Raw genomic sequence first — 67,826 nt, forward strand, 5'->3', positions numbered from 1 at the left:
TTAAACCGTTGGATCAAAGTTTTACCCCCCTCCCCCACCTTTTTTTTTTTTTTTTTCTTTTCAATCAATCAAATTTTAAAAGGCGAAAAACTCATTTTCATTTCTATATTTTCACATAATTCTCACTTTGGTCTCTAACTATTTTTTTACTGCTTTTAGTCCCTAAAATAAAAAAAGCGATCTCATTTTTGTCCCTACCGTTATCTCACAAACAGAAATAGTCTACGTGGCAAACGGAGTGTATCGCTGGCACATTAAATGCTGAGGTTAGCATTAAAATAATAATATAATATTTTATTTAGCATTAAAATAATAAAAAACGCCACCTCAGAAAATTAAAAATCAAATAATGAAATAATTTTTTTTAACCTTAATAAAAAAATAATAATTAAATTATTTATTTATCTTGAAGAACATAAAGAACTAGAACATGTGTTCTTCATTTTATAACAAAAAAAGAACATGTGTTCTTCGCGGTCAATCATCCAACCTTGCCCAGAAAATAAGAACAGAAAATTAAACAATAGATCCACTTTAAATTAAACGTGAACAAGAAATTAAACATGAAAACAAAATTTAAAACCCAAAAAATCCGAACCTCATAGCCGAAACCCAGAATTAGAATTCATGCCAACATTTTTGACAAATCCAGATAAAATTGATAAATTAAACATGGACATATTAAATATTTGAACAAGAACACAAACCCAGCAAATTTAAAACCCAAAAAATTAAATTCAAACCCAGATTCAAACCTAGATTCAAAAATGTAAATTCAAACCCATATTTCAAACCCCCACACCACCAAAACATCAAACACAAAAATCAAATCCAGATTTTCGACCCCCAAACACTAAATTCAAACCCAAATTTTCGGCCCCCAAACTCAAAACTCAAATTTTCTTATACTTTCTGAGAAACCAAACACAAATTTTCAGGTCCAAGCGGCACGTCGTATAACCTCAGGCAGATCTCACTACAACAAACTTGAGTTTTTTGAACCTACTTTTATCCACAGTCACTAAAAAATGTTGATAAAAGCTTTAACTTTCTACAGTTATATTCAACTGTTGAGTAAAGGAAGGAAATTCATATACTTATTTCCACATTTAACATTACTGTTGAAATAAGTGTAAAAAAAAAAAGCATAAATAGGGGAAAAAATTTATTAACAGTTGGATGAATGTGGGAAAAAAAAATTAAATGTTTTATCCACGGGTTGGATGAATGTGGAAAAAATAAATGAAATGTTTTATCGACAGGTTGAATGAATGTGGAAAAAATAAATGGAAAAAATAAATGAAATATTGGTGAAAATGTTTAAAATAGAGGTTTTATACGATAGCTCTCTCTTTCTTGCGCCCTCTCTCTCGTAATCAAGAGCAAATTACCGAAAAGCGAAAAGTGAAGAGCTATATAGGTGAGTTCTGGAGCTCATTCGTTCAGTATTGTTGTTGAATTCTTAGGGTTTTGCAGAATCTCACTCTCTCCGAGTCTTCAACATGAGCAAATCGGGCCAGCCTCCATATCTGAAGAAGTAATTTCTCATTCTCTCTCTCATCTACAATTTGTTCTAGGGTTTCAATTTCAATTTCATTGTTTTTACAAACTAGATTCTAATTTGTTTTTGAATTTTCGTTGTTTTTGCAAACAAATATATGGACAAGAAGCTCCAGAATACGTTCCTATTACCCTCCATGAATGCTCTGCCTTGTATTTCCTTTTATTATTTATTTATTTTATATTTTGCAGTTTTTCTCTCTTTGATTTGTGAGAAAATTTAGGCAAATGAAGGAAAATAGGTTATCTTCTTAATTATTCATAGATATTGAATTAACCGAAATTAAAAAAAAAAAATCTTGCAGCTAAAGCTAATGTAGCTATATAGTTGCAGACTTGGAGCTAAAAATGCTTATTAGAGCTTACAACTTAGTATTCAAGCTTTTAGGTTCCTATTTTGTTCCTCACTGTTTTAAATTTTTTTTTTTTTTTAAACTGTAGCCATTGCATTCATAATAAGTTACTCTGATTTTATAGTTTCTTTGTGAAATATTGTAGTGAAACCATGACTATTTTTTTTTTTTTTAATTTATAAAATCGGGAATTGTACGAATTTTTTGGGATTACATTCCCTAGTGTCCCAGAGGTTTTGGTTTCATCAATGTTGGCTGGTTTTTGGTTTCAGACTAATCTTTAGTTGGAATATGGCCTTAGACATTGTATGAGCTTAATTTGCTAGAGGGCAGTGAAGGGAAAAAGGAGCCATTAGACTAAGCTGTTTGTATTGATTTGGTTGAAGAAATTTCCCTTCAGGGACTAAGTACTAGACAAAATTAGAGGCTAATGAAGTACCTTCCTTGATAATAAAGTGAGTTTCTTGTCAAATAAAACTCTAAGAAGAGAAGAAAGGGGAGAAGAGGGTTCAAATAATTCCCCTTAACTAATCTGCGGAAAAGAGGGTTCAAATCCTCCCTTTGTAAACTAGTTTGGGCTGCATCAATGTATCATGTTTGGATTCGGAGAAATGCTACAATGTTTAATGGAAGAATCTTGTTAGAGGAGGCTCTAATGCAACAGATCAAAAATTATGTGAGGTTGTGTGCAGGTAGTTGCAAAGCAGTGACCATTTCACATTGTTATAGGGTCTTATCTATGAAGCACGGGTGCGGGTGCGGGACTTGGCAATTTTTGAAAAAGTAGGGTGCGGGTGTGGCAGGGTGCGGCGATTAAAAAATTATTAAAAATATTTTTATTTATATTTTTAATATATTGCTAAACATACTTTTTTCACATTATATAAATATATACCAAATTTAAGAGCAATAGTAAATAATAACTAGAATACAGAGAATGGGAGAGAGCCTAGCTGAAGAGGAATACTTTTTTTTTTTTTTTGAATTTCGGCCGGTATCGGCATATTTCAGCTAGTATCGGCCGATTTCGCCGGTACCGGTTTGCACCCGATACGTACCGATTCGGCGCAAATCGGCCCGATTTCGCGCGCGTCGGCCCAAATCGGTGCGAATCGCGCCGAAAAAAGTATTTTTTTAATGCCCGACGCGGCACGGACGCACAGGCAGCGGTGTCGCCTGCGCGTCCCCGTGTCGGACACTGGTGCGGCGGCCCAAACGCTGCACCCGTGCTTCCCAGGGTCTTATGTAGTAAGTGAAGCATTTTTTTTTCTCTGTTTTGAGTGCTAGAACAGGTTAAGGGTTGGTGTCTGACTTCTGACCCTGTGCTGTTGGAGTCTCAGGTTTCCCCTAATGAGAATTGGTGTTTATATTTCTAGTTTGATTTATTGATCAATAATATCACTTATTCATTAGAAAAACTAAGAATGGAAACATCATCAAGGTGAAAAATGAACTTTTTAGTTTGATTTTCATTCATTTTTGCAGGAAACTTGTGGAACCTATGGTATTTCCAGCATCTACACATCTAACAACAAGAATTAAAGCTCGCTACAACTAGGTTTGATTATCAAAACATTATTTTCTTCATTTCATGTTCTTTTTTTTCTATAACTTACTTTGCTGTTCCATGTTGTTCATCATTGCTTTGATGAACAACAAGGTATGCTTTGTTTCTTCTTTGGGAATAGTGTAGGGAAAATTTGACCTTAAATAACTTTTTTGTAGTATATTGTAACTGCTTTGTGAAGTATAAGCTACATGTTAAGTCATGATAATATTCATGGGCACCATTTGATTTTTTGTTGTATATTATAACTGATATAAATTATGGGGTCAAGATTTGGTTATGAGTAATTATTGGAAAGGATTTTCCTGTGACATTGTTTTCTTTATTGGTGTCCCCTTTACCTTTCCCCCACATCACATCATTGTATGCCTTCTTGGTTATATAGGAAAAAGTGGTAGAAAATGGAAGTTTCCTACATAACAATTCACTGTCATATTTGACATATTTGCATTTCTTGTGTTCTCTAATGCAACTGACATGGAATGGATGACGAAGCTCCAACCATCCATTTTTGTTGCGATGAAATGAAAGTGCCCCATGATAACATGTTTCATCCATATTGCAGCAGTTACCTATTCAATGGATAATAATGACCAAATCATGATTGCCAATGTGTTTTATCTCAAAGGTACCTATCCCATAAAAAATGGTGGAGGGTAAGAGCCCAATTAATTATGACATCATCACGATTCGACCTCAGTTGAACCTTGGTCCAACCTTAAAAACCTTGAACCTCTCCCTTTACTGGTTTTTTGAATGGTCCGGGTCAGAAAATCATGGAAAATACAGGCCTCATCCCTTCCTTGGGTTTCGTTTTTTTGTGAAAATACCAAACTAAATATATTTTAGGTTTTGAGGATATTTCAGTCATTTTTTTAAGGATTATAGGGTATTTTGGTCATTTTTAAGTTTCGAGAGTATTTTGGTTATTTTTTAAGTTTCGAGAGTATTTTGGTTATTTTTTAAGTTTCGGGGGTATTTCAATAATTTTTTAGGTTTCCAAGGTATTTTTGTCATTTTATAGGTTTAGGGGATATTTTTGTCTTTTTTAGGTTTCGGGGGTATTTTGATTATTTTTTGTTTCGGGGGGTATTTTGGTCATTTTTTTTAGTTTTTGGGGTATTTTGGTCATTTTTAGGTTTTAGGGGTATTTTGGTAATTTTTTTGGTTTCAAAGGTATTTCGGTAATTTTTTAGGTTTAGGGGTATTTTGGTCTTTTTTTTTGTTTCAAGGGTATTTAGGTAATTTTTAGGTTTCGAGGTATTTTGGTAATTTTTAGGTTTCAGTGGTATTTTGGTCATTTTATAGGTTTCAGGAGTATTTTAGTCAATTTTTAGTTTTTGGGGATGTTTCAATCATTTTTTAGGTTTCGGGGGTATTTCAATCACTTTTTAGGTTTCGGAGGTATTTCGATCATTTTTAAAGATTAGGAGGTATTTTGATAATTTTTAGGTTTCAGTAGTATTTCAACCATTTTTTAGGTTTTGGGAGGCATTTTGGTAATTTTATAGGTTTTAGGGGTATTTTGGTCATTTTTTAGGTTTAGGGAGTATTTTAGTAATTTTTAGATTTTTAAGGGTATTTTGGTGTTTTTTAAGGTTTCAAGGGTATTTTGGTCATTTTTTAGAAATTTATATTGTTTATTGTTTATTTAAATTTTAGATGGGTTTTAGTGGGTATTAATGGGTTATCCATTAATACCCATATAATTAAATAACCTAATGGATCTTTACCCATTTAACCAAAATGTTCAAATGGGTTAGGTTAAGACTTATCCAAATCTATATATCTATATATATATATATATATATATATATATAATAATAGATAAAGCTCAGAGAAACTCAAATTAGAATTCCAAATTAGAGTTCCAATTTTGCACCATATATCCTAAATTATATATTCTTAAAGAGTTTTATTGTTTAATTTTAGAATAAAACGTGGGACCACATCATAAATATTCATCCAAGTGAGTTATTAATTTCAAAAACTAAAGAGTTTAAAATAAATGAATCGTGTTTCACAATAACTTTTTTAAAAAATAGACAATATACCTTTTATACTTAATAATATCCTTACAATTTTTTAAAAAAGTTAACAAAATATAAAAATGACTATAAATAATATTTAAATTATATATAGAAATTATATTATGTATTTTATTGTATATCTTAATGTGTATCCATGCATATGCATGGAGTTCCAAGCTAGTGCCATACATAATTTGAACACTTTCTAATGTATAATTTAAACCGTATAAGTGTGATTATTTTTTTAATTGTACTGTGCATATGCATGAGGTGATATACTAGTTAGGAGGATAATAGGTAGGTCCATGGATATGGATAAAAAATTGTCACCCCTAAGCACAACAAACCACGTCAATAATTATAAAATAATAAATTGCATCTTGAGCATTCCTCAAAATAAATAGCTTCTCAATTCCTGTTTAGTTTTTTTTTTTTTTAAATATTAAGTATTTTTAATACACGCACATGGGAAGATGGAAGAAAATTTTTTAAAAAAACTTATATCGGTATACATCCAAAAGAGCCTCAATTCCTGTATAGTTAATTTGTAACCGAGGATGAGAATACAAGATGGACGAAATAGGACTATTATAATGCCATTTGATTTTGACAGATACACATGAAAGGGTAAAACAAGAAATGGCAAAAGTACCTACGAGTAATGAGGATCCGGAGAGTCAAAGTTAGAACCAACTTTCATCAAAAACAGAAGTTAAAACTAACAAACACGTGAACAGCTAGGGAAGAATAGAACACGAAATTTCCTAAGTACATCTGAGAAGAATAGAACACCAATGTGCACCTCCTATACCGCCGTCAGCCTAGGTACATATCCAAAGATATCGTCAGCTAAGGACCTTCTCACCTTGGCCGTCAATCTTGACTTCGCTATCTTGATCCCTTTAGCTTAACGTCGTCACGTAAGGGGTGTGGCCTTGAATGTCAAAGAGGTGTCAATGACAGTAGCTGACGGATAGCGTATTTCCGTCAGCTTCTTAACGTGCATTCAGTATGTAATAAGTGAACTTCGTCGGCTTCTTAATGTGCGCGTCACCTTGTAATAACGTCACTATCGGCCCCCACTCCATTATCCCGTCGGCTATGGGCGACGGGTCATGGAGAAGTGTTGCGGGGAAATGGTGTTTGCATGGTGATTTGTGCCATGTTCATTAAATGGTGGGACACATGTCATAGCGAGATTGGCTCCGCGTACGGGCCGAGTGTGTCGCTTCGTCTTTCGTGCCTCCTCTCTCCTATATATATCTCACTATTTACCTTTTTCCCACTTTTTTCGCCTTGTTCATCTTGAGAGAAAAAATTCGTCACTGCCAATTTTACCACACTGTCGATCGTGCAACCGTCACCTTCTTGAGACCGTCCTCCTACACGTAAGTTTTCTTTACTTTACCTTTTTACTTTTTCTAGTGACGCCCTTTAGTGAAGTCGTCTGCCTAGGATCTTAGAAAAACCCGTCGTTTGTAGGTAGTCAGATGTCTAGGGAGACGCCGGGTGATCAATCGTCAATCCGCGACGGAGCGGGTTACGACGAAGTTTTCCCATCAGGTCGTGAGCCCGCGGAGGGCCTATCCTGGTCATCAGAAAGAGACTCGTCAACTCCTTCTGACGGTGAAGTAGAGAGTTCTAGAGGAAGTGAGGTGAGTGGTGATGAAGAAGGGGTAGACGATGAAGACTAGGGGGTTCGTGGAAAGCCAAGTATCAGTGACGGGGGTGAGAGTGTAGGCGACGAGGAAGCCTTAGAGAGCACCTCGGGATCCTTTGGTGATGACCGTCCCTTCATCTTACCCTCAGAGTGGTCCGTCAACAATTTTCTCCCGACGATGTCGGAGAATGTCTTCAAAAGTTTGCGGTCCCGTTACCAAATACCAGACGACATTCCCATCCGTCTTCCTGAGGACAATGAGAAGTGTTACTCGGGACGAACCGCGGACGTCGGCATGTATGATGCCATGTTCGCGGCAGGGCTAAGGCTGCCGCTGACGGCATTACACCGTCAGCTGGCTAACTTCCTCGGGATATCCGTCGGCCCGGTGCCCCCAATACTTGGCGAACCTTCATTGGTGCCGAGATCTTGTGGGGTCGTCTGAGTGGTGGAAACCGTCAGCTGACCTTGGACGAGTTCTTTTGGTGTTATCGTCCTCAGCACATTTCCTCGTCAAAAGGAGTGTACCATTTTGCAGTGAGGGATAAGGAGTTGAAGTTAGTGTCAGATATGCCTGACTCCAATAGGAGGTGGAAGGGCAGATACTTCTTTGTAGAAGGAACAAATTGGGTATGTCGTCAAGAGGAGTGGGAGTCAATGCCCAATGGTTTTGATAACACATGGGCTTATGTTAGAGATTCAGGTTAATCTCGTCGACCCTTCCCACCTCGTCTACTTTTTTGCTATCCTAACCCGTCACTTTTCATTGCAGCTAACAATCGTCCACGTATTACCGAGGAGCAAGAGGAGTTCATTCGTCGAGTGACGGCCATTCCTTTGGACGAGAGGAAGTGTCGGGATCTAATCACGTTAGATACTCTTCACTTATATTGTGGGGGTCACGAGCAGACGGAGGAAGCTTGCAAATTGAACACTTATTCCGTCGTCGTAAGTGTCTTTCAACTTCTTGTCTTTATCTGACGCCGTCTCTTTCTAACCCTAATTCTTCGCGAGAAATGGAGTCGGCTAAACAACGGGTTCGAGCTGCTGCTGCGACGAAGAAACGGCAAAAGAATGCGGGGCGAGTCCAACCCCACCGTCGGCCCTCAAGCCCGTTGGGAAGGTCGCGGCCAAGAGGAAACGACGGCGGGGAAGACCGTCGGGGAAGAAGGTTGCCCCAGCTCCCGGGGACAAGTCTTCTCGGAGGCCGTCACCTCACAGGTGCTGCTCATGGGGCGGGGCAAGGGTAGATGACCTCGTCATGGCCCATTGTCCAAGGATCCGTACGCCGTCTGTCGCGACCCACAAGGATTATCTTGTAGAGGTGACGGAATCCATTTTAAAGGATGAGGAGACGGATCCTTGTGCGGAGCAAACTGCGACGAACGAGATAGGGGCGTCGGCCACTTTTTGACCTCGCTAGGGTATGTGTCTCTTTTTACTTTACTTTGGTGTTCGATCGGTCTTAATCACCACGACGTTGTTCTATCTTTTTTAATGTAGGCTATGGTTCGCGTGAAGGCCTTGTCGAATAGGTGCTCGCCAAGGAGGGGTGATCACCCGTACGAACGGCGCGTCGAGTACCTGGGCGGCGGTCGAGGCGCGGTTCAGGAGGCGAACAAAATCTTGGGCACGGAGGCTGAAGGACTATAAGGAAAAGGCTGACGGAGGAAACCCGTCGACGGGAGCTGGAGACGGAGGCCAAAGTGATGGCGAGAAGGAGTTAAGGTCCATCCTAGTCAAGTGGAAACGGCTAGGAATGACGGCGTAAAGGAGTTTAAGATTCGTCGGCCTTCATAGACGCTTGTCTTGCCTACTATAGTGACGGGTTTGAGGAGCATGCCGAAGCAAGTAAAATGTTGTCTATCGACTTGGACTTGTCAAGGATTTCAATGGATGAGTCCATCCCGTCGGCCCACTGCGACGGCCGTTCTGAAGAAAGGCCGACGACAACAGCCAGAGAGACAACAGCGTCGTCCTATCTCAGCCAGCTGCGGACCACTCCGTCACCCTGACTCCGGCAAATCCTCATAATGGTGACCCAAATGCCGCCAGCCCTTCTCTCTCTCGTGCCCAGCCTTTTGATGTCGAAGACGATGGAGGACACTAACGCTCCCCTATGAACTTAAAGTTTTCTCTCTTTTTTTTTTTCTTTTTTTTTTTTGAGAAGTGTAGACGGAATAGTAATACTTGACGCCCATTTTTCTGGGCCTTTGTACAGACATTGCCTACTTTAATTTTAATGTCATTTTATGCTTCAAGTATGTGTGTTTTTTATTGTAAGTCAGAATTATGTTCGTGGTGAGCTTCGTCAGCTTAGGGGTGACGGGGTTTTTCTCTTTCAATTCAATTTTTGAACTAATGATGGCGTCAGCTTCTTTTCCATGAAAACTTAGGGTCGTTTTTTATCATTCCGTCAGTTTCATGGGCGACGTCGTTGGACAACTTAATTGTATGCCCGTTAGTTTCCTAACAGCGTCAGCCTTTTTCTTTCAGCTAATCTAGCTTGATGTATCCATTTGGCAATACGCCCATTTTTCTACGAACAATGCCGTCAGCCAACTTTGAACATAACACCGTTATTAGGCCATCACTTTGAACATAACGCCGTCACTTTGAACATGACACCGTCACCTTGTTGCATCATGGAAAGGTGACGAGCTCAAGAGGGAACATATCAGCATTTTATTACCCTTGTACATCTTATGCGCTTGGTGGTAAGGCCTTCTAGTAATGAGGTCGTCCACCTTGTTGTCCTTAGATTGGGATCGTTCACTTTGTGGATTTTAGGTGTAAAATTGTCCACTTTGTGGACTTATTTATGACGCCGTCCACTTTGTGGACTTAGATGTAGATCGTCCACTTTGTGGACTTAGAGGCAGGTCGTCCACTTTGTGGACTTATAAGCAGATCGTCCACTTTGTGAACTTGGATGTAGGCCGTCCACTTTGTGGACTTAGATGTAGGCCGTCCACTTTGTGGACTTATAAGCATGCCGTCCACTTTGTGGACTTAGATGTAGGCTGTCCACTTTGTGGATTTAGATGTAGGCCGTCCACTTTGTGGACTTATAAGCAGGTCGTCCACTTGGTAGACTTGGATGTAGGCCGTCCACTTTGTGGACTTATAAGCAGGTCGTCCACTTTGTGGACTTGGATGTAGAGGACCTGTTGTTTTCTTCAAGGCATAAAAAATTCACTAGTCGTTTCTGAATGAACCTCCTCTTATTATGATGAATGCATAAGTAAAATTTTGTTCAAAAATAGGAAAGATAAGTTTTCAGCCCTTTGGACTTAAAATATACGCCAGACAAGAATAAGCTAAGACAAATAATTAAGGATCATAAGGCTGGTAATGAGGAGTAACGTTACGCTTGCTATCTTCCTACTTGGTAGTACTTTCGAGGTGCTCGGCGTTCCATGGGTGTCGCGGTTTACGCCGTCAAAGTCTCTAGGTGATAGGTGCCCTTTCTTCGCCATGATACGATCTTGTAGGGTCCTTCCCAGTTCGGGCCGAGCTTTCCTTGTGTGGGATCTCTGGCTGTGCCCATTACTTTCCTTAAAACAAGATCTCCGACTTTGAAGTCTCGGTGCTTGACTCGGGAGTTGTAGTGCTTGCTTACGAGGTCCTGGTATCGCGCGAGTCTCTGCTCAGCCACCGCCCTTACTTCGTCAATTAGATCCAGTTGTAAACGAAGCTCTTGATCATTTCCGACTTTGAAGTCTCGGTGCTTGACTCGGGAGTTGTAGTGCTTGCTTACGAGGTCCTGGTATCGCGCGAGTCTCTGCTCAGCCACCGCCCTTACTTCGTCAATTAGATCCAGTTGTAAACGAAGCTCTTGATCATTTCTTCCCTCGTCGTGATTGGCCACCCTATAACTTGTGAGTCCTATCTCGGCTGGAATGACCGCTTCACTTTCGTATGTCAGCTGGAAAGGGGTTTCTCTTGTAGGGGTTCGCACTGTCGTTTTGTATGCCCATAACACGCTGGGTAGCATCTCAGGCCATACGCCCTTTGCCCCCTCGAGCCGAGTCTTGATGATTCGAAGCAAGGATCGGTTGGTGACTTCTACTTGTCCGTTTGCTGAGGATGGGGTACAGGGAGGAATAATGGTTCTTGATTCCTAACTGCGAACGAAAGGCTCGGAAGGAGTCGTTGTCAAATTGTTTACCGTTGTCGAGATTAAGACTCTTGGAATTCCATACTGCAAACAATGTTTCTCCATACAAAACCCACCCATGTTCTTTTCGGTAATTGTGGCTAGGGCTTCGGCTTCAACCCATTTGGTGAAGTAATCGATGCGACGACGAGGAACTTCGGCTGCCTTCTTGCTATCGGGAATGGTCCCATGATGTCCGACCCCGTTGGGCGAATGGCCATGCAGGGCGATTATGGGGGTCAATTCTTCCGCCGGTTGCCGAATGATGTTCTTTGAACCTTTGACACTTGTCGCAAGCTCTCACGTAAACACAGGGCGTCATTTTGCATTGTTGGCCAATAGTATCGGCCCGAATCAACTTTTGTACCAATGACCGTGACCCGGAATGGTTGCCGCATATCCCTCGTGTACTTTTCTTATAATATAGCTTGCTTCTTCGGGGGTCCACGCACCTTAGGTATGGTCGAGAAAAGCCCACTTTTGTAGAGAACGTCCTTTATCAAGACAAGCGAGTGCGGACGGGACCTTCGGCTTCTGGCGACCTCCTTTTCATCGGGCAACGTGCCATCTTTTAGGTAGGAGATCAAGGCGTGGTCCAATTGTTTTCGGAACCAATTTCACGTATGCGGACAACGTCAATTAGCGGTGAGGAGCGGAATGAAAGAAAGTACCTTGTCGATGGGGGTCATAGTTTCGCAGATGCGGCTTTGGAAAAGTCGGTCGGCATGTTCATTTTCTCCTCTTGGAATTTGGACTATTTTGGCTTGCAGCCCGTCCATCCTCTTTTTTGCTTGCTCCCGGTACCTCTTCATTCTTTCACCCTTGCACTCGTACTCGCCGTTTACACGGCTTGTGACGACTTGGGAGTCGCATGATGAACAACCACGTTCGTGGCCCCACAACTTGAGCAAAGGTCTAAACTGCTGTGGGGCTTCATACTCGGCTTCATTGTTAGTTGTAGGAAAGTCGAGGCGAATCATGCATTTGAGCTCGTCGCCTTCCGAGAGAGTTAAGCACGACCCCACCCGCCGACCTTCTTGTTGGATGACCCGTCCCGAGTGAAAATGCCCCATTAGGGATTCTTCTCCTCTTCGCCTTCCGCGGCGAGGTGAACTTAGCGATGAAGTCGGCTACCGCTTGTCCCTTGATGGCGACGCGGGGGCGATATTGTATATCAAATTCACTTAGTTCTACGGACCATAACGCCATTCGTCGTGAGCCGAAGGGCTGCCCATTCTGCGCGCATGCAAAGGTTTTGTCAGTTAGAACGACTATTGTATGGGCTTGAAAATATGGCTTGAGCTTACGGGCCGGCAACCAAAGCGAAGGCAAGTTTCTCCATGGGGGGATATCTCTCTTACCTTATAGTGCAATGCCTTGCTCGCGTAGTACACGGGTCGTTGGACCTTATCGTCTTCTCTAATTAAGGCCGTGCTGATGGCTGGCAGGGAAACGGCCGGATAGAGGAGCAGTTCTTCTCACAGTTTGCGAGGGCTTAGCAATCACGGGGAAGAGAGGTAGGCCTTTAAATCTTCGAACGCTTGTTGACACTCGGCGAGTCCATTCAAAGGATTTTTTCAATGTTCGGAAAAAGGTAGACATCTATCTGCGGCCTTCGACACAAATGCGCTGGCTAAGCGCGGCGACCCTACCATTGAGGCTTTGTACTTCCTTCAAATTTTAAGGAGGGGCCATCCCCGTAATGGCCTGAATCTTGTCGAGTTGGCCTCGATCCCTCTTTGGGATACCATGTACCCCGAGAACTTTCCTGCCGTCACTCCAAAGGCACACTTGTTTGGGTTGAGCTTCATGTTGTAGGAGCGAAGAGTATCAAATGTTTCCTTAAGATCCTCACAGATGAGCTTCTTCCTCTTGGCTTTTGACTAGCATGTCGTCGACATACACACTGGACGTTCCTCCCGTCGTCGTGTAAACATCTTGTTCATGAGCCTACGATAGGTTGCGCCGGCGTTTTCGAGCCGAAGGGCATGACCTTGTAGCAAAAAAGGCCTTGGCTTGTTACGAACGAAGTCTTCTCTTGATCGGCCTCATCCATTCGGATACGGTTATACCGGAGAATGCATCCATGAAGCTTAGCAGGCGATGTTTGGCTGTAGAATCCACCGGGACGTCGACCGCGCGGGAGGGTAGCTATCTTTGGGGCATGCTTTGTTTAAGTCGTGAAGTCGACGCACATCCTCCATTTCCCGTTGTTCTTTTTGACCATTACGACGTTCGCCAACCAATCGGGGTAATACACTTCACGATAAATCCGCTTCTTGCGGTTTGCGGACTGTACGCTATTGCTTGGTCTCTTTCTTGGGCAAGGTTCTTTTCTTCGTCGGACGGGCGGAAAAGATGGCGACACGTTCAACACGTGCACCATGGCCGACGGGTCGATTCCCGGCATGTCTTCGTGGCTACATGCGAATACATCTTTGTTTTCTTTCAAGAAAGTTGCGAGTTTCGACGTACCGCCGGGTCGGCCGGGGTTCGACTTTGTCGTTCGCTCGGGTGGGCCTCGTCGAGATGTACGTCTTCGAGCCTCTCGACGGGCTCTGTCGCCACCCGACGTTCTTCTATGTTCATGGCTTGAATGTTTGTCCATCTCCATCATGGCTACGTAACATTCTCGTGCGGATACGATTTCCTCTCGATTCTCCAATTCCATGATCGGTAGGGAATTTTATCATCAAATGGTATGTCGAGGTTACGGCTCTCCATGAGTTGAGGGTTGGACGTCCTATGATGGCATTGTAAGCGACGAGCAATCGACTACCGGGGAATGTTACGTTCGGGTGACTGTTGTGGGTAGTCTCCCGACGGATTCTTGCTAAAGTGACGGTGCCAAGTGGGTGTACCCTCGCCCCTCCAAAGCCAATGAGTGGGGCATTAACCGGAGTTAGTCGCTCCACTTTCAATTCGCATACGTTGGAAAGCGGGATAGTAAAGGATGTCTGTTTGAACTACCATTGTCTACGAGAACTCGGTGTATGTTGTAGTCTCCCGCACGTATGGTGACGACCAAAGCGTCGTCGTGGGGGTGGTGAAGGCGGCGGGCGTACTGCCAGGGAATTCAATGGGGGGATTTCCAATCCGTGACCTTCCAAGCGCGGGGACTTGCCGATTGGACGTTACGGGCAGATTCGATGTATGTCTTTCGGGCTTTCTTGGAAGATGCGGCCCTTGTGGTGCCTCCTACAATCATCCTTATGTCTCCTACGGGTTGCACAGGGCGATCATTATCTCGCGAGGGCTTGATTTTGTGGCGGGTCTGCCCTCTCTTTGTTGACAAACCTCTGTAACCTCCTCGCCTAATGAGAGCTTCTATTTGCTTGTTTCGGGTCGTATCAATCGTCGGTGTCATGGACGTGCTCTTGATGAAATCGGCAGTACTTATCCCTTGGTCTCCTGTTGGGATCTCCCTTCAGCTTTCCAGGAAAGGCCAAAGTTTCCTCGTCTTTAATCTGCATCAACACCTGGTCGATGGGCGCATTCAGGGGAGTGAAGTTCGTGTACCTTCCTGTAGGCGGCTTGGGTTGTCGATCATCTCGTCCCTCTCTGGTTCTCCCCCTTTTTCGTCCATTATCGGGTTTCGTATCTTCCTGGTCCTCCCCTGGTGCACTTTGGTGTGCGGTCATCTGCCGTAGTTGCTCTTCTAAGTCGTGATTCTGTTTAGTAAGGCGCTCGATGGCAGCAGCCAGCGTCTGGACTTGCCTTTCTAGCGCTGTAGCATGCGGTTCGTCGCCTTGGTTGTTGATTGTTGCCATCGATCGAGTGAGTACCATACAACTTTTTGTCTCAGGAATAGAGCAAGGCTGAATGTCTTCTTTCCCACAGACGGCGCCAGGCGGTGATGCCTAGAAATCACCGATGGGCTGAGTACCTCACTTGGATTGAAGCAACACTGCGAAGAAAAAGTAGGTGATCGACGAGGGAGCCGGTGTGGTGCCGGCCAAAGACCCTCCAGACGATCAAGTTAGAATCTTTAAACAACCTAGAGTGCCGAGAGTTGAGGTAATTGTGCGTACCTTTTGTCATGAGGGTTTTTGGGGTGTATATAGTGGTGTAGAGCCGAAATAAACTCCTTGGCGAGGAAGTACTTTCCTTTTAGAAGAGCAATTCGCGGATCTTTGCATATCGTATAGAGCTATTTTCCTTATAGGGATCCTTTTGACTAAGACCAAACGTGTAGCGAAAGAACTTTCCTTATATTCACGTATGTAGAAGTCAAGATAGATTAAGAATGGAGGTTGGATTACCCCGCCGGCTTTTACGCCTAGGTCGTCAACCAATGTGCACCTCACATACCGCCGTCAGCCTAGGTACATCTCCAAAGATATCGTCAGCTAAGGACCTTCTCACCTTGGCCGTCAATCTTGACTTTGCTATCTTGATCCCTTTAGCTTAATGTCGTCACGTAAGGGGTGTGGCCTTGAATGTCAAAGAGGTGTCAATGACAGTAGCTGACGGATAGCGTATTTCCGTCAGCTTCTTAACGTGCATTCAGTATGTAATAAGTGAACTTCCGTCAGCTTCTTAATGTGCCGTCACCTTGTAATAACGTCACTATCAATTTTAGTTTTTAATACAATAAAATAATATAAACATCACAATAAAATAAGATATTTACTACAATAAAATAATATATCTACTATACACAATTATCACAATAAATTTTTTTTTTTTTTTTAGCTCTAAGCTACCGTGCACATCTATAGATAAATGTGCACTATAGCAATAAAGCTAAAAAAGTAGCTATAGTTCCATTGCTGGATGGTGGTTTTTTGTGTTTTGGTGGAGCTAAAATAGCTATATAGTTTTTTAGCTCCACTCTACAAGTGCTCTAATTTACAACCTGGCTATCACATAAAAAGAAATAGATTATAAACTCAAAAATGCAGATTTCTAACCCTTTACTGATTTAGGTCTAGTACTGGACTCCTGACCCTGTAACACACACACACACACATATATATGGAAATAAATCATCAAAGATCCCCATAAAAAAAAATCATCAAAGATTACATTCTCAATTCACAAATTACTTTCCATATATACCAGAGAATACCGCTAACCTAGTGGTGCAAATTCAGGAAAGAAAATATTACCTTACAAATCTTAGCATTATGATATAAGTTGCCCATGTAAAGGTTTGTTTAATTACACCAATATAGATCACCAACCTTATTGCACCTTCTTTTTCATAATAGTTTCTCTCATGGCTTTGGTTAAGAATGTGATGGTTTTGCTCTCTTTTTTGGCTCTTATTGAGGTCAGTTTTGGTGTTGTGTATGAGGTGGGTGACTCTCGAGGATGGACTAACGATAGCAATTTTGATTACAAGAGTTGGGCTTCAACTAAGGAGTTCCGCGTTGGGGACACCATTCGTAAGCTCTTCTTGTCTCTCTTTTTATTTATCATTGTTTTCAATATCAGGCTTTATCTATTGAATGATTGATTATATTGGAGAATTGTGTTTTCTTTCTCTCTTGATCTACATCTTATTATAATAGGGGGAAAAAAAACAAAGCATCAAATTAAAGGGAAAAAAAATACAATATATATTACTTATTTAGAGGGAAAAGATGAAAAATATGTAAACTGAATCAAATAAATTATGAAGTATTTACTCTTGATTCCAGCATCTTTTCACAATCTCAATTTTTTTATGAGCTTGAGAGAAAAATTTTACAATTTTTTTGCCTTTTAATATGTTTGTGGGCTCATGGGAAGGAAGAAAGACAGAGCTAGAATCAAATAATAGGTTTACAACCTTTTCCTTTTTCTTTTCAACATATTCCTTCACTCTCATTCCTAAAATTTTGTTCTTTCTTTGTTTGATATACTTGGGTTTTCTTGTTAATATATTGTACGTGGTCTATACTATTTGTGTTATCAAATAATCAATGATTAGTGGCAGAGGCAGTGGGGTAGGGGTAGGGCTGTAAACGAATAAAACTTTGTCGAGTAGAGCATATTCAAACTTGGCTTATCAGGAAAAGTAAAAAACTTAAGCTTGGCTTGAACTTATGACAAGCTTAAAAATAGTGTTTGAGCTTGAGCTCGTGGAAAAGCCAAAAAACTTGAATTTGGCTTGGCTTGGCTTAACTTGGCTTAATTAATTAGTCAAGCCAAGCTTAAGCTTAATATTAAGCTCAAGCCAAAATTAAGAAAAAAGAAAAAGAAAATAGTATACACATTTTATCATGTATCTAGTCCTATTTATGATTAGTCATTATTCAAATTAAAAATTTACATAATTAAATTCATTCATTCATCATTTCTTGTCTACAGTTTTAACAATTGTTCAAAATATAATTTTTACATTCATGTTAATTGTTAGGTGTTGAAAAACCAGAAAAATATTTGTTTGTAACTATTATGAATGTGAAAGTACTAACATGTTTTACAAGATTACTTTAGATGATTGATAGGAAAAGATCATATGTGACCCACTTAATTAATTAATTTATTTTTAAATATAACTATAATTTAAAGTGGTTCTTGGTTAGTTTAGAGAGAAGAAAAAAAATTAAGGTAATGTGTAATGGTCCCATGTTGGTCATGTCATTATTAAGATACATATAATGAGTATATTTAGCTAATATATATAAACTTATAAATGAGTCTATGCTTAAATAGTTTTGTATCAAGCCTAATAGCTCATGAGCTTATTTGTGAACAAATTTTTTTGCTTGGGATCGGTTTGTTTACTAAACGAGCCTTAAATTAAGGCTCAAATTTCACTTATTTATAAACAAACAAACATTATTAAGTTTTTTATCAATCCAAGCCCGAGTTCTTTATGATCGGTTTGGTTCATTCATAACCTTAGGCACGGAAAACACTCCCCACCAAATACCTCCTATTCCTCTTATATAATTGAACCGCATAACCTCTTTTTGATACGTGTGTGTGTTATAACTTCTTAATTATTTTGCAGATTTTCTTTTGGATGAATCTTTTTCTATAGATTTGAATCTTTAGCTTTATGCCTAGCTAGATAGTTTTAGTAGTATTTTGAATATTTTCAACACATTCACAATAGAGTGATTAAATCTTTACATTGGTAGCCAAGTTAGCGCAATCCTCCATTTTTCATGTGAACAAACATTTGACACTGAAAGAAAGAAAGCAACCAAATAGATAAATGCATAGCACCAAGGTTGTCTCTAAGTATGAACTTAGGAAGCAGATTAAAGGAAGCCCTATATTTTAGGGCTATATATTCTTTTGGAAAAATGCTAAAGATGCAAACTTTTTTACAAAATTTCTTATAAACTGTTAATGTGATGAGTGATTATTGGTAAATAAAAAAAAATGATGTTATTGGTGGGTTCAGTTGAGAACCAGTAAGAAATTGGCCACAACAATAATTTGTAAAAATATTGTAAAATAGTTTGTAGCTGTAGCACCTTTAAGGCTTTATTTTGGATAGTTTCACTCACATACAGCCTTTTAAAAGTTTGACTCTAATTATAAAAATTAGAAAAAGTCAAAGGTCTTGGGAGCAAATTAATGTGATAAAAAAAATTCCTTCTTACATTAATCCAAGATGCAACATGAACAATTCGTGCAATCATGTTCTCCATGAAATTGTTTGACAAACAAAACATATACACATGCCACGAGTGACACATTGAAATTGTAACAATAGAAGTTTGATAGTACGTAATAAGATAACAATAGATCATGCCCAAAAGAGACGTTAATATTAGGCTATTTGGTAGGTATTTGAAAATTCCTTCTATTTTTTTTTTTAATGTGAAAACTTTCTTAGTAAATCAACATTTAGATACATGCTAATTGTAAATGGCTATTGGCTCCTTTTCAAATGCAGGTTTCGTGTACAACCCCATAGAAAACAATGTGATGTTAGTGAGCTATGAGAATTACAAGTCATGCAACTCAACTGACCCAAAATTTGTTCGCATCTCTGGGAATGACTCTTTTCCCATTACAAAACCTGGTCACTACTACTATATCTGTGGCGTCCCAGGCCACTGCGAGGATGGTCAGAAGGTAGACATCAGGGTTCCTAAAACTCCAAGTCCGACCCCAAAATCAAGTCCTAGCCCAAGTCTGAGCCCGAGCCCAAGCCCATCTGAGGGACATGCACCTGCCCCAGCCCCATCTAAGAGCAGCCCTTCCTCTATCCAATATCACCTGCTTGCTTTTCAGCTCTTCATAGCTACTGGGGTTCTTGCATGTTTTGCCTTCTAATTTGGTCTTTCTAGCTATGATTATTTTTGCGGTATGTATGTATGTATGTATGTATGTATGAATGATAATAATAATAATAATAATAATAATAATAATAATAGGTGTGATGGAGAGAAACTCAAATTAGAATTTCAAATTAGAGTTCCAATTTTGCGTCATGTGTCCTAAATTATTTATTCTTAAAAAGTTTTATTTCTTAATTATAGAATCAAATGTGAGACCACATCATAAATATTCATCCAAGTAAGTTATTAAAATCTTCTCCCCTCCCCTTGTATGTGTGCATGTGTTAAAATATTTAGTATTTTAAAAAAAAAAAAGTACAAAAACCAAAAATTCTAGAATAAATGAATTGTAAAAAAAAAAAAAGTGTTTCACAATAATTTAAAAAAATTAACATGAACAATTTACATTTTATACTTAATAATATCTTTACAAATTTTTTTAAAGAGTTAACAAAATATAAAAATGACTAACAATAGTATTTAAATTATATATATATATAAATTATATTATACATTTTATTGTATATATTTAAATGTATCCATGCATATACATGAGGTTACAAGCTATTTACCATTAATTGCTAAACAGTACAAACTCTTACCCATTGAAGGAAATTTTAATTATTAAATTAAATTGAATTATGGACAAAATTTAGGTAAAAAATTGGTTGTAGCCTAAGGTAACAAACTTAATTCATAAAATAATTATTACTACATATTTGAAATCTAACCATTAAATTAAATATTTTTTATACTCATAATACGTCAAATTTTGTGTTACTCGAATATTATTTACTATATGATCTACAAGCTTATATTTTATGCATAATTTTAAACAACAAAAACTTGTAATTTAAACAATTTATTGATGACATAACTATTGATTTTTAAATTTTGCAAGCATAGAGGATATGAGAAGAAGATGTAATCTAATGGTAGATTTATTAAAATTCACTTCCAATAAAGAGATATTAGGTAAATTTGTAGCCTTAGGTTACAACTAATTTTGTAACTAAACTTTGTCCTTAAATTATTCAGAATGAATTCTGCAATTTTTTAGTGTATGCGCGTATGAAAAGCAATTTCAAACTCACAATTAATTCTTCAAATTGGTATCTTGGTTAATAGTTCCATTTATTAAATTAATTCTTCAAATTAATATCAGTGTACTATCTCAATCTCACAATTGGTAGCTTGGTTATCATCCCCAATATGTATCATTATTCATTATTGTGCATATCCTCACGAGAAATATCTGGGCATTAACCTTCTTTCATAGGACGTGAAGCTCTAAATTATGTAAAATATCGGTGGGCATAATGTCGTAACTCTGCCAATTGGGCCAATGGTCCATGTTGTCAGCATGATTAAAAAAGTCCAACTACCTGCCTCATATAAGGCTTACAAATTTTACCACCACTAAAGTTTTAGGCGAAACTACACTAGTAATTCTTTAAATTTAGTTTGTAAATACAATTAGTCTCTTAAATTTTAAATAAGCATTATTAATCTTTTAAGTTTAAAAAATAAGTATCGTTAGTCCTTCAATGTTAGAGTATCCACAACAAATGTTCCAAATGTGCCAAATGTCAAATATTTGGCACACCAAATACCAAAAAACCTCTTTTATCAGATGTGTTAAATGTGTCAAATTTTTGCAACATTAAACAGAACCGTTGCAATTTGCCACGGTACAGACAAGCCATGGCAAAATATATATACTTACTTTATTTCATTTTCTCTCTCCTCATCACAGATATCTCTCTCTCCGTCTTCTCATCTCTGTTTTCTGTCTCATCTCTGTCTTCTCTCTTCGTCTTCCACAGTATGCCAATCACCAAAGGCCACCACTCGACGCCGCCGATCTCACCAAAGACCACCACTCGACGTCGCTGACCATCTGTCTTCTCTATTCCGCTTTGAGTTCTTTTTTTTTTTTCCTTTTTTTTCTGTTCAAGTTTTTTGGCTATGGTTTGATGGGTGGGTTGGGCAATGGGTGGGTTCGGATGGGCAGATCAGTGGTGGGTGGGTTGGGGTTGTGGGTTATGGCAGTGGGTGGGTTGAGTTTCATGGGTTGTAGGTTATAGCGGTGGGTGGGTTCGGATGGGCAGATCGGTAGTGGGTGGGTTCGGGTTGTGGGTTCAGGTTGTGGGTTATGGCGGTGGGTGGGTTGAGATGGTGATGGGCAGATCAGTGGTGGTGGGTGGGTCGGCTGGTAATGGGCGAATCGGTGATGGCGAATCTGTGGTGGTGCCGATCTCTGTTCTGATTTGTTTTTATTTTTGTTTTTGTTTTTCTGTTTTGGTGGTTGTAATTTGATGGTGGATTCGGCAGCGGTTGTGAGTTGATTTTGGTGGTTGTGTTTTTTTTTTTTTTTTTTTGTGATTGTGGCGGTGGCCGCTACAATTTTTCTAGTTGTTGTTGTAGTTGCTGTTGTTGGTGTTGTTGATGATGATGATGGGGGAGAAATTTAATATATTATTTTAATATGTTGTAAATATTATTTTAATGTATAGAATTGAAGAATAAAACATCTGATAAATGGGATGTTGTAAAATGATGTGGTAAAATAATAAAGTAGGGTTTTGGTGTTGCAAAATGACATTTTTTTTGCAACATCTGCTACGGATGCTCTTATTGACTATATGACTAACAGAATATCGGTGTGGCTTCTTTAATTGAGTTGGTCCAATACAAAGCAACCTAGTCAATTAAAAAATTATGTAAGCTCCAACCTAGCAAAATTTTTTTTCTTTTTTTTTTGGCAAAAATAAAAGAAGCCAAACCCAAACCCACACCTCCTAACCTTCGTCGTTCATGGTCATCAAAGATCATGATGGTCATCCACCTCTTTCACCCAACTGAATCCATGATTTTAGATATATAATTTTATCGATCTATTCTTCCCCAAGATAGCCCACAAAAGGAACTTACATAAAAACCCAAAAATGAAGAAGAAATTTTAGGTTGATAGAGAGAGATCTAAGTCCGAAATTGGTTGAAGAGAAGTAGCGGCTGGGGAGGAGGGGTGGGCCACCGTTGCTTCTCCAACGTCGATGCCGTCAACTAGAGTCATCGAGTCCTCACATGATAGCTTATCAGTATGTGTTGGCTGACACGAACTATGAAGGCAACTAAGGTTTTTGTCTCTGTTTTTTTTTTTTTTTTTTTGGAGAAGAACAAAATGGACTTAGCTTAATGTAGTCAAAATGTTGGCTTTACAACCGTGAACGTTATTGGACTGCTTTATTTTCATGAAGACTTAATCCATCCAGTTCCAGTTCTAGTAACAGATTCTTGCTTTTCACCCACATTGTATGGCAGAGGGTCGGAGGTTGATGGTTGTGGTTAATTTGGGATTTTTTTTGAAAATAAATATAAAATTTAAACTATTTTATTAGTTAGCAACGTTCCCAAACTATTTAGGTATCTAACAATTCGAGTCTGTTAGACTCAATTTCACTGTAGCAAATCTAGTTTAAGAGACTCGATTTCTGTGTGCTGGCAAAGCTGAGGTGGAATAAAAGATTCACGGGAAGCTCGAGTCTTTAAGACTCGATTTCCTGTTCAACCATCTTCTTCCTCCGTTCTTTTACTCTTTCTTTTTTTTTCCTCCATCTATTGTGCCCCCAAAAATCCAAGCCAGTTCTTCCTTCTTCATCTAAATCCATTTCTCAAAATCCCAACCGAAAGCACAATCTCAACCGAAGCAAAAATCCAAACCCCTCATCTAAATCCATTTTTCAAAATCCCAAACCCAAATCACGATCTCAATCGGAACAAAAATCCAAACCCAAAAATCACAGTTTCGGCACCGAAGCGCCATTGGTTTATCTCTTGATTTGTTTTCTGTTTTTTCTGGGTTCGTCTGTCTCGAATGGAATATTCTCTATTGTGGGTTTGTGTTTCCTGGGTCTGTTACTGTTTTCTGGGTTGATTAACTGGGTTTTTTCGTTTCTGATTGGTCTGCTTGTGTTTTCTGGGTTGCTGTTCTAGTTTTCTGCGTGGGTCTGTGTTGAGTTTTCTTTTCTAGGTTGCTGCATTTTCTGGTTTCTGGGTTGATGCATTTTTTGGTTTCTGGTTGCTGCATTTTCTGGTTTTTGGGTTGCTGTATTTTTTTTGGTTTCTGGGTTGCTAGTTGCTGCGCATTTTCTGGGTTGCATTTTCTGGTTGTGGAACTCGAGTCTTAAAGACTCGAGTTCCACATAGATTTTTTCAATCCACATCAGCTACGCACCTAATGGAAATCGAGTCTTTAAAACTCGATTTGCTACAGTGAAATCGAGTCTAATATATTCAAATTGTTAAATACCTAAATAGTTTGGAAACATTGCTTACTAATAAAATAGTTTGGATTTTATAGTTATATTGAAAAAAAAATCCGTTAATTTGGGATGGAGGTGGGAAAGATAAGAGGGATGATTGAGGAATTAAGAGATTGTTCCGTTTGTTTTGCTTATATGGACATGACTTGGATTTTAATTGATGTGTCTTATTTTGGTTGGTCTGAGTATGTAAAAAGATGCCACATTATTTTTCTTTTAGCCACATGTACAATAATACTAATGACAATTAATAAAATGACTAATAACGCTCGTTCTTTGAACTTGAGGAACCAATAGTGCTCACTTGAAACTTAAGAAGCTAATTGTGCTCACAGGGTAAAGTTAAAGGACCTATAGTGTAGTTTTGCCAAAGTTTTAGCTAAAGGATTTAGAGGACATATCTCAATGTTATCACGCAAGAATCATTGTGTACGAGTCTTATGGATATGAGCTCCATGCCTACTAAAAGAACAATTGACTATATTTTCTTATTTCAAAATTCTTAGATGATGCCAAAAACCTTGTAGTTCACTGGCGTAACCAAATATGAGTTTCCTTTATTAAGAGAACTGAGATTTGAATCCCTCTTCTCCATTGTTATAATTATTGAAATTTAAAAAAAGAAAATATTTCTTAGATGAAACCGATGAAAATAGTTTTAAAAAAACTAGTGTTTCCCCCTTGGAGGTGGTGGAGCTAGGATTATAAAATTAGGGTGCCAAATTAGAAAAGATAGTATTCTACTAATGCCAAAATTATCTTCATACCATACCACATCATCACACGTGTTGAGACAACTAGATAAACAATCCAACTTTAATATCTCTTAGCCTCATTTAGCCCGAACTCAAGGAACTACCCAAATGTGCAATTGAGAATTAATAAATTTGGAACGAGTTTGAGATATATATATATATATATATATATATTTTTTTTTTTTAATTTGAATTTAGAATATGTATTCTCAATCCAAACATGTTTTTTTTCATTATTAAGTAAGTGTACTGAAATAGACCAAAGTAGACCGAAAATAGATTAAAAAAGACTGAATAGACCAATGTAAACCAAATTAGACCAAAATGTTACACTGATATGACTCAACATGAGCGTAACAATAATAAATGTTACGCTCCAGCTTTTAGATATTATTATATAGATATAGATATAGATTGGATACTTAAGTATGTTCTAATTAGATAATATATTATTTCAAAAATATGATTGTTACCCTATGGAACCATTAATCGAAAAGGAAGGGGGGGGGGGGGGGGGGGCCTAATATATATGGTTGTCAGTGCAAAATTTATGCCTACATTTAGTTCCTATGATTCCAATTTGTATGTAACCATATAGCCAATACCTGCCTTAACTAGTCTAAGCATACAACTCATCTAGTAGTTGAACTTGAACCTTATCCCATATTTATTGGGTAGCCAGATTTTGGCATTTGTCCCACACTCCCACTGCAAGCACTATTCAGTATTCAATTTCGGGTGGCGCAATGAAATTACAAAATTTTCGCTGTTGAAAAGGAATTTCTCTCATTCGAATCTCCAACACCATGATTCCATGAATAGAATTTTGGGACCTCATAAGGCAAACATGGTGACACCAATTAATATGCCCACCTTTAGCTAAAGGTAAAATTATTACTGTCAATTATGACAAACGAGTAAGAAACAGTGACAAAATTTCAAAACCTTTTAATAATTGATTCTGAAAAAACAGGTGAAGTAAGATGAGAGAAGATTAATTACCTTGCTCTGCTCTTTCTGGATATCAATAAATTGACCAAATTCGTCTAGCTATTTCATTCATAATTCAACTTATTGGTAGAGTTGGCCTGCATTATTAAAATTTGTGGCTGTGTAATTATGATATTCAGGGTTTTATTTGGCTGAAATTAAAAAAAATTTGCTGAAAATATAGAAAAAAATTGAAAAATAAATTGAATAGTATAATGAAACTTATGAATAGTATCAAAAAATGCAATGAGACTCATAAATAATTGAAAAAGTAAACTAAAATTGCAAATGAGCTAAAAATTTCAGCCCATCTCAAATGAACACTCAGTGTCTCTCTCTCTGTCTCTCACCTTTAATATGCGTCATAAATTCTTGCAATAAAGGACTGGAGAATGAATCTCATCCCAAAAAAAAAAATCCAGTCATGCTATTTTAGCTTAATGATAAAAAAAAAAAAACAATTATCATATATAATAATGAACGTTATAGACTATAAAAATTAAAATAATTTTTTAATTAAATAAAAAATTCATAGAGGGTTCCACTTACCAATTAAGCTTTAAGCCCACAAAACTATCATATATTTCAGACAAAAGCCTTGCAAGTTCTATCCTTGAATCAATTGTATGTTCTTGGTAAAATGAATCAAATCAATGATGTTGTTAAATAGACAAAAGGAAATAGATACTCATAAATACATATACACAAGGTTGGTGCAGATCATATTAAGTCTGCAGGCCTTTGCACATACCTGCCACAAATGAATACAAAGGCACAATGTTGGTGCAAGTCACATAGAATAATATGTGGAGGCCCTTAGGGGCGGAGATGCATTGCTCCTTGTGGGGGCCATGGCCCCCCCAAATTTTTTTTTTCTCCTACAACTATACTAGCAATACGATATAGTAGTCCTCCAAAAAAATTAGAACTGCCCCCCCCCCCCCTCCCAATTATTTCTAAGATTTCTAGTTAGTCCAATGGATTTTTAGTTGGCCTCCTCAATTGTTCAAAACTTTATTACCTGTCCACCCCAATTATTCCTAAGATTTATAATTAGTCCAAAAGATAATAACTAATAGTTGATCTTCTCAATTGTCCAAAAAATTTATAATTAATCCAATGGATAATAACTCACTCTCTAGCATCATTGACAACCCATTTCCCAACATAATTTGAATTTTTGTTTTCATCTTCAAGTACCTGCGAAGCTTTGTTGTAGCTGCTAGTGCTAGCCCATTGCCCCATTTTCTTTCTTCTCAACACAAAAACTCCTATCTCAACCAAAATTATTAATCCATTTTTTTTCCTGGTGCAACATCATCTTCTTGACTCTTTAAAGAAGTGAATATGTAAGTGCATTTTCTTTTCTCTCTCTTTTATCAATTATTATTGTTATTTTACCATTAGTATTATTTTTGTTTTTTTCTTCTGCCACTATGTATGTGTTGATACTTGATATGCATAAGGGTATTTAAGATTTTTTTGTTCACATTTTTGTATTGCTTTTTTTTTTTCATTAAAGATTGTTGGGCATAATTTTGACGTGAACTGTTCTTTTATTGAATTTTTTTTTTTGTATTTGTATTTGTTTATAATAAACTATTTAATTTTTGTATATTCATTAATATTTAAGAATATAACAATATATTAAAGTTCATAATTTTGTATTTAATATGAACTATAGTTAATATATCAACACTATAATTTGGCTTTCCAAATAAAATTTTCTGGCTACGCGTTGGAGGCCCTAAAGTAAAATTCCTGTCCATCAAAGCCAATAGTCACAGCTCCCCAAGCTTGAGACATAATACGAACAAACAAATGATAGTAATAAGTAATAACCAGAAAAAGACCTTAAACCAATCCAATTTAAGATTCTTGTTGTAGTTGGAATTTCCTTTTCTTTGTTCCTCGTTTTATGGATGATGTTTAAAGTTAAAGATGAGGCTTTTCTTTCTCTTCTTTTGGATCTGATTGATAAGAAATTAGCAACCCAACATGCATGCACACGTCCATATAAAGTATAAACACACAAATTAAAGGTATTGACAGCAAAGGACAAATCCCTTGATTGACAAAATCCAAAGTTTCCACGCAAGCTTCGAAATTTTCACTGCTAAAATGTATATCTACCTAAGTTCCATACCTGCTAGTTATTGATGAAAGAAAAAAGTTAATGTAATTTGTATCTGCTAAATAATTAATTAGTTCCACATCTAAATTGAAAGTAGGTACTGAAGCTAGCCATATATCGTAGCCCTGCAATTAATACGCCAATTACAACACAGCAGCCAATTTGCTCGCAGAAGTAGTGGAACATCCTTTCAAACTCAAATCCTGAGATCTAGTTTCACCATATGTGTAGGAGTAGGGATAGCTTTCTCAGATATGATTGAATCACTATAACCTCTCTATAACACCTTAATTTAGATCCAAATATGACACACACACACACACACAGATATATTGGCTACCAAAGTTATTTTACTTTGCTTGACTTGGAAGTTTCCTTTCAGGCTATTCCATTCCTGATCCATTGCATAATTTCCTCCCACTTTTTCACCACATTAATAATTAGTACTCCACCCCCCAATCTCTTTGGTAATTTAACTAGTCCACTTGGAATTCACTGTTTTCATTGTAGCTTGTAATATAAACTTCACAAATATTAGAAACAAAATCAGAAACTAACCTTGCCATTTACACATTCGGGAGGATGTATTACTGCACATTATTATGTCTTACACTGTAACACATGCAAGCTTTTAATTACCTCATTTTCTAGATAACACGCTCTCAATTACTATAATTCATTTCCATTTGGTCTTGGAACAATAAAATTAATCACTTCCCTTCGTATTTTATTGCTATTTCAGAACCTTACTTAAGGTGGCATTAGTAACGTGTTCCCTCGTTAATCAAAGGCACAAATTTCTTTGCTTAGGTTGGTTCCATGGTGTTTCTACTATGTGTGTGTATATATATATATATATATATATATATATATATATATATTTTGCTACCCTTTTCTATTAAATTTCACTAAACCCCTAAATCTAGCTCAGTCAGACCCAAAAAAAAAAAAAAAAACAGTAAGAAGTTTAGTTAAGTAAGTGAGCGCGAGCCGAGCCGGGTGAATAGCCGAGATTGGCGCTTCCCGTAACCCAATACGAACACGCACAATTGCACGTGCAAGGTCTGTCCAAACACGTAAGACTTAAAAAGCTGTAAAAAAAAAAACAAAGAGAGGAAAGGTACAGGTAGGAGGAGAAGGAGAGTGGCGTATATAACCACCACCCCAAAACAAAGCTAAGCTCACTCCCCCCCATAGTTAAGTTAATAGCTATATTGTTTGTTTTCACTGAATTTACTCAGAGCACACAGACTCAAAAGTGTGAGAAAGAGAAACCTAAACCAAAGTCTGCCGGCCACAGTTTTCTTTCTTTCACAGTATAGTGCATTGTTATTTGTGTGTGTTGAGATGAGATGCATGCATTAATGTGTCCCTGCACCAAACCGTGATTGATTTTATTACCTTCCCTTCACGCTCACACACTCACTGAAATACGCTATCAAATTCAAAAGCCTCGCTCTCTTCTATTTCTCTCTATAGTCTATACTAATTGCTGCGACAAACACACAAATTATTATGGAGCTCAGCAAGGTTACGCTGGAGATCTTCACGAAGCTGGAGCAGAAATGGCTCTCGCACTGTGAAACCACCAAGAAGACTCGGATTCTCAGCATCGACGGAGGCGGAACCACCGGCATTGTAGCAGGCGCTGCCCTCCTTCACCTCGAGGACCAGATCCGCCTCAAAACCGGTGATCCTCAAGCTCGAATCGCTGATTTCTTTGATCTCATCGCCGGAACCGGTGTCGGAGCACTCCTAGCAGTCATGATCTCCGCCGATGACGGTTCAGGCAGGCCTCTCTTCTCTGCTAGAGACGCTGTTAATCTCATCGCCGCTAAAAACCTCGAGCTTTTCAAGCTCAGACTCGCCGGAATTTTCCGCCGGCGAAAGAGGTACTCTGGGAAAAGCATGGACACGGTGCTCAAAGAAATGTTAAATAGAGAAGACGGCGCCGTTTTGACCTTGAAGGACACGTGTAAGCCTCTCCTCGTTCCCTGCTTCGACCTCAAAAGCTCCGCGCCTTTCGTTTTCTCCAGAGCCGACGCGTCCGAGTCACCGAGCTTCAACTTCGAGCTCTGGAAAGTCTGCCGCGCCACGTCAGCTACGCCGAGTCTCTTCAAGCCGTTTAATCTTACGTCCGTCGACGGAAAAACCTCTTGCTCCGCCGTTGACGGCGGTCTAGTCATGAACAACCCTACCGCCGCTGCCGTCACTCACGCGCTCCACAATAAGCGCGATTTTCCGTCCGTCAATGGCGTCGAAGACCTCTTGGTTTTGTCGTTAGGTAACGGTCCGTTAACGGGTAATGGCTGTGCACAGAAAGTCCGTTATAACGGCGAGTGCTCTACGTCTACAGTGGTTGACATTGTCCTCGACGGCGTTTCGGAAACCATTGACCAAATGTTAGGGAACGCCTTCTGTTATAACCGTACAGACTACGTTAGAATTCAGGTAATGTTTAGTTATTCCCTCTAATCTACATAATTTATTTTTACTACTCTCTTTGCCCGACCTAATTGATATGATAATCTTAACGATGATGGTTCGTTAAGATTATATCGACGTGCACACGAAACCAAAAATGATCACGTGTAATAATTGGGATGGGAATAGTCCCCATTATATGTTGATTTTTAAGATTATGAATGAATTTGTGTTGTTTTTTATTTTATTTTATTTTTATTTTTATTTTGATGACTGTCACTGACGGCGGTAAATGTGGGCAGGCGAACGGCTTAGGAGTGATGAGGCCGAAAATGGAGGAAGTGTTGAAAGAGAGAGGAGTGGAGTCGTTACCGTTTGGCGGGAAACGGTTACTGACGGAGACTAACGGAGAGAGGATTGAGAGTTTCGTACAACGACTTGTTGCTTCGGGTTCAGGGACAGGGAAAACCAGTCTTCCACCTAGTCCTTGCAAGGATTCCGCCGTTAGCCCACTCGCTAACGGCCGTTAGTTACTTCTTTTTAATTTTATTTTTATTTTTGGGGGCGGGGCTGTTTTAGAGGCAATGTAAGTGTAACCAAACTCAGGTCTACTTGACTGTCTCTGTTTCCGCGTTAAATAGCAGCTAATAATGACCTGCTCTCTCTCTCTCTCTCTGTTTAGGTGTAGTTGATTGAATTCCGGGGCCACACCACCTTAAGGGCCGTTTGGGGGGAGGGAGAAAGAAGAGAGGTGAAGGGAGTAGAGTAGAGTTGGCTTGAAATAAACTAATTTTAGGTCAAATTTATTCTACTCTCCCTTCCTCTCCTCAATTCAAACGAACCATAAGGCCAGGGTGGTCCCAAAACCACTTGAATTTTTTTTATATATATAATAATTTAAAAAAATTTATTTGCCTACCTTTCAAAAAAAATCTGGAACACCCTTAGTTTTTTTATACTAATAAAATTAAATTTTACTCCATAATTTGCTCTACATTCAGTGAATGAATGATTGCTTGGTTGTGTACATTGAAAGAGACATAGCTTGTAACATTGATAATAAGATTATCATGTAACGATTTCAAAATATGTTGGTTTTGTTATTCTGGTCCAGTAACATGGAAATCATAATAGGAATCATGGGGCATTATTGTATCTAAGTTCATGGGGCATTGTTGTATCTAAATTCAAACCGTCATCAGTGTAAGTGCATGTATGATTCATCTTAATTTAATGATCTTTAAAATCAATAAAGGCCAAAAAATAAACCCTGCACAAGTCATGTTAAATGCTAACTGGTGCTTAAGTACATACATTTTCATCACGCCCTATCTTATGCTTAAGTACATTTTGGTCACGCAGAGGCTAGTCATTACTTAAGAAAATGCTAAACATGACTAGTCTTTAAAATCAATAAAGGCCAAAAAAAATATTTATATTTTTCAAATAAATAAAAATGATAAAAATGATAAACTTTAGAGATAAGCGGTAACTATAATTTCTTTTTTGAACGTAAAGAGAAAAAAAATCTTAAATTTTAGTAGTTCTATTTTAAATTCAAAATAAAATTTATTATTTGACATTTATAACTCTATTTCTAAATGAAATTACTCTTCATTAGTGGAGATATTTTTAAATCACATAAAAGTTCAGTTAAAAAAAAGAAATCTTCTTATATATAATATAGTATAGATAATCATTTATTGTCCAAAAATCCAGTAAGTTGTCAAGAGCATTTTAGTAATTAGTACACTCTGAAGTAAATTAGCCACTTGAAATGAGAAATATGTAAATAGGGGAACCTGTGCCTCTCCTTTTTATAAATCTCTAGCAATGAATTCCAACAGTATCGTTGACAAGGAAAAAGAATCAAATCCCGTTATTAGGTCATGAAGATACATCACACTCACACTCTCACAAATACCTTTTTTTTCAATCTCAACTTCTTAAAGTTACAAAAAAGAATCAACCTTTTCTCTCATCAATTTCACTTTTTTAGTTTTCATTTGTAGTATGGTACTCTGAATTTCCTTCCCCTTCTTCCGGTAGGTGAGCTACTAGTACTCATTCACTAGTGTTGGCAAAAGACAGAGCCACCAGTATGGTTATGCAAGCATTTAATGGGGGTCCCTAATTTGTTACTTTGTGTCATTTCTTTGTTCTATTTTTTTGGCCTTTCTTATCTACTTCAAAGCTTGGGAGTGTAAAGATACTTCAGCAGTAGTGTGTGTGTGTGTGTTAGGTAGAAATGTAGAATATACTTCCACAACCTCATTATCTTTAATTGGGTGATACTGACATTAGGTAAGACAAGATTTACAACTAATTAATAAAACATGTTGCTTTCAATAGGTAAATAATAGGGTCTGACCCTGGCTTAGCCAACCTGGTGTGTTGATGTAAGTTTGTAACTCCCCCGGGTATCACACATGCAAACAGAGAAGAATTCTATGGTTTTCACAATAGTCACCGAAGCTCTCGTGGAAAGTGATTGTGAGGGGGACCTCTATTCCTATTTGGATTTTTATGTGTAAATGAATTTTCCTATCTGCAAGAGCACAGAAAGGGTATGGGGATACCCCAACCATTTTTGGCAATTACAATTATTTTAGTTTGGTTCAAGTGAAACCTAAGTAAAGTTTGAGCTGAAATTTTGTATTAAAACATCATTTCTTCTCCTTTGTGTATATGTTTGTTTCTCAACCGAAAAAAAAGAAAAGAAAAGGGAACTGTGGAACTGAATTTTATATGGAATCAGAGTCCATCATCTTCGGTTAATTTGATCTCAATTAGAATTGCATTGTGCTGAAAACCCCTCCTTACAGTTATAACTTTTTTATTATTATATTATGTGAACTCAAATTTTTCTTCTTTTTGGAAGAAACCGAATAATGTCATTGAACTACAAATTGCATTTTTTTCAGAGTGAAATTTTTTTTATTTCACTGAAATTCCATAATTAATAAGATCTTTGATAGTCAACTAGCTTGAAGCCATCCATTTCGTCTGAATTTATGTATCACAGTAATCAATTCTCTTTTCTTACGGTTTTTTTTTTTTTTCTTGGGGTATTCTCTTCAAAAGTCCATTTATAAGGTCAGTGAGATTTCTCCAGACATTAAAAAAATTGTTTATTTTCTGGGTTCTTTAGAAAGTTGATGATGTGATCCACTGGTCCCATGTTTCTTCAAATTAATTAGGCGGCTATGCGAGTACAATGGCATATTGAGAAAGCCCATAATTCTCATACTATGTTTCACTTCACTAGCTGTGAATCTAATTAATTATGGTAATATATAGCAGGAATTCATTCATATGAATTCTTTATTACTTTACTGTACTTGTAACTCTTTATAGCTTATGCAATCAGTGAATCAGTTATAGCTTGGTAATGTTTCTCCAAAAAAAAAAAAAAATTATAGCTTGGTAATGCATTTAGAAGTCCATAAAAGCAAAGACTTTAGTTTTCTTTCTTTCTTCTCTATCAAATAAATTAAAAGTCCCTTATAACAAACGGGAAAGAGTAATTCGATTTATCCAAACCCAAATTCTCCTCTATAAGATAAACATTATACATTGTCACTAAGCAATAAGATTATTGAAAATTCTATAATGATTGTCACTTATGACTAAAATAGAGATGTCTTTTTGTTCCAACCAAAAATTATTATTATTCAAGAAAAAAAAATCTTGTAATATACTAATTTTAGTGAAAATTAGAGAAAATAATGGAAAAACAAATAACAAATTTGGCCTAGAGTCATGAAATTAAGATTGGTAATGGGTTGTGGGCAAATCATCTCCAATACACAACTAAACTAGGATTCTACCATTAAAGAAAAATCTTTATAAAGAACAAAGAGGAAAAAAAAGTATACACACACACATATATATATATATATATATATATATGGATGTTTCTTTATAAGCAATGAAGAGATACTGACGAAAAGCTACCTTCGAAAGGTCACTTGTGTAGGAAAAATCCTCTAAAACATTGTTATGGTTGTTTCTAGCCCTTAAGAGCACGAACAAATTCATTCCCCCCTTATTTCAATAAAATTCTACATAAAACATATTTTCTATAACTATCTAATTTGAAAGAGACTCTTCCGTTTGCATATCCTTTGTCAATGCTTACCAATCGGCTATCACTCACTTGTGTAGACCCTATCGCTAGAATGAAAAGGAATCTCACTCGAATTTCTTAAACACACTTTTATTTTTTCTTTTTCAAAAAAAAAATCTCCATCCTACTTTTGAAATGTGATCCTTCATATAATACAACATATATATATATATATATATATATATATATATATATAATGTTTACTTACCATTTGAAATTGTTTTAAGGAAATGAAAAGGTCACCATTTTTTTTTGTATAATTCACTTCACATTATCACATACACATCTGAGAAAAATATTAATGGATCATCAAGTGTTTATACAATTTATTAAAAAAAATAAAAAAATAAAAACCTGTTAAGCGTGGCGGCTCCAAATTGGCTACAAAACTGGCTCAGTGAAAAACTACAATACTACTGCTTGCTATTGGTAATTTGTTGGTAAAACCACCTGAACTCGACAAAATTGGGAAGTGGATCAACCTCAGGGACCAGGGTGAACCCCAGGCCTTTGGACCCATCCTAATTAAAATAACTACATAAAATAAAATAAATCTCTTTTATTTAACTTGTTGATGAGCTTATATTTGTTTTTTGCGTGCCCAACAAAATGAAAAATCATGATACGTAGCTCAATGCTTTTTAGGTTTTGTGTACGATTCATATGTTAGATTCATTTTGTTGTATAGCTCTCTTTCTAATATTATATGCTACAATATGATGTTGATCCTCTTGTAAGTCAGGCAAGTGGTGAGGATGCTCCATTTTTTTTCATTATATTAAGCAATCTCTTAATTATGGTATATAAAGTAATGAATGAAAAACCAAAGGTATAACCTCGACCCTACATCGGGTACTAGCTGCTTTAATATATATTTTTATATATATAGTGTTCTGAATTATGATCTTTGTGAAGATGACTTTCTCTCTTCTTCTTCTTCTTATGAGCTTTTTTTTTTTTTTTTTTTTCCTTCTTCAATGGACACAACCCCAATTTTTTGGTTTATTTTGGTGAAAGACAATGTAGCTTATTGATAGCACTAAAACTAATTACATTTAGTAATTAATTAATTTAATCATAAAACATTTGTACCCCTCTTTAAAATTAAAGAAGGTAAATTCACCATATATTAATTACTTCAAACTATTTATAAATTTTTTTTATGATTGATAAGTAAGTTTGTTATTATTGACCTAACCTTATCTCTTGTACTCAATTCTTTATAGTTTTGAGTTCCTATAACATTAATTTATATATATTCACCTTATCATGTACTCAATAAATATATACATACCAACATTCAATAGATTATATGTGACAAATTTATCTAACATTCAATTTGCTAGTGGAGCCTATCAAAGTATCAATTAACCTTATGACTTCCAACTCCTCTTTTTCATCTCAGACATCTTCTTCCACTCTTCACCAAACTAATAATTCTCCACAAATTTCCTCTACACTTCTTCACAAATTTCCCATGTTCCTTCTTTGTCAAATTCACATCATTGTTTTTTTTTTCCCCCCATTTATCAAGCTTATATACCAACAAAAATTACCTCGATCTATTTAAAAACTCAACTTATTCCATATCTCAAAAATAATCGTCTCAATAATTATAAAATAAAATAAAATTGTGAGAAAAATTGTTACTCTAGACTTATTGAAGAAATATTGCTTTTGGGAGCCTTTTATTCTCTCATCATTTCATTGATTTTTTGTGGAATCACATAACTTTTAATATAGCAATAACCCAACCTACACTTTAGTGTTATCCTAATCTCTAATAATTTCCCCCATCATTCACTCAAAAATTATATCTAGGATAAAATGTTGATTCCAGGTGTCGCTCTTTGCAGAGTTTGCAACAACCAAAATGATTCCCCCATTGAGCAATAGATAAACCCAAAAAGGAGAACAGACCACTATAGTAAAAGCTAGATTCTTCCCTAGAGAAGCTTCAAGATTAAAGTAGTTTATGGTAATTACCATGCTTGCTTTTCATATTTAATAATGGTTAAAGATTAAAAAGTTTGTAGTAGGAGGCTTTTTCAGCCTGTTACTGGTTTCTTATCAGAGCCTATTTTATGAGGGTCTTGTTTCTTCTTTTAGAAAAGCATATTCGAGGCCCCCAACTCTCTAAATATTGTTCCAAAAAAAAAAAAAAAAAAAAAAAAGATGGCAAAGCATTAAATATCAAAAAGAGAGACTTGCGTGGAAAAACACTATGATGAGATTTCCTCCAATCACCTTTCATGACCTTTCACTCTATTGTAATTTTTCTGAAAATTTTACCATACATAAATAATGTGACAAATATCATTTATAAAGCTTTTCAAAAAAAAATTCTTTCCATAAATATATAGTGCATGTGTTTACAATAATTCTATAGGATATCTAAATTTGATTTAACATTTTCTTTTTTCTTTTTCTTTTTTTTTTAGATCAATATATCAATAAATTAACATAATACATGTATAATATATGGATTAAGTATATTAATATCTTTTATTAGTTGTTTTTTTTCCTAAATATGAATTATATTTATTTATATAATAATTTTGGAAGTATAAAATCCATTATTTTATGATATTTATTTAGAAAATTTTTCCTTTTTCTCTTAATCCACATCAATCCAGTGTTGGTATGATTATGATATATATTTTGGTGTGTACGATTTGATAAACACATGGTGCTTCTTTTTAAATAAAGAAAACCTAACTTACTAACCCTTATGCAAGAGGAATGAGGGCCATGTCATCATAGCACCTCTCTTTTAGTGGGTGGTTGGCTAATATTCATAATAATAATGCATTTCACCGAGGTCTTCTTAACGCTATAGTGCGTTTTTATGTGTCAACAAGTGGATAGTTTGAAGAGTTAAACCTATTTGTTTATTAGTAACCACATCATTAGATAATATATACTGCATGCATGTAGGGAAGAGTGGGCTTAATTAATGGTAGGTGAGTGATCTTCTATACTACTATTTAAGGAGCTTCCCTATTTGGATTCCTATTTTTTTAGTTCAAAAATGCCCCTACAGTCCTATGTTTAAATAGAGACAAAACTAAAAGACAATCCGGTAAAAACTCATTTTTTTAGTTCAAAAATGCCCCTACAGTCTTATGTTTAAGTGGAGACAAAACTAAAGGACAATACGGTAAAAATACAACTCCAACTCCCACTAACACTAAAATATTGCCTAAAAAATAAGACCACTCTCCTATTAATTTTTAAATTGATTTATTCACTTATAAATTAGATTTTTAAAATAAAAATCATATATATATAATAATTAAATACAGTTTTTTTCTACAAAATATGACCACTAAAAAAGAAAAGTCTCATTGCACGCGTGAAGCGTGTGTGATGAGACTAGTATTTATTTAATGATGACCACGAAATGATTTAAACCAATTTGATCAAGACCCAAAAAAACCCATATATATATATATATAGAGAGAGAGAGAGAGAGAGAGAGAGAGAGAGAGAGAGAGATGTGAGGTTGAAGTCATGATATTCATGGTGAGTGCAGTCAAGAATCCTTTTGATTAAGACGCAAGTTATACTCCTAAGAATCCCCTCCATTTCCACCAAACCAAGCATTGAGGCTGCTTCTTTGAACTTTTAATATTTGTACTAAATGCTCTTTTCAGTTATCATGTTAAATATTATTCTATGTGCTTTTAGGTGTATTAAGGAAAAATAAGAATTTGTAGTGCTAATGGCAAGCAAGAAGCTCCAAAAGTTTTAGATTATATATGCATATATATGTATCAAAGATTCATAACTACGTGCTTATGAATTATAACCCTTCTTATATATCCCTTTATTGTACGGATTTGAGACTAAGCTCTCATAGGATTCCAATATTTGTGATGGATAAGTTGATTGTACAGATGACTTGAAGAATGAACACTTGTAAAAGAGGTCAATTAAAGGACATCAGTGATGCTTTGATAGCTAAGTTTAATAGGTGTAAATGGGACCAATGAAATATAACTCAATTGATACTTCATCCTCTCATAATTTGTTAGTGATTTTTTTTTTCCTTTTTTTTAAGGGATTTTGTCACTCACCTTTCTTTCCGTTCATTTTTTCCTTTTTAATTGTGAGAGCCATTTTGTCACAATTAATGGTAAATAATAGTTTGTCCCTTTTAATCTCAAAGTAAGATCGACTCATGGTCCCTATGCTAACGTCATCATTATCTCCGATGAGTTAATCCAAGTAGGGCATTTGTCACCACTCACCATGGGGGAAAAAGGCAGGGAATTTGTTGAGTTAGCTAGACTCCTCTAAGAAAAATGTTATAGTTTATTATCAAGTATATATAATTAAACCCTCTTACATAAGAATGAACCCCATAAACGTAAAACCTACCTCTAATTAATAGGGTGATTACATATACCTAATATATCATATACCCTCTTCAACTTTGGCTAGATCAAGTAACTATTGTGGCCCTATTATGGCCAGATCGAGAAGGTGACATGGACACATGTCAAGCACATCCCTATTGGATTAGTCCTTGAGATGTTAATTAGATAGCTGCGTGGCACCTTAAGTACGTACAGTACTATGGTTTGTCTCATATTGGGTTTCACCCTTTAACTTCCTACTCTTCCCCAAAAATACACAAGTCCAAACAAAATAGTCCTATACAAATTTGGGTGCAGGTTAAGTCGGAAATTGGATCTATTAGTGGGACAATTAATCTTTCGCATTTTTTTTTTAAAACCTGTTCATTGTTCAACTCAACAGGTCTATCTGTATCATGTGATTTCAGTTTGTCAAATAAAAGGGCACAAATTTTTCTTGATACAGAAGGGGCACAATTTCATGAAGGGTTATACAAGGTTGTGCATGCATGCATGCTTGGCCTAGCTCAATCCAAGTCCATTTCAAATGAAGCAAATTTAAAACTAAATCAATCATATGTTGTTGTTAGCCAAAAAGTCTTGGAAGCTATATTAAACCAAATACTAATCCAACCAAGAATTAATGTCCTTTGGTAAAAGGCAAAAGAATAATTCCCATCTATATTCAATGTACACTACTGCATGCATGTGTGTGTAATAAACGAATTTGTATTATTAGTTATAAATAAGCACGGGTCACCGGCCATACAACCCTTCACCATCTCTATAATACTAGGAATGGAAAACCATTGTGATAATTCTTTATAACCCTACATAGCTTTCAAGTCCTAGAAGATGTCCTGTATGTCACAGCACATTTTAAGTTGAGGCAAAGGGGCTCCACTCCAATCCTTGCAGTTGGTAAAACCATTAAGAGCTCTGTACCTCTTACTAAAGATCTTATTAAATGTTAATAATTAATTAGATTGTCCCTTTTTTCTGCTGACACTACTATTAATTCTTCTTCTCTTTTTTGGTGATTACTGCCACTATAATACAGTACTAAATAAATCTTAAATTCCTCATAATCATTGTTTTGTGTAGAAATAATAATCATTTTGAATTGTTTTATACAAAAAGTAGTAATATTTAATTTGTGGGTTTTGTGGGTTCAAGTTAGCTCTTGTTGTTGAATAAGAACATAATTACATGAAATTAATTGAGTCTCATTTACACCCAAAAAAATTTGTTAATGTTTTGGTGTAATAAAAAACAATCATCATAGAATGAACTCTTTAATTTGGTTCAAACCCTCGTGTCTTTATTAAAAACAATGCGGGTGATTTTGTTTCTGTGCCATATTTTGTATGTTTGCATTCCACTATATGAGAATTAGACTATCTATGGATTGTTCATATATAATATATAATAATGCAGTTGATAAAAAATAAGTCTAGAAAAACCATTCCCTTAGTTTGTAATTAAAAAGATCCATGATGTACTGTGATTTGAAGATGGTAATACAGAAGATTAAAAAATAAGTGTGAAATCTTCTCTAAAAAAAAGGTGTGAAATTCACAATTCCCTTTGTACTTGTGAAAAAAATATAGGCATTCTCTAGATAAGATATCTTATCTTCTTTGCCTTGATTGACATTAAAATATGTTCAGTGTATTAAATTCATAAACCAAACTCAGAATCTATACATGTAAATCATAAATAAGTTGAAGAACTTCACCATGAAGTCATGAACCCTAACCATTTGTATAGGGGTTCACCACTTCACCTACATATATACAGTGAAGGGGGGAGATAAATTTCCTAAATGAACCCCAGCTCAATATTTTTTTTTTTTTTTTTTGAATCCTGACATGATAAACCCTAATCATATTAATAGAATGGAATTTTGGATATCCTCATAAGTCATAATGTTATATGTTAAAAGTCATCAATGTCGAGGAGGGGACCTTAGGTAGCTTTGCATAGTATAGTACTTTTTTTTTTTTTTTTGATAGATGCATAGTATAGATAGAACTTGAATGTACACATTCATTATTACTTAAACGCTGACATTATTTAAGAAAAAAAAGAACAATTTTATTGCACAATTACTTATACATATTTTCTCTTTCAGGAATTAGTAGTAAACTTCAATGAAAATTGTTGGCCTTGTTGTAAAGGCACATGGTCCCTTCGCTTAATTTCCATTATTTATGGTCCTCTATGTACTAGTTAGTTGCAGAAATAAATTTATAATTACTCAATGGTGCAAAGTCTAGCTATAGACATTCATATAACGTGTTTAATCACTAACCAACCATCACAGAAAATACGAACTTTTTTTTTTTTAGATGGTTTATATATATATTGACTGCAAGTCCAAGTAATAGGAACTTGACTGTAATAGGAACTTGACTCTTTGACTCAATATCTGAATTTCAAAGATAACAAAAACACAAAGTAAAACATTAAAATACAAGTTCTCTTTGACTAGCATCCCAAATTACCAGTTCACATTCACATCACACCCACCTTGCCATGTTTTCTGATCTCATGCACTCGTGTGCCTCTCTCTCTCTCTCTCTCTCTCTCTCTCTGATTCTATAATATCATATAGATTTTGATAAGATCTTGTCTCTGCTTGGTTTTTTCTTTGGTTTGCTAACTCATTTCTCTTTGTCTTCTTCTATTCCTACATAATAACACCACGGAGCTGTCTATCACTCTCTTTACATTTACTTCTTGTCTCCTCCAAAACCCTTCCTACGTAAGTTAATTTCCACGTTTTACTATGGGAAACACAATATACAAATCAACCTAACCCTCTCCATCTCAATTCATTGACCTAATTTAAGCATGCATACAATATGCAACATGTCAATATCAACCGACTCATACCAACCATACCCTAAAAGAACCTAACTCTCCTTGGAGAGAGAGAGAGAGAGAGAGTAATATTAATATGTCTAAAACAATTGTACAATGCTATTGTTTATAGAAGGAAATCAGGAATAATCATATATAGATTAACTCGATCAAGTTAGGTGTAGATAGGTCTGCCATATGTTACTTTATTTGAGTGTTTAATTTATAGGAATAAATGGAAAGTGTATGAAATAATACTACATTCCCATATATACATTCTTCCAAAAAAAAATGATGAAATGATTCACTCCCCTCGTAAATTTGAAGGGAGATCGTGTTTTATCATCATCTCTTAAAGACACAAATAAAATGTAATCAGCATAATGAGAAAAATATACATTTATTAATTTTCTTTTTTATATGAACTCCTACACTGCATTACAAAAGAATACTATTTCATTTCTTTTCATTTATTTATAATCTATTATTTTCATTCTATTTCATTATTTCATAAACTCCCAAACTAAATTACTGAATACCTTTTTTTATTTTTTGGAGAGAAGACTGAGTACTTCTTGATTAGCCTATTAGCTAGCCTTCTGGCATCATTTCAATCATGCAAGTATATATCTTGGTTATGCTGTCATTTTACTTGACTGCAAGAGCATATTCTTCTCAGTGTAGCTAGTTCTCTGTACTTTATATAACTCCATTAATATATGGTTCCAATTTTCCTAAGACCCATCCGTGCAATCAGTGGAACAATAATGGATCTTTTTCATGAATTTTGCAAATATAATGGATTTTTTTTTTCTTTTCACGAAATGACTAGTTAGAGACAGCGGACTTTTCACTTAAAACAAATTGATGAATTGATTCGAGGTCAGGGCACTTTGCCCTTCAGGTGTAGGGAATCCTTCGCTGTAGAACTGACTATTAAATTCACAAAATGTTGATTCATAAATAGTTGAGATTTTGTTTGCTTGTGTCAACTTAGGAAGAAGGAAAATCTACTTTTTTAAAAGCTAATAGGGATTTTCAGTATCTGGCCGACAAGTCACGAGATTTTAGAGAACTAAAATGTTGAACATATATAGTGATAAACAAGATGTCACTGAAGACCACGATTTTTTTTATCTTTTATTCTTTTATTCCACTTTGTTTGCTTCTAGCTACCATTTTTCTTTCCTTTTTTGGTGAATTGAATTCCTTTTTTTTTTTTCTTTTTTTTTTTTTAATCCATGTTAAGAATTTACTTCGATTGATCTCCTTTCAAATGCTATGCTTATGCTTGTAGAAATGTGGTATGACAAGTGACAACCCTTCGCATGTAATATGTCAAGTGACCCTCGAAATGAACAAATTAAGTAATTGGATAGCTTCTTTTAATAAAAAAAAGATAAATGCCAAACTTAGAGCATTTGTTTCATATTAATTATTCTTTATTATCATATTAAAAAATTAATTGGTTTTTTTTATTTATATAAGATTAATATAAACTCAAATCACTTAACTATACAAAACCTACAAAGAGAAAAATAAAATTTGTGCACCCAACTAGCTAGTGGGGCTTATAGAAATCTTTCATATTTTTATGAATATATAAATAAATAAATATATATATATATATATAGAAAGAGAGAGAGAGAGATGGGTTCAAGTTACACCTGGTGTTACTCTAAAGAGTTACACCTTTTTTAAACCATTGAATGTAAGTAGATCTAACGGTAAAAAAAAAAACTCTCATTAATGCTCATATTTTGATTAGAATCTCATTAATTATCATTCATTTATTATATTTTATATCTATCTCTAAACCCAAAAAAAGTGTTATATTTGACTCTCTCTCTATGTTTCTCTCTATCTCTTTCTCCTCCACCGTTATTCCACCTCCATGGATAGATTGCTGGAAAAAGAAGGAAAAATAATAAAAAAAAAATAACTGCAGAACACACTAAGTCCATTTACTGACCATGACCACAAGACAAAGGTTTCAAGGGACATGTGAATTCCAGAGTGATGATACCACCCTCTGACTTCACACGTCCTTTGAAACCTCTGTCTTGTGGTCATGGCCATGAAAGGCCGGAGTGTAATAACATGATTGATCCCACAACACCTCCTAAAGTTATTTGGGCAATGGGTGCTAAATGGTCAAATGGGAGTCTAAGCGAGAGAAATATGCATTTTGTCACAAGTAGCAGGCCTATTCGGGTGCAGCTTATGCGTGGTTCTGCAGAGGCGAAAGAGAATTTACGACCGGTATTGGCTGTACATGGGTTTATGATGTTTCTGGCTGGGGGCATTTTGCTTCCTGGTGGAATATTGGCAGCTAGGTACTTAAAGCATTTTAAGGGTGATGGTTGGTACTTGTTTCATGTTTACTTGCAGTACTCGAGTTTGGCAATTGTCTTCCTTGGCTTAGGGGATTCTCTGTCTTGTGGTCATGGTCAGTAAATGGAGTAAGTGTGTTCCGCAGTTTTTTTTTTTTCTTTTTTTCTTTTTCTACCGGCAATCTATCGATGGAGGTGGAACAACGGTGGAGGAGAAAGAGATAGAGAAAGAAACATAGAGAGAGAGTCAAATATAACACTTGTTTTGGATTTAGAGATAGATATAAAATATAATAAATGAGGGATAATTAATGAGATCCTAATCAGAATATTAGCATTAATGAGAGTCTTTTTTTTATTGTTTGATTTATTTAAATGCAATGGTTTAAAAAATGTGTAACTTGAACCCATCTCATATATATATATATCATGATATCAACCTTCAAAAGCATGCTTTTATTTTTAAATATTGTTATTTATTGTTTGGGGGACAATTGGAATTAATAATCTTTGTCCCCTTGATTATAGAGTAGCAAACTTTCAACCCAAAAAAGTCATAGCTAGCCATAGCCGGATTCAGATCCTCTAGAGTTCTTAGGGTACTCTACCAGTAGAGTTCATTAAATCCTAACCACTCTTTAATGATTTAATGGTTTAGATTCTGCCATGTCAACATTTCATTAATAATATTCTTGAAATAATAAAATAATGTTGTAAACAAAACAATTAAGATGATTGTTAATGAAATGCTGACATGGCAAAATCTAGACCATTAAATCATTAAAGAGTGGTTAGGATTTAATGAACTCTACTTGGTAGAGTACCCTAGGAACTCTAGAGGATCTGAATCCGCCATAGCCAAGGTCTCGAGATTAATGCAATTAAGTTTAACATGTTATTCTGTTGTGTCCATGGAATCTTGAGAATATTGCTGAAGAAGAGGAAGTGGTGGAAGAACTTCTAGGAAGAAGATGCAATATATAGTCTGCTTGTGCTGAATACCATGTTTGGATCTTAGGTTAATTATTTTGCATGCTATCCCATATTATTATAAGGTTAACACTTGGCACACATGCGTGGAGGGCGGACCGTGATTCGATGAGCTTCGTGTGCAAGATTTATTGATACTTTTCTTTTGGGTCAAACAATTAATGATACTTCTTCTTATTTGTACAATTTTCTTTCCATTTTAAACTTGAAAATCGTTTTTTATTTTCATTTTTATAACGCCAATAATACGTTCAAAATCTTTATTTGCATGTGTATCAAACTATATTTTGACTCCGGAAGACCGATTGCTCACACCCACTCACGTCAGGTACAACTGGCATTAAAGTAAGCATTGAGCTATGAGTACAACCATAAGTAGAAAACTATATGCCAAAAATAGTTACAATTAGTGACCTGATTATCATAGCGCTCTCTTGATATAATGGTCACTTTACAAATATAATTTTTTGTGCGGTATAAGGGATAAGGATCAGGGTTCAAGTCTCCAAAAAAGAATTTTACATACATATACACTTAGATTAAGTTAGAATAGAACTCTATATGAGAACAAAAAAAAAGTGATTATCAATATTTGAATTATTTAGCTGTTGGTACATTGTTTTATTGGTTTAACTTTAACCAAACAGTCAATTTCATTTATACACACACATACACACACACACACACACATATATATATATATATATATAAGAATTCATGAACAAAAAAATTGCTTCAAAGACATAGTACTCAATGTAGATCATTGAGTGGGCCTGTTTTGCAAATGTTGGGTTGTTTTGCAAATGTTGGGCTGGGTTGCCTCCTGCTGCACTTGGTCCCAAAGTTTTCTGGATCAGGAAGTTGGGACCGGTCCAATAGCAACCCTCCTTAGTCCGGCTTATGCACAAACGATGAGTTCAAACCCAAGGGAAGACGCTTCAAAGTGGGCATATCCTCTGTTTCATCCACAGAAAGAACCTTTCTCCAGTTTCTGCCACAGGTCTTACTTTTCTGCTATGCAATAAAACTGTCTGTCGTGCAGTAAAACTGTCTGCTGTGCAGTAAAATTGTTTGTTGTAAAGCCTTCTGCTGTGTAATAAAGCTGTCTGTTGTGCATTAAAGCTGTCTGCTGTAAGGCCTTCTGCTGTGCAACAAAGCTGTTTGCTGTGCATTAAAGTCGTCTGCTGTAAAGCCTTCTGATGTGTAATAAAGCTGTCTGTTGTACATTAAAGCTGTCTGTTGTACATTAAAGCTGTCTGCTGTAAGGCCTTCTGCTGTGCAACAAAGTCGTTTGCTGTGCATTAAAGCCGTCTGCTGTAAGCCTTCTGCTGTGCAATAAAACAGTCTGCTGTGAATGACTACTCTTCATTTTTAACAAAAATACTTTTCTACTTCTTGCACGTAAACAAATCTAAAACCCAAAGAAAATACCTATCAAGCAAGTGTTGGCTTACATGGGTTAGCATATTCTCAAATATATACATACATACATTCATAAATATACTTATACGTATACACATATACATCTATAAAATATATTCTACAAAACATGAGAAATAAGTTTTATATATATATATATATATATATACACACACACACACACTTATGGCAGGATAATTGGTCAAAAGTAAAACACGTAATAACAAAAATAAAGAAGAAAGCTTCAGCAGCAAAGGTTTAGCTAGTATAATAACTAACACAGTAAATACAATAAAAAAGTGCTACAGCAGAATAACTAGTACAACAAGTAAAGATACCACAGCAGGACAACTGATGCGGCAGACGTGATAAAAACGTGCTACCACAGATTGACTAAATACAGCATATATAAGTTATAATGAAAGAAATCAAATATATTTGCAATTGAAATGAAATATTGAATTTTTCCATAGAATAAGTAAACCAAGAAGGAATCCAAACCCCAACTTGAACAACCTTGTTATATTCTCCTGCCATCAAAGTTATACATTTTGGAGAATAGGCCTAAATGGCTACTAACTATTACTTTTTGAAGACTTCAAAGAATAGGTTTGCTAAGAGGGAGGGAAAAGATGGTCTATTGATGCATGCCCCTATTCCTCTCATGGGTTCCCCCTTCTCATTTTATAGTGAGCAAATTCAATGGGATTTCTCTCTTTTACCCTTAGGGCTTCACCAATTGTTTTTGGTTCGTTGTGGGCATCTATTCAAGACTACCTATTGACCCATTGGTTGCCTCAACCACTGCCATTACTCGGTTTGTTTGCTGCACCATTACTCATTTCACAACAAAATTCTCTTTTGTTTGTTCTTGCTGTGTACCTCTATCTCTAGGTTCAAATGGATAAGGATTGGACTACCTCACTACCTAGCTCTATGGCATGCATCAAATGGTCTCAACCATCTATTACTTCTTTTGGGTAAGATACCATTACAGTAAGGTATATTTTCAAAAGAAGTCATGGCAGGAAACCAAATATAGACCCCATTTTCCCCCCACCACCAAACCACACCTTCTGAATCTCCTTGACCGTGGGCCCACCTCCCTTGTATTGGCTGGGTACAAGTTGGTGGTGCCCCGGCCCTTCTGTACTTGCTCTATCGTCTTCTGTTTTTGTCCCTTTCATTCCCACGCCGTTTCTGCCGTAGCAAATTAGTTTTGTTTCGTTCTGCTGCATTTTTTTTGTCTTATTTCTTCATGCATTTCCTGCTGCATTTGTTATTTCCTTTGGTTTGACTTTTCTTTCCTTCACGTGATTCCTGCTACTGACACTTCCTGTCGTTCCTTGTTTCTTTTCATCATGCTTCTTCATATTAGCTTTCACGCCTATCTTCTTTATCCAAAGGATTTAGGCATTTGTGGGCCAAATAATGTTGATTGGATCAAAAGGGTCTTGGGCCCAATCTGCTGATGCCATTCTGCCAGAAAAGTGTATTCTGCGGCAAAACTGTATTCTGCTGCAGATTGCTTTCTCTTGCATTTCTTCCTTTGGACCCCTCTTGCTCTTTGGTCTTCTTGGTGGGCCTTTGGGCCTTACTTTTCATTGGGCTTTCCTCTGTATGGGCTTTTGCGTCTTGCAACTTATTGAGCTTTCTTTCTCATAGGCTTTTGAAACTTATTGGGCTTTCTTTCTCATAGGCTTTTGAGTATGAATTTGAAAAAATTGGCATCAACAATCATAAATGAGAAACATGCAAATATATTAGGGAATGAATCTGACCACAATTTAATTTAAATAGGCCTAACTTAAATATTAAGATTTTTTTTTAAGAATAAAAAACAAATAAATAACCTTTGAAATTGACTTTTCATTGCTCCTTTCTGGGATTTAAATCAAAATATGTAAAGGCTCTTGAATAACAGTGCAGTATTTGAAATAAAATATGCTATTTGATGAAAATCAATAAATGTTCAGATTGATGATTCAAATAAAATTAACCTACGGTTTAAATTTTTTTTTTCCCCTAAAAACTTGTTTGTTTTTTCATGTATATATGAATCCAAACTTCTGTACGATTATTAGATGATTCAACTGTTTTGGCTCTGTTTCTCAACAAAAAAAAAAAAACTGTTTTGGTTCTGACTATAATCCTATATGATTCCGTGGAGCATGCATGGCAGCAAGCAAACTCTCTAGCTCACTCAGACTCACAAGATCTGATCAAAAATCACGCCGACACAAATTGCGTGGAAAAAATCATATAAAATTTTTGAACAGTAATATTCTTTTCCAATCAAAGTATCATGGGTCATATGTATATTTTATTGGCTACTATAGAATAGGACTTAGCATTAGCAATAGTCATCCTATACAACTTCTAGCTATATATTCTGCAAGAAAGCTCAACTCTCTAATAGTACCACCACCAGTCTACTTGTAGTGTGGAAAACACAGTGTCACGTGGCAACTTGCTATGTGCACTAGGTAGAGCTCGTGAAGTTTGGATATAGTATATGGTTTTGGTAGATAATTTATATTGAATTATATAATAGTAAACTTTCATTATAGTTATTAAAAGACAAACACCTGGCAACAGTGTAGATGTGATTGACTTTTTTGTCATCTACTTGTTTGTGAATTGTGAGTGAGAGAAAATCTAGTTAAAAGAACTGTACTCACAAGTCTCTAGAGAGAGAGAGAGAGAGAGAGAGAGAGAGAGAGAGAGCAAAGGGACAAAGTTCTTGAGCAGTTAAAAATGGCAGCAAATGCGCTGGGAGGGAATCTGGTGGCCATGAGTCCATGACTCTAGGAAACACCACGGGAAGCTTCTTCACTCATTGTTTAGTGATACTTAAGCCACTGCCGACAGGTAATAACCAGTACTGGTAACTAATGGTTCTTACTACTCACTAATGTGTCTATAACTATGCAGAACTGGGTTCAATGCTCCAGTGCAGTGATTACTATACATTTTTAAAATTGATTTCATGTCATTTTTGTATCTCGTTCAGTGTAGTGATGCAATTGTTCAATATGATTGATGTATAATAAAAGTGGTGTCATGGATATATATAAAAGTGATGTGCTTGAGATGTTGTGAAAAAAAGTTTCAATTTTTTTTGGGTTACCTTAACATTACTCTATGTTGTTATTTTCTACTGTCAAAACAAGATTCTCATGATGGCCTAGGCTAGTTTGTTTTTTTAGGTAACATTACCTCTCATGTGGGTAGGTTTGGCCATTTTGGCTTCTTTTAAATGGTGCTTTCTTCACCATGCATATGAGATCCAATGAAGGGGATTCCGTTCAACATTGGTCACCATTTGTCAATGTGAATGGGACTATTTTGTGTGTATGTGTGTTTGTTTCTAGTGGCCGGGCTAGGCTGAATACTTTCAGAAGCAACAAAGGAACCAAGAAGAAAAACAAGAGGAAAAACAAAACAAATATAAGCAAAGATTGAAAGGAGTAGGACCACCACTAAATTCGGCCCAAAATTTGTCAATAGCCCAATGGGCTAGCGCATTGAACAACCTCAACCAATCTTCTAGGCACATTGGCACACACACATATGTAAGAGTCCTACCACTTCAGAGTTCAGATGGACCAACAAATATATATATATATATATATATATATATATATATATATATATATAACACTCCTAAATTCACGTAGAAGTTTAATTATTAAAAAAAAAAATTACATTTAGAAATTATGGATCCATGATTGTCACTTGCGAAATTTAATTTTGAATTGTAGTGTACATGAAGCTGTCGGGGGCAATTTTTTCGGATTGCCCATATAATATTTTGGGAAGCCAAAACCGACTCAACTTTGGGCTTGGAATTTGGCCCAAAGGCTATCGATAAAGTGTGAAAGGCTCATTTTTGCTCAAGGTCCGAGTTGCATTCAACAAAAATTATAATAAGGCCCTAAAAATACTTCCTACAAAGATAAGCTAGTACAAAAGATGGTCCACTACAATAAGTGCTTAACTAATAGTCCAGCGGTAAGAAAGAGAAATGTTCAGCGGTAGATGTCTGGAAAATTAATAAATGTATTTGCACTAGGGCTGTCCATAGGTCGGTCCGGGTCGAGTTTGTGCCCAACCCAGAACCGACCCAACGAAATCGGGTTCTGGGAAAACTCACCTGCCACCGACCGCCGGAGTAAATGGGTCGGGCAAATTAGATCTTCAACGAGTGACGGACGAGTCAGTTGGCATAAAAAATCTAAGAAAAGGGCGAGGAAACTGTAAGAAAATGTGAGAAAACCTAGATCCGGTGAAAATCTCATCGGAATCTATGAGATTTCGCCAGATCCGGCGGTAACCTCACCGGATTTGATGAGATTTCACTAGATTTGGTCAAAATATTGTTGGATCTACGTGAAATAGCTCCTGAATCCAGGTTTTTTTCGCCGAGATATGGGTTTTTTTATTGCCAGAATCTGGAATTTTATGGCCGAAATCTGGGTTTCTCGCCGGAATCTGGGTTTTTTGCTGGATAATAGGTTTTCGCCTGTTGGTTCGGGTTTTTGGGGGAGAGAAACCGAAGCCGACCCACCGGAGTCGGTTTCTGGCTGAGAAAATCCGTCGCTGACCGCCGGAGTATGTCGGGTCCGCCGGTTTCGGATCGGTTCCGGTCGGGTCACCAGATATGTTTGGACAGCCCTAATTTGCACAGTAAAAATTATGCATTTCCTCCATAGTTGGTTAATATAAAAGTATGTCTATTATAACAAGTATATAAGAGGAAAATGGTCCAACAGTGAATATGACAAACCTCCAGCGGTAACGTCTGATTAGTCAATAAATGTGTTTACATGATAAAAATCATATATTTTCCTCATTACTATTAAGTCAACATAAGGGAAAACTCTCATAGTATCCAAAACATTATGGTCTTCATTATAATAGCAATAAAAAATGATTAAAGGCATTATAATTACAAGTAAAAGAAGAAAAAATAAGATGGAATGAAGTGAGAGAAATAGTGTCCATCTAGTACAGCAAATGTTTAAATAAGATCTCCATTGTCATATCATGTTCATAATGATGAATATATGTGTATAGTAAGTGGTGGGAGTTACTTTGTGGAAAGTATGAGTGAATATATGGAAATATGAAAGAGAGATGAAGTGGTGTTTAGCCATTTTCGGGTATGGTGTAAAGAGGGTACTATTTTTAAGGTGCTGAGATTTTTTGAGGAGATGGAATAGGATGTTTATAGGTAAGTGTACATGGGTATTTATGGATAAAAAGCTGATTTGTGAACTAAAAGACTGATTGTGAGCTGAAAATAGCATGATGGGTGAGAAATTTTATGGTAAGATCTTGTCCCTTTGATGAGTTGATGGTATCTCATTTTATAGTGAAGCTTAAGGGATTGATTAACAAAATTTAGAAAAGACCAGGTCTGACAGTGGCAAAATCTCAAAATATCTCCTCTAAGATTTTGCCCAAAATTGTGAGACTTGTTTTTAGAGTGTTTTGCTTATTTGGGTAATGTAGTTGGATGCTGAGATGCTCCTAAGCTGGGCATTAAATGCTGGGATTCGGAGATTAATTTTGTCCAATAGGATTAGAGCAAGTATGAGGACTAGAGATTTTGCTTGCTGCAACTAGGATTAGAGCTCAAGAAGGTTGGTTGACACTCCAAGCTAGGTGTCAACCATTGATGCCTCTGCTAGAGCTTCTGCTAGACACCCCATTATGCCCTCCAAACCACTTTTCCCTAATTTTTCCCTTTTGGAATTTATGGGCTTGGTTCATAAATCATGAGCTTGGAAGTCTTGGTTATGGCTTTCTTGAGTTGTAACCAAAACTTGGAGAAGAAAGGGTATTTATTACCCATTGGCTTTTTAGGTGTCAACCCAACCTCTGGTATTGTTCACATCAGAATTGGTAATGGCTGAGAGGTTGATGGGACAGATGTCCAGCCCCTAATTTGGTTTGGAAGCTTGGTTTCTTCTTGGGGTGATTTTCAACGAAAGGCAAAACTGGAGAGAGTTTTCCAGTTGGGTCAGTTTGCATACATGAGCTGTTTTGACTGAGATTTTAATTTGGGCTTGGCCATGAAGGATGAGTATTTTGACGGGCCTTTAACTTGGTGGTTTTCTCTACTTGGACCTATCCTCTTGCTTTCTCATTGTGAGCCCTACAAAATGAACAAAGCTACCATATATTGCCATGAATTTTTATTCCAAATGGACTTTAGTTGTTAGTAAAAACGAAATGTATTCATGATTTTTATTAAATATTTATGATAGGTTTTGGGTATTAATTTCCATGGGCTTTAAATAACCATTTGTATAATTTCTCATAACATAGTTTTTACCATGGATTATTTTGTAAATGATATTTTCTTTGGGGCTTTTAAATAATAAATTCTAATATTTCTTGTGAATAATATTTACCATGGGTTTAAATAGAGGCAATTCCCATGAGTTTCAAATAAAATATGGTAACAATCACTATAATGGAATAATGTGATATTCTCATAGGATTTTCTATAGATAATCATAATTGGGCTTGTAGGATAAATAATTATCACGAGTTTTGGAAATAAATATCATGAATGTTATGATATAAGATAAATAGTGATCATGGATTCTTATATAAACTCTATGGGTTTGTAATATGGTAATAAATAAATAACTTTCCATTGGTTTTTATAAAATAATTGCCATGGGTTTTGAGAATATATAGTTGTCATAGATTCTATAGGCTTGTAATATTATAGTAATAGGTTTAAGAATTTAAAGCATTGATCATCATTGGACTTTATGTGAAATACTTATGATATAGTATATTGTCAAATATTGATAACCTTGAGCTTTTTACTAAATAGTGTCAAGTAGTTAGCTTAGGCTTTTAATAGTACCAATGAGAATCAAGCTTTTAATATTGTCAATGTGAATTGGGCTTTTGATATTCTCAATGTAAGTTGGGTTTTTGATGTTACCAATGAGAATTGGGCTTTTGATATTGCCAATGTAAATTGGGTTTTTGATGTTACCAATGAAAATTGGGCTTTTAACATTGCCAATGTGAATTAGGCTTTTGATAGATAAATTGCCATGAGTTTAAACTATGAGCTTTGATTATGGATTTAAATTCCATTGATAAAATTGCCATGGGTTTAAATCATGAGCTTTGATTATGGGTTTGAATTCCATTGATAAAATTGTTTTGCCATGAACTTGAATCATGGGCTTTTCAAATATTGTCAGGTATAATTATTATTGGGCTTTAAATAGAATGGGATTTGTGCATTGGGCTCTTAAGGCCGGTTTTGGCCTTAGCTAAATAATGATAATAAAATATGATAAGATATGGGTGTTTTTGGGTTTTTTGTAATAATTTATATCATGACCCAATTTAGATAATGAGATATGAAATATTTTGTGGGCCAATGGGATGAGAAATATTCATAGAGGCCCAAAATAACTTATGGGTGATATTTTGGTATTTTTTGGTGAATAAATAAATGTGATTAAATAGAATTGGGGCACGTGGCATAAGTAAAAAAATTGTACCCCAGCAGAAGCTAATCACTTAGTCCATGAACTTTTTTGGTCTATTTAGATTAAGGGAAAATAGAGTAAAATTTGTTGAAAATTAACCTAATTTTTGGTTAACTCTACTTTACTCCATTTTGCTCCTCCTTCCTTCCCCTCAATCCAAATGCCCATTGAGTTTTGGAAAACTAGGGAAGAATACAATAGACTAGCTAATATCTTCAATGTCCATCATCCCATTTTTATTTGGGATTTCATAGGCAAGGGTTTAGGGCCGAATTCTTACAATGGGATTACTTTAACTGCTATGGATTAGTACTTTTATAGGAATAAAACTCGTCTCATTTTCTCAACCAAAAAAAAAAAAAAAAATCTAGTCCTATAGAAGATGAGGGATCCAAGATTGCTTCATAAATTCTTGGGCATCTATTATTAGCCACATATACAACCTACTTGAGGATTCGTGAGTCATGTTAATGTGATTATGGCTTCCCGATTTGTTCATGAATACGAGTTAATTATGCTTGTAAATTACACAACAAATTAGGAAGAGCCATGCTAATGTTCCATTTGATTACAAGATAGTTTAGTCAAGAAATGAGAAATTTGAAATGTACAAAACAGTACTACAAGGCAAAATAAGCAGAGTGGCCTTGTTTTATTGGGTTCGGGGGTACTTAGAGCCTTTATGTTATTATTGTTTAAATAACAGTTTTTATTGTTTAAACAACGCAATAAATATTTTTACAATATTTTTTTACACATATATTTTCACAACATTTAAAAATGTTACTAGAATAATACTCCGTTCTACTTTGTTTGTCCTATTTGAAAAGTCAAACTTTTTAAAGGAACATCATTTATTGTCTTATCTGCCTTATAATAAGATATAAATTTACAAAACTACCCTTAAATAAATTTATCAGTTTTTTTTAAAAAAAGTTATTCTTAATGAGGCAACTAAAAAAATGCCCCAATTAAATTGATTTAAAAAAAATATTATTTAGTTTTCTTTTCAAATAATTTTAAAAATAAAGTATGGGCATAATAAAAATATTAGTAAACTAATAATTTTTATTTTAAAAAATATTATGAAGTATTTCAAAATAAAATAAAGGACGTTGTCCGTCTTTACTCACATGAAGAAAGGACTCACACACATCCGGAGATAATTGAGATGGCAGGACTGCCTTGGAACAATTATAAAGACAAGCCCATCGATTTTTTTGATAATCAAGACAAGCCCATTGATAGTCAGGTGAACAGCTAGCATTATTATTTTCTTGGCTAATGGACCAAAAGGACCGCTGAGAAGACCTGTAGTCACAGTGCTAGCTAGCATTCTTGACTCTTTCTTAAGGATTATGATTCTAAAATGGGATTGGGATTGGGATTGGTATTGGGACTGGGACCCAGGAGCCGCAGTGGCCCAGAACCAGTAATTAAAACTGAGGGATGTTCCTGAGACTAAGACTATTCAACTGCTAGAAAATAATTAAGCAAGTCAGTGGACAAAAACAAAATGAAAAAGCCTGGTAGTTCGTACGCTTAGAATACAATGAATCTTCAAGCAGCACAATGACGAAATTTTAAGCCAGAACATGGCAGGCAGGTGAAAAACATGCTTGATTTAATAAATATCAAGCTGCTTTGAGTACACAGTTGACACACCTGCATGGTTGTGTGAGTTCTACAATTGTTTTATTGAGAGGAGTCTATATTATCTTATTAAAATATATGATAGATGTGAAAAAGTATACCAATCGGCACAAAAGAAAAACACAAATACAAAAAGCATAGATAAAACAAGGGCTTTATTGATGGGTGCATACATTAATAAATTATTTTAGAAAATTTTTTATAAAAAAATTTTTAAAAAAATATTGTTTTTATATTTTTTTCAATTTTTTATAAAAACTTTTTAAAATAGATAATTCATGCATGCCCGCATACATTTATTGCAGACCATAAAACAATTGCAAAGCTTAATCCTAACTTACAATCAGTGACTGGTATCAATACATTACAACAATCATTAATGGCAGTTTTTGAGCACTTAGGTATGTGCTAACTTATAATCGGTGACTGGTATCAATACACTACAACTATCATTAGTGGCAGTACCTTGAGCACTTAGGTATATGCCTAAGGTACCCGTTACACAAAGGTCCAACCCCTTTACAAAAAAGGGGTCAACATTTTATGACAGCAAATGATTTAAAAATAAAAAGGGTTACATGTTATTTTTCTTACCTCCAAATATTATATAATAGAAATTCAACTAAATTAAATCCTTAAATTTTTTGGAAAATGAAAATATTGTAAATGTACCTAATTAATGAGGATTAATTTTTTCTAATGGCTTGACACTTTAATTTGTGTAATTCAATATCCTATACAATAGACTGTCAAACATCATCCACTTAATATCTCTTGCATGATCACATGCTAAACAATTCTTATTTCTTTTTTGGCATCAAGATACAGTAACCTCCTTTTAACAAAGATATATATATATATATATATTTGTTAAATTTTATACTTGAAACGTGATATTTGATCCGCTGTATGAAATAAATTCATTAAATAATGTATTTTTATTTTATCAATTTAATCCTGATTTAGTTAATATTAAATAAATTTATTGTCTTTTGAGTCTCAAGCTATATTGAGTCGAACTTGATGGGTAGAAGATACCAATATTGAATAAGGCAAATGAAAAGGCTTTGGGTCGGTTTAGCAGCAGGCTTTTCAACTATTAAGTCAAACATGTTGAAACAAATGGACCAAGTTACTTTATTTTTTTCACCACCATTCATTTTTTTCAATTCTATCCTATTTTACCATCTAAAAAGTTACTTTATCAATTATACCATACCATTTTACAATATCCCAACATCAAAACATTCTATTATTTTACCATTCTATTAAAATATTATTTTTTTAATCTTTCTTTATTATTTCTTTCCAACATTCATTTTTTCAAATTTCAGCACTATTCCAACAGTAACTTTTTTTCAATATGCAAGCACTATTCAAACGGACAAATTTTTTTTTTTTCCAACGGATATATTTTCTTTCCAACAACCTGCCAATTGTTTTTCAACCTGCCAATTTTTTTTCAACAACCTGCCATATATCCAAATTTTTTTCAACAACCTGCCATATATATTTTCAATTTCAACAACCTGCCATATATATTTTTCAACAACCTGCCAAATATATATTTTTTTTTTTGATAAAGAACCTGCCAAATATTTTTTTTTTGTTTGATAAAGAACCTGCCAAATATCAATGTACTTCTTAACTTTAAAAATCCACATACATATATATTCCATCAAACCTACCAAATATCAATGTAAAATCTTCATACATATTTGTAGATGCATCCTGCCAAATATCAATGTATTCAACCTACCAACTTTAATGATCCACAAACACACACACACACACATATAGAACCTGCCAATTTTGCTTCTTTTTTTTTTTTAGAAAGGACCTGCCAAATACACTTGTACTCAACTCAACAACTTTAAAAATCCACATACATATATATAGATGCAATCTACATACATAACTATCAATGTTGTCTTTAGAAGACTCATACATATATCAAAATACAATAAAACCCCACATACATAACTCACACACTTAAGTTCCTACAACTCCCCTTGTAATTGCCATAAATGCTCAACAAGGTCTGTTTGGAGTTGAGAATGAATTTCACGGTCTCGAATAGATTGATGGATTTCAATGAACTCTGTAAATTCATTTGTGTGCTCCCGTGACAGTTGTACAGTAGGATTGTCATCAATTTGCTCATAATCTAATTCCACCACTTCATTTACATCTCGCTCATCCTCAACGATCATGTTATGAAGAATTCTGCATAAGCAAAAAAAGCTTATCAAACAAAAAGCTAAAATTGTATTCCTTGTACATCATGGCAGTAAGCAAAAAAAGTGTTAGGTTTCTAAAACATTAATTCCATTTCTTTGTACCCCTAAGCTGTAGGTATTGGCCTTAATCACATGCTGGGAGGCTAAGACAAACCTTAAAGCCCTTAAAAAGAAGAGCCTTATAGTTTATAGTACTACTCTACTACATGTACCTTAAGAAGAGGAAAAAATAGTACAGTAAAATTTACTAAAGTAAATAGTTCAAATTGTGTAATGACAGTCCCAAGATTTAAATCAATACCGATAAAGAAAATATAAATCAATAGTTATACTTATATATACAAGAATTTAAGCGGTTGGATATAATACACCTACATCCATACAAAAAATAAAAACTCTCTCAAACCCAAAACTCAAATACTCTCACAAATAACCAAATTTAGAAGGAAAAAATTTTTCAAACCACACCAGTTAGCCCCCCTCCCTTAATTAATTACCTAGAGAAAGAAAATAAGTGGCTGATTAAAATTGACTAGGTTATAAAGAAGTTCAGCACAAAAGAAAGTAACAAATAGTACTATTGAATAAGGGACTCCTAAAATAATACAACTCTAGTTGGGCTAGAGATGTAGCAGACTTTAATGTGATTTACTGATTCAATGCCATGTGCCGCAAGTAAGGTGTAATAATATATTTATTACACTTTAAAGTAATTTCAAGCCACATCAACAGTTCACCAAACTATAAATTAGCTTAGCTAGGCAGTCACATATACCTTCTCATCCTTGATGTTATTAATTTAACAATCCATGGTGCCAGTGGCAATGCAATTGTAGCTCCTTTATTTCTTACTACTCTTACCCTTTAACCTGCTTTTGGTAATGCAAATACTCTACCATAAACTCATAAAAGCAAGGTCTTTTTCTCTCCTTTATTTTGTTATTTTATCTATACTTTCCTCCCCAATTGTCTCTCAAAAGGAGAATCCACTGCATTATCAAAGTCACAGATCTTAATAAATTTGAATCCTACTGCGCATGCTAGAGTAAAAGTTGTACATGTGCAATGGTTTTAAAGTTCTGCTTCTAATGGAAATGGAAAATTGTCCACCAACACAAAAGTAGTACTTTTTATTTTTATCAAGTTACAATATGACAGGACAAGTAGCTCCAAATAATATAACTAACTTTGCCTGAAAAAAATTGCAGGGAAAACAGAAAAGATACTAAATTTTTGTTATTTACAGTGGCTAGCTTTGGAATCTTATAGATTTCTCGATTAAATCATTGTCAAATTGCAGTGAAAACTGAAAAGATACAAAATTTTTGTTATATACCGTGGCTAGCTTTGGAACAGGGCCGGCTATAGGCAAAAATTTTAAATGGGTCATACACATGCAGTAATGTGTCTTGCTAGTGTATCAAATTATGTTGTTAGCAGATCAGCTGACTCAAATTAATTTGGGTAGCAAGTGTACATATTTCTGGTCTATGTTCTAGCTCAATTTGTTGTCAACTATGAGTTCACAATACAGAGGAAGCCCCAAATCGCCACATGAGTGAAACTTACGGGTAATTGGAAACAAAAACCAAAGACAACACCCTCTAACATCCATTTCCCCCGTAACAAAATCTAATTGGAAAAAAAAAAACAAAATTAGATAGAGAGTGAAACTTACTGGTAATTGAGGTTGGACCCGAGCCTTTCTGAAGATGCTAAAGACTGGACAGAGAGCAGAAGCTGAATCCCACCTCTGCAAACATCAACAAAAATTCTGTTATCAAAACCAAAACACAAACACAAGTTGAACCCCCTTGTTCTTGCAGAGAGAGAAAAGAAACACAAACACAAAAACTCAAATACATTGATCAAAACCCACCTAGAATATCGCTTTGATCATGATTTTGATTCAGCACCAAGCTTGCAGAGAGAGAGAAAAGAAACACAAACACAAACACAAGCTGATTTTGATTTTGATCTTAACCCAAACCGTGTCAGCCTTGAGATCTCGGTTTGAAGAGAAGAGAGAGGGGATGACAAAGAACCAAGCGGCTTGGTGTGTGATGGAAGAACTCAGCAATGGAGAGGCAGAAGTGCAGCGGAGAGACCGAGATAAAGAAACAGAGAAAAAATACCAGAGAGAGAGGAGGTGACAAAGAACCAAAGACTGATATTTTGCAATAAACTATTAATATACGGTTTACCATCAGCTACAGTGCGATTCTATGTTTAGAATCGCACTGTAGCTCATGGTATTTTTTTTTTGCAATTCTTACAGAACCCCATACTCAATGGACCTTTGTTTTGGGCCTTAATGCTATCCTATTTGATAATTTGGCATTGAGAATGGATTTAGCCCATTCACTGCTGGTGCTCTTATGATTCTAAAATGGGATTGGGATTGGGATTGGTATTGGGACTGGGACCCAGGAGCCGCAGTGGCCCAGAACCAGTAATTAAAACTGAGGGATGTTCCTGAGACTAAGACTATTCAACTGCTAGAAAATAATTAAGCAAGTCAGTGGACAAAAACAAAATGAAAAAGCCTGGTAGTTCGTACGCTTAGAATACAATGAATCTTCAAGCAGCACAATGACGAAATTTTAAGCCAGAACATGGCAGGCAGGTGAAAAACATGCTTGATTTAATAAATATCAAGCTGCTTTGAGTACACAGTTGACACACCTGCATGGTTGTGTGAGTTCTACAATTGTTTTATTGAGAGGAGTCTATATTATCTTATTAAAATATATGATAGATGTGAAAAAGTATACCAATCGGCACAAAAGAAAAACACAAATACAAAAAGCATAGATAAAACAAGGGCTTTATTGATGGGTGCATACATTAATAAATTATTTTAGAAAATTTTTTATAAAAAAATTTTTAAAAAAATATTGTTTTTATATTTTTTTCAATTTTTTATAAAAACTTCTTTAAAATAGATAATTCATGCATGCCCGCATACATTTATTGCACCATAAAACAATTGCAAAGCTTAATCCTAACTTACAATCAGTGACTGGTATCAATACATTACAACAATCATTAATGGCAGTGCCTTGAGCACTTAGGTATAGGCTAACTTATAATCGGTGACTGGTATCAATACACTACAACTATCATTAGTGGCAGTACCTTGAGCACTTAGGTATATGCCTAAGGTACCCGTTACACAAAGGTCCAACCCCTTTACAAAAAAGGGGTCAACATTTTATGACAGCAAATGATTTAAAAATAAAAAGGGTTACATGTTATTTTTCTTACCTCCAAATATTATATAATAGAAATTCAACTAAATTAAATCCTTAAATTTTTTGGAAAATGAAAATATTGTAAATGTACCTAATTAATGAGGATTAATTTTTTCTAATGGCTTGACACTTTAATTTGTGTAATTCAATATCCTATACAATAGACTGTCAAACATCATCCACTTAATATCTCTTGCATGATCACATGCTAAACAATTCTTATTTCTTTTTTGGCATCAAGATACAGTAACCTCCTTTTAACAAAGATATATATATATATATATATATACAAAGATATATATATATATATATATTTGTTAAATTTTATACTTGAAACGTGATATTTGATCCGCTGTATGAAATAAATTCATTAAATAATGTATTTTTATTTTATCAATTTAATCCTGATTTAGTTAATATTAAATAAATTTATTGTCTTTTGAGTCTCAAGCTATATTGAGTCGAACTTGATGGGTAGAAGATACCAATATTGAATAAGGCAAATGAAAAGGCTTTGGGTCGGTTTAGCAGCAGGCTTTTCAACTATTAAGTCAAACATGTTGAAACAAATGGACCAAGTTTAAGTTATTCAATCTCTACTTGGTTTGGGCTGCTTTCTGTTTTCCTCTTTTTGTTTTTGGTTTGGGCTTGTTTACAATCACATGCCTTTCGTCAGGGTGCTCTTAAATTTCGCATTTTAAAATGAAATGAAATATTAAAATGCATCACTGCCTTCAATTCTATTAAGGCGGTGTTTGATTCAATGTAAAATATTTTTCAAGTATAAAATATTTTCAAGTAAAAATATTTTTCGGAAAAGAAAATATTTTTAGGCGTTTGGTGGTATTTTAAAAAATACTTTGGTGTTTGGTGGTATTTTAAAAAATACTTTGAAATTTTTTTTTTTAGTGTTTGGTTGTGTTCTTGAAAATACCATAGAAAATACATTTTCTACTTGTTGCTCACATTTTCTCAGCATCCAAACAAATATATAATATCATTTCTCAGCAGAGAAACATAAAAGAAACAAAACCTAAAAAAAAATTCATCAAATCCGGTCAAGTTGAGAAAAGAAGGAAGAGAGAGAGGCGAGATCGCGCGATTTCAGGTGAAGGCAAGATCGCACAACGGAGGTGAGATCGTGTGATCGGGGGCGACTACGTTCGATCAGAGGCTAGATCGCGTGGTGGAGGCGGAGGCGAAGGCGAGATCGAGCAGCGTTGGAGTCGATCTTTGCTTCATCGGCGGTGAGAGGCACGGCCCCGACGGCGTGCTCTCTCTCTCTCTGACGATGACCGGCCTCTCTATCTCTCTCTTGGTTCAGTTCTTTTTTTTCTTTTTCTTTTTTTCTGGAAATGGTTTGAAGGTAAAATAGATCTGTAATTGATTTTCTGTTCAACCAAGCTCATTTTACAGTCAACGGAAATGATTTTCCATTTGACCAAATTTTCCATGCGCAACCAAACACACGGCAGGGTGTAAATTGTTTTCTAAAATCCATTTTCAGCCGAAACAAACGCAACCTAAAACAATACGAATTACAAAAGGATAGAGATAGAAGACTATTTTCAAATGCAATATGTGCGTGAGAGAGGAAAACATTTCTTAAAGTACATTGGCAAATGGCAAGATGTCCTTTAAAGCATCAGCATTGATTTCTCTCAATTCTATCCTATTTTACCATCCAAAAAGCCACTTTATCAATTATACAATACAATTCTACACTACTTCCAGCATCCAAACTTTTATTTTTCCTATCCTACTCATTAAAATAATATTTCTACACAATAAAAAAAGATATCCCACAATCACCCTCATTTACAATACAACACAATCACCACCACCACTGCACTACAGACACCTAACACCACCTCCACCATCGGCAACCCATAATCTACCGTCAACACCAAAAAAAAAACCCAGACCATCAACACCACCCTCTCCGAGTTCGACTATCAACACCACAAAAAAAAAAAAAAAACACAGCAACCCACAGTCAAACATAGCAACCCATTAGAGCCATCACCAGTAAACCCACACAGCAACCCATCGAGGCCATCACCAGCAAACCCACGCCGCTGCACCACCAGACCCACACAACCCACCTCACCCAACACTAACCCACTGCGATCTCCATTGCTAACCACTACAAAGCCACACAATCTTCACCCACAAACACAACAAAAATTTATGAAAACCGGATTGCTCAATTCGCCACTAGGTAGCTCGATTATGTTGAAGCTCGAAGGAAGCGGATTCGCCGCTGGGAAACTTGAAGGAAGTTGATTTTGTTGATCCACGCGGAGAAGGAAAAATGAAAGAGAGAGAGAGAGAGTTTTCGGAGAAGGAAAAAAGCGAAGACCCACCACCGCCGATCTCGCCGATCTAGAAACCCACCACGTGGAGAAGGAAAAATGAAAGAGAGAGATAGTTGCCGGAGAAGGAAAAATGCGGAGACCCACCACCGCCGATCTCGCTGATCTAGAAACCCACCACGCCGATCTAGAGAGGTCAGAACAAGAACAAGGGAGAGAAGAGCTGGAAGACAAAGAGAGAGAGAGAAAGAGAGAGAAAAGAACATATGCCTCTCTTAAAATATATTAAATTTTATACCATTTGAGCTACAGTGCGGTTCTACATTTAGAACCGCACTGTAGCTCAATTGTATTTTTTTTTTACAATTTTTGTAGTTTACCACAACCGGTGTTGGGCCTAAATGGGACTAAATGGGAAAAGAGCCTAACATTTGGCATATCCCACCACTGGTGCTAATGCTCTTATGCTGGGTTTAAGCATTGTCAATGAAAATGAAATAAATATTTATCTTTTTTTTTTGCAAATGAAAATGAAATAACCATGTAAAATATCATAATAAGGAAGAATAAATGATTTGATGCGCTTTAAGAACAAATATATTCAAACAGAATATTTTAAGTCTCTCTTTCTTTTTATTCACTTCGTCCTATTTTTATAGTTCAACACACATTTTTTACGTCTCCTTGTAGTAATATACGAGAACAAGAAGATAAAATAAAAAGGGAAAGATTTTAGAGATTGCATTAGAACAAACCAAGAGAACCAATCGGAGAGATTTTATTTCAACAAATCAACCATGTTAATAACTAAATATTTTATTTATTAGTTGGTGGTGAATGTTATTAATGCCAAACTTGCTACTAATCGAGTTGATGAAATTGATATTTGTCAAGATTGAGACTCAAGACGCTTAGTGAACATGATTATAATAATGTGAGAAGCTAGGATTTGTCCAGCTTGAATATTTTTTATGATGTCGAAAATCGTCAGTAAGCTGCACGGTCCTTGCATGCTCTTATACAAGACCTACACAACAAAGAAGAAGAAGAAAAAGAAGAAGAAGAAGAAGAAGAAGATCCTACAGAGAGTACCAGTGTGGTACCGGCCAAATACCCTTTGAATGTTAAGTTAGAGAACTTTTACAACTTTAAAGTGTCAGAGTTATGGTAAATTATGCATACCTTATTTTCTAAGGGTTTTGAGTTTTTATAGTAGTGTAGAACCGACCTTCGTTTCTTGGCTAAGAAGATGTTTCCTTGTGGGGAAGATCCTCATAAATGTACGTATTTTGCGAGATTCTTCTCATATTGGGAGGGTTAATCGTAGGGTGCAAGACACTCCTTAGAGACCACTTAAGCCATGTAGATGCCACATGGCCTTGATATCCATCTCCCTTGTGTCCGTTTAGCTAGAATCTGTCCACTATGAAGGATCAATCCGTCTTATATATTCTCTGCCCGGTGCATTAATCCATCATCTTCTCCTTATGTTTTGATCATCCATTATTCCAGTACTGTCGCCTATGGCAGGTTTTATTGAACTAGTCTGTCTACCTTAATTTTATCCTCTTCAGTTGCCACCTCACTTTATGGGTCTGTCGCCTTATTTTCTGGACGGACTCGTGAGTGACGGCCTAACTCAACCCTTAGGAAACATGTTCTGATTGATAGGCTAGCCTAGAGCCATTAATGTAATAGGGGCACGTGACATGTTTTTAGTGGTTAATCACTAGGACCGAAGCATCCCTTCGTATTCCGTGTCGTTCCCTCTATATATATGTTGCTTCTCCCCTTCATTTTTACTTTTCATAACGAATTTCTAGTCAAAGCACTACCATCCTCTTCATCAAACCGACATACCGTTTACTTGGTGCGACCGTCCTCCACGCCTTCTCTGTTGCTTTCTTCGTGTCGTTCAACTGTAAGTATCCTTCACCTTATGCTGAACTATTTTTTGCTATTCAGTTTGAATATTGCATGCCTATCGCCTATGTAGACCTGTAGAGTCGTAGAGGTTTATCCGTCATGCGTAGGTGATAGATGTCTAGTAAGGCATTGGGTGAACAATCGTGTGTCTGCGAAGAAGTGGGCTACGATGAGGTGTATTCGTCGGGGTTAAGATGACCCTGACACCTCTTATGATGAAAGGGTTCTGCCAACCAACTCTCCTTCCGCGGAGGAGAATGAAGACTTGGACGTGGTCAAATCAGAGGGTGATTCAAGTGGGGATTCAAACAGTGAAGACGTATACTACGCTGAACCTCCCATCCAATCTGTTATAGGTCCTGATGGCCTTAAGGAGTTTCTCCTTCTCCCATTATGGACAATAAATGACTTCAACTCTAGCATCAAGCAAAAACACTTCAAGATCCTTAGGGAAAAATATCAAATTCCTGTCGGCATCCCCATCCGTCTGCCTTTCAAATCCAAAAAGTGCTACTATCGAGGTGCCAAAGACGTTGAGGTGTATGAGCAGATGCTTAAGGCGGGACTTAGATTCCCTTTAAGTGCTCTACACTGCTGTCTACTTCGATACCTGGGGTTGGCCGTCTCCCAAATCTCTCCGAATGCCTAGAGAGTTTTCCTTGGCACAAAAGTGTTATTTGGAGCATTGTCTAATGGGGAGCATAAGATGATGGTGGAGGAGTTCTTCCACTACTACTGTCCATCAAAAATCACCCAATCTAAGGGTATGTACAGTATTCTACCAAGGAAACCGATACTTAGGCTAGTATGAGACACCCCTGATTCAAATAGAAACTGGAAAAGCCGGTACTTCTTCATTCAGGGGGACGACTGGATATGTCACCGTGACGATCAAGAGTACATGTCTGTGGACAAAACTTGGGGTATAATGCCTTTGTCTGGTCTGAATTTTGTTTCTTATTATTTGTTGTGTTAGCCTAACCATCCCCTTTTTGCAACTTGAGACCATCCAGAGATGATCCTTGAGTAGTGGAGTTTTTTGGAAAAAAATCTTTAAGATCAAATTGGCAGAGAGGACGTGGGCAAAGCTTGTTACCTTGGACATGATCCACTGGTATTGTGACAGTCTTGAACCTACTGCAACTACCGCCGCTACGATAGTCAAGCACGTAGACGTAAGTCCGTTGCTCTTTACTTTTTCTTTTATTTATAGTAATTTACCTAACTCTTTCTTTCTGTCTATTTTGATGCAGAAATGGAAGACAACAAGAGGAGGGCTTTCATCAAACAACAGGCTGCTACGCAAAAAAAGTAGGAGGGAAGCTTGCCTCCTAAGGGAACGGGTTCGGCTAACCCCGTCCACAAAGAGGAAACCGTCGAACAAGACCGACCATCTTTCCAAAAAACCCAAGGTTACGATGGGGTCAGCTGTCGGGGAGAATCCTGACAATTAAGCTGCCTCCTCCGTTTGGTCATAAGAAGGGCAAAGGCCTAATAACGGGTCAGGGTCCCGTCATTGAAGAGCACCTCGTCCTCCTCCTTGAGGACTCGCGGTATGCACTCAAGCGACTTTCGTCAATCATCAAAGATGATGACTACGAGGACTTGGGCAACCATGCAACCGAGGCCATGGGGGAGACGGGTCTTTTCTGCCTAGCACAGGTATGTATATCTATCCTTCTCTCCTTTCCATCATGTTGTCTCTTTATTTTACTAACCCTTGTTTCTAATTTCTACAGGGGGTGCTCATGATGAAGGACCTAATGATAGTTGCCTATTGCAGGAGACAGTGGTGGATTGTGTGAGGGCGAAGGCGACAAAGGTGAAGTTGGGGGAATTGAAGACTTGGAAGGTCGTCCAAGAAAACAAGCCTGATTTGACGAAAAAACTCCTAGACCAGGTGGAGGCGCAGACGGAGGCACTAAAAAAAGTGCTTAAGGACAAGGAAGATGAAATCTCTAAGTCCAAGAAGCAGCTCCGTTGGGCTAAGGAGGACAAGATAAAGGAATATTGTGACTCTGACGCTCTTTCAACCGAGCTAGGTAGTTCCTTTGCCAATGGCTTCAACAACTGCCTCCGTCAGGTCAAGGCCTCCTTCCTGGATCTGGAAATGTCCCATATAACTATTAATGCCGAAGGCCAAACCCCAGCCCGTCTTGTAGACTCTGAAGGCACCGATGAGCTTTTTGTGGACGATTCTACTCCCTACCCTCAAGGTGATGGGGAGGCTGCTCCTCATCATGATTAAGGAGGAGTCCCGTCCACTTGAAGGGAAGGTTGAAGAGAAGGACGGAGAGACCTTGGCTAACTAGCAATAGACTTATTTTTGTTTAACTTATGTATATTTTCTCTCCCTTTTTTTTTTAGTGTGAAGATCTTTTTGGGAGGACAATGTCTTTGTTGTTTTTATCGTTGCCCATCGTTTCTTGGGTTTTGTATGTAACCTTTTACCCTTTCATGGGCTTTTATCTACTGCTTATATTTGGTTTATAAAAATTTTCTGTTTCCTATCTTTGAGACATGTTCCTATCCGTCTACCTTGGATTTGGTATTTAGGATGTACCTATCCCTTTGAGGACTTATCGAGACCTGGGTATGCTCGGTTATTTTGGTACTCATGT

General features: G+C 36.2%; 2 protein-coding genes and 1 long non-coding RNA gene across 3 annotated transcripts; 2 read left to right on the plus strand and 1 right to left on the minus strand.

Moving 5' to 3' along the window:
* The first annotated feature begins 16,525 nt into the window (after positions 1-16,525).
* LOC142611648 (mavicyanin-like) lies at positions 16,526-19,580 on the plus strand. Its single transcript, XM_075783741.1, has 2 exons — positions 16,526-16,719; positions 19,173-19,580. The coding sequence occupies exons 1-2, from the start codon at positions 16,551-16,553 to the stop codon at positions 19,553-19,555; spliced, it is 552 nt and encodes a 183-aa protein (XP_075639856.1). The 5' UTR covers positions 16,526-16,550; the 3' UTR covers positions 19,556-19,580.
* A 9,373-nt stretch (positions 19,581-28,953) lies between these two features.
* On the plus strand, positions 28,954-30,850 carry LOC142612912 (putative inactive patatin-like protein 9). The gene is made up of 2 exons (XM_075785086.1): positions 28,954-30,215; positions 30,491-30,850. The coding sequence occupies exons 1-2, from the start codon at positions 29,280-29,282 to the stop codon at positions 30,716-30,718; spliced, it is 1,164 nt and encodes a 387-aa protein (XP_075641201.1). The 5' UTR covers positions 28,954-29,279; the 3' UTR covers positions 30,719-30,850.
* A 26,415-nt stretch (positions 30,851-57,265) lies between these two features.
* On the minus strand, positions 57,266-59,872 carry LOC142611573 (uncharacterized). The gene is made up of 3 exons (XR_012840073.1): positions 59,590-59,872; positions 59,389-59,463; positions 57,266-57,696 (listed from the first exon to the last, which is right to left on the minus strand). It is a non-coding gene; the product is annotated as an uncharacterized LOC142611573 (long non-coding RNA).
* Between the last annotated feature and the right edge of the window lie 7,954 nt (positions 59,873-67,826).

This window comes from Castanea sativa, chromosome 10 (genome assembly GCF_040712315.1).
Source record: "Castanea sativa cultivar Marrone di Chiusa Pesio chromosome 10, ASM4071231v1".
In the NCBI taxonomy this organism is placed as follows: Eukaryota; Viridiplantae; Streptophyta; class Magnoliopsida; order Fagales; family Fagaceae; genus Castanea; species Castanea sativa.

Excerpts from the sequence above, each read along its gene's own strand:
- LOC142611648 (XM_075783741.1), top strand. The coding sequence starts at position 16,551 with ATGGCTTTGGTTAAGAATGTGATGGTTTTGCTCTCTTTTTTGGCTCTT. Across the intron at positions 16,720-19,172 it reads CCGCGTTGGGGACACCATTC|GTTTCGTGTACAACCCCATA; the intron begins GTAAGCTCTTCT and ends TTTCAAATGCAG.
- LOC142612912 (XM_075785086.1), top strand. The coding sequence starts at position 29,280 with ATGGAGCTCAGCAAGGTTACGCTGGAGATCTTCACGAAGCTGGAGCAG. Across the intron at positions 30,216-30,490 it reads CAGACTACGTTAGAATTCAG|GCGAACGGCTTAGGAGTGAT; the intron begins GTAATGTTTAGT and ends AAATGTGGGCAG.